General features: G+C 30.3%; 5 protein-coding genes and 2 pseudogenes across 8 annotated transcripts; 3 read left to right on the forward strand and 4 right to left on the reverse strand.

The window, feature by feature from the left end:
- Positions 1 to 3,653: 3,653 nt before the first annotated feature.
- On the forward strand, positions 3,654 to 13,705 carry LOC114376223 (probable LRR receptor-like serine/threonine-protein kinase RFK1). 3 transcript variants are annotated; one of them, XM_028334218.1, is made up of 24 exons: positions 3,661 to 3,957; positions 4,277 to 4,451; positions 4,689 to 4,760; positions 4,909 to 4,977; positions 5,069 to 5,140; positions 5,304 to 5,375; positions 5,513 to 5,584; positions 5,662 to 5,733; positions 5,844 to 5,915; positions 6,021 to 6,092; positions 6,208 to 6,279; positions 7,555 to 7,623; positions 7,807 to 7,872; positions 8,801 to 8,863; positions 8,956 to 9,006; positions 9,446 to 9,489; positions 10,218 to 10,603; positions 10,681 to 10,879; positions 11,294 to 11,443; positions 11,644 to 11,762; positions 11,855 to 12,065; positions 12,406 to 12,643; positions 12,724 to 12,874; positions 12,967 to 13,705. In XM_028334218.1, the coding sequence occupies exons 1-24, from the start codon at positions 3,861 to 3,863 to the stop codon at positions 13,351 to 13,353; spliced, it is 3,051 nt and encodes a 1,016-aa protein (XP_028190019.1). In that variant the 5' UTR covers positions 3,661 to 3,860; the 3' UTR covers positions 13,354 to 13,705. The 3 variants fall into 3 exon arrangements, with proteins under 3 accessions (XP_028190021.1, XP_028190019.1, XP_028190020.1); XM_028334219.1 differs by having other exon boundaries at positions 8,959 to 9,006; XM_028334220.1 differs by lacking the exons at positions 12,724 to 12,874; positions 12,967 to 13,705 and having other exon boundaries at positions 3,654 to 3,957; positions 12,406 to 12,647.
- A 461-nt stretch (positions 13,706 to 14,166) lies between these two features.
- Positions 14,167 to 16,830, reverse strand: LOC114375521 (annotated as a pseudogene).
- A 5,141-nt stretch (positions 16,831 to 21,971) lies between these two features.
- Positions 21,972 to 24,575, forward strand: LOC114376262 (26S proteasome non-ATPase regulatory subunit 14 homolog). The gene is made up of 6 exons (XM_028334286.1): positions 21,972 to 22,269; positions 22,358 to 22,535; positions 22,634 to 22,715; positions 23,515 to 23,691; positions 23,815 to 23,982; positions 24,150 to 24,575. Exons 1-6 carry the CDS (start codon positions 22,137 to 22,139, stop codon positions 24,339 to 24,341), a joined length of 930 nt encoding a protein of 309 aa, XP_028190087.1. The 5' UTR covers positions 21,972 to 22,136; the 3' UTR covers positions 24,342 to 24,575.
- A 44-nt stretch (positions 24,576 to 24,619) lies between these two features.
- Positions 24,620 to 31,784, reverse strand: LOC114376261. The gene is made up of 8 exons (XM_028334285.1): positions 31,171 to 31,784; positions 30,843 to 30,992; positions 29,880 to 30,020; positions 29,515 to 29,643; positions 28,287 to 28,394; positions 26,796 to 27,053; positions 26,122 to 26,552; positions 24,620 to 25,474 (listed from the first exon to the last, which is right to left on the reverse strand). Exons 1-8 carry the CDS (start codon positions 31,700 to 31,702, stop codon positions 24,863 to 24,865), a joined length of 2,361 nt encoding a protein of 786 aa, XP_028190086.1. The 5' UTR covers positions 31,703 to 31,784; the 3' UTR covers positions 24,620 to 24,862.
- A 3,449-nt stretch (positions 31,785 to 35,233) lies between these two features.
- Positions 35,234 to 41,601, reverse strand: LOC114376260. 2 transcript variants are annotated; one of them, XM_028334283.1, is made up of 8 exons: positions 41,015 to 41,601; positions 40,687 to 40,836; positions 39,994 to 40,134; positions 39,660 to 39,782; positions 39,279 to 39,389; positions 38,109 to 38,366; positions 36,664 to 37,121; positions 35,234 to 36,037 (listed from the first exon to the last, which is right to left on the reverse strand). In XM_028334283.1, the coding sequence occupies exons 1-8, from the start codon at positions 41,538 to 41,540 to the stop codon at positions 35,426 to 35,428; spliced, it is 2,379 nt and encodes a 792-aa protein (XP_028190084.1). In that variant the 5' UTR covers positions 41,541 to 41,601; the 3' UTR covers positions 35,234 to 35,425. The 2 variants fall into 2 exon arrangements, with proteins under 2 accessions (XP_028190084.1, XP_028190085.1); XM_028334284.1 differs by lacking the exon at positions 40,687 to 40,836.
- A 2,821-nt stretch (positions 41,602 to 44,422) lies between these two features.
- On the forward strand, positions 44,423 to 46,106 carry LOC114373295 (annotated as a pseudogene).
- Positions 46,107 to 49,560: 3,454 nt separating this feature from the next.
- On the reverse strand, positions 49,561 to 52,129 carry LOC114373919 (aquaporin NIP1-2-like). The gene is made up of 5 exons (XM_028331493.1): positions 51,729 to 52,129; positions 50,909 to 51,133; positions 50,567 to 50,764; positions 50,165 to 50,226; positions 49,561 to 49,988 (listed from the first exon to the last, which is right to left on the reverse strand). Exons 1-5 carry the CDS (start codon positions 51,852 to 51,854, stop codon positions 49,778 to 49,780), a joined length of 822 nt encoding a protein of 273 aa, XP_028187294.1. The 5' UTR covers positions 51,855 to 52,129; the 3' UTR covers positions 49,561 to 49,777.
- Between the last annotated feature and the right edge of the window lie 19,960 nt (positions 52,130 to 72,089).

The raw sequence follows: 72,089 nt of genomic DNA on the forward strand, positions 1-72,089 counted from the left end.
CAGAATCTGCCTTTTTCATGTTTGTATGATTTTGTTAATTCTGCTTCCATCTGTCTTTGGTTTTAAGTTAGTGTTTGTTATATATTTAACCATCCCATTTCCTAGTCCCTTAATATTATTATCACTAGCTAGTACCAGACATTAGTATCAGCAGCAGATGATAAGTTGATGTATCTTATTATTATTATTATTATTATTTTTAATGGCTGGTGTATCTTATGCTTGTATAACTTGTACTATGTTTAATTTGTGTTTATGTCATTTTGTGAACTCGGAAGATCAAGGCAACCTACTAGAAGTTTACAATATAAGCAGTGTTGAAGTTTTATCTAGTTGTTTGAAAACCTGTAGTGCATTCCTGCAAAATGTTGCATGGCCTCTTCTCTTCCGAGAATTATAACGATACATTGTGTAAAAGCAGGCACATTTGATAATCATTTCTGGTTCTGTTTTGGTTTTGTCAGCCTCAGAACCCAGTCTTCCATAAATTTGTTTCAACAAATTTCTAGTTTCTTGGTATTGATCTGCCTCCCACATGAACTGCAGTTGCGTTGATTCATGCAATTGAAAATTTCAAATTATGAGCCTTACAGGTTAACAGCAAAGAGAATGTTAGATTTATGATTTAAATAAAGTAAAACTTAAAATCTCAAATACAAGTTTGTTGGATGAAAAGACAAGAGTCTTCAATTCTTCATTCTCTTGTTGTAGCTTAGCGCCTTAGCCTCATACATTATTTATTTGAAAGAGTATTATTCGTGTAGATAACCTATAAATTAGATGGTTTCAAACTCCAAAAGCTTACAACTTAACCCTTTCACCCATTGTGTGATGAATTTATACAGAAGCAAGCGCCGTTGATTTCTTCCATGCCGTATTATGTAATGTAGTGTTGTCTATTTCCCATTTTCCCTACAGTAAGTTGAAATTCAAACTAAAATTGTTACACCAAAAAAATGTAATCCTTGTCCAGCAAGAGCGTGTTTAGATGATTTTTCTTATCAAATTCGTTCAAGAGGTATGTTGTTTAAAAAATTAATTTAAGTTCGGTAGTGATATTTTCAACAAGTCTTGAAAAGTTACTATATATAACTGGGTAATTAACACAAACAAAGCATGTCTCAAAAAAAAAAAAAAACACAAACAAAGCATAATAAAACAAAATGGTATATAATTAAAAGCATCGCATCAAGGATAGTCAACTGCGATCATCATTAACAATAAGATGATGCTTCAGGCATCTACGAAGCTCGAGTACTCTTAAAATCATGTCATACACTTAAGTGGAACGTATTGGTACTTGATACACCGTTGGGTTCTTGAGGGTGCGTATAAATACGCACCAGAAGCATTTTTCTAAAAAAAGATTAAATACATAATTTAAGTATATATTAGTACTAGGTACCCAATAGCTGAAATAGATTCAACTCAAAATGTTTAATGTTTAGGTGTGGGAAATCTGCGACCACAGTGAAGCAACGATGGCGACAGATCTGCAACGGAGTTGTGATGGAAATGGTTCTGCAACAGCTCGATCGAACTACATCAATTGTCGGAGACATCGTAAAAAATGTAGGAGACACAGACACTATGCATGAAATGTTATATGATGAGGAAAAGTTCATAATAATATTATAGACTTTGATGGATTAAACCGCTAGAAAATTATGTACTATAAATAAATTATTATACTATATCATCTAACTAGTGTCATTTCTAGATTTTATATACACAAATCATTCTCTTTTTCCAAAAAAAAAAAGAGTTAAAATAGGATGAGAACAAAATATCAAATATTGGTGAAATGTTTTTTTTTTAAGAAATATTGGCGAAGGTTATAAGAACTATTTAAAGGAACTATCATTATTGAAATTATTACTCTTTCTTTATCTAAACTAATTTTAGAGATAATATTTTTCTTTGATAATAGACAAGAAAACAATAAGATTAAAATTGTTAAAGTGTTATAACATAGTCATGCTCATAACATTTATTTATTATAGTTTTTGTATGGTGAGATTTTTTTTAATAATGTCAAATGACTAATATCTATTAAGAAATTTGACTGTTCATTTTTAGTATTGTCTTTTTTTTCTAATTATTTTTTTTATCCATGAGACTTAAATAAAAAAACTAAAATCTTATTTAAAGAGAATAAATTTAATACTACTCGCACCAACTACTGATCGAGACTCTTTTCATCATGTGTTGTAGAGTATAATCTCTTTTAATGTTATAAATTATGTTTTTTTGTGAGTTCTTTTTTATCATCTAAATAGTTATGTTTATATAAACTTCTATATATATATATATATATATTATATCAACGTACCTGTATCTTAGTTTTTTTCAATAAAATTTTTATATCTCGTACCCGATATCGTTATTATACATTTATAGCCATATTGGCATATTCAAACAACTTAGACAGGCGTAAACCTATTGGATGGACAAATTCAAAGGAGGAAAAGCGAAACGTAATCTAGTTAATTAGGTCAGTTTGAGAATAATTGCAAAATCCAACTTAGACTACATAAAATAGGGTTGAATCAAGTTGTCTTTTTTCTTTCTCCCAAATTCAACCTGTAAGCATGACCATCCATAACGAGAAGGTTCATACCAAAAATATATTTATCCGTTTGAAACATACACAATATAATTTATCATAATGATTTACATCTGATACGGACCAAAATTTCTGTACCTGAATTAAATTCATGACTTGCAAGCGTTAATCCAAACAAACAAAAGTGCCTTATGGATAGAAAAAAGAATCATGACTTCCAAACGTTAATAATCCTAACATAAAAAAAAGTGCTTGCACGGTAAAATCACTTCTATACATATGAACCTGTCGTCCACATGCATGTGAAAACAACTGCGCACTGATATTCTAATTTGAAAGTCTAATCCATCCAAGAAGTCTAAAACCGCGTGTTAGGTGTATTGGATAGTGTCCTACTCCTACAAGAATGAATATCTTTAGCTTTTCTGCCGCCTGAAAAGTATAAATCTTTGGTAATGGACCTCTTGATTGAGAATGAATGAGATCTGTTGACTTGATTATGTGAAATATGAGTTAATTTGTGACTTTGTGTTCAACCTCATTTATAGTGTGTTTAGCGGAGGTGAAATGGAATCCAAAAATATTAAGAAATTGTTGTTTGTTTCGTATCTCTAATTAATATATTATTTTAATTAAATATGTTAACTTGTTTATTAAAAAGAAGATGATATTAATTTAAAAAATTGTTAAAATATTATAAAAGATTAGCTTACTAATATATTCATTTTGAAAAATTAATAAAATTATGTTGACATCATGAAAATAATTTTTATAATAAGAAAGTTACCAGTCTATATATATATATATGAATATATTAAAATATCATGTGATAATATTTTTAATTAACAGGTAAAATTATTTACTTCATTTTTAAGTCAAATCCCTCTCCAACCCTAATCTTGGCATAACGTTCGTGACACCGAATGTCCTTTTGTTTTATAAAAGTAAAACACCGGATGTCATTTTCGTTTGCTGGCTTTCAATGTCGTTTACATTTTAATATTCGTAGCCATGGCGTCTATAGTACATTATCCAATAATTTAATGCACAAAGTTCAACAACAAAATTGAAATTAATGTACCATCCGAAAAATAGAACTAGTATAGTACCAGTGTCTATGACTTGGACAGTGCCATATTCAGATGCATTATCTTCATTTTCCAACTTGGGTCGGCTTTCTTCAACTCAATTATTGCATGTACGACGTTAGTTGATCTTTGAGGCAAAATCATCCTTGAAGCGTAGAGCTTAAAGCTTAGCCAATCTCGTGGTTCTTTGTACCCCTCAGAGCAACATGGGGGTTGCCAATTTCTCTGTCTTCCTACTTATTATTTCTCTAAGTTTCTTCCAGTTGCTGAGAATTTCTGAATCAAAATTACCCAAAGAAGAAGGTAACTTTATATTCATCTTTTTAAATGTGAAACATTAAGCATAAGGGTTGGAGCTGCTGAACTTATTATTAGTTCAGGAAGTTTCAGTAACTTCTTATCGTAGTTGTTCATGATTTAAAAGTATTATTCAGTAAAAGTTAATGGGTGAAATTTTGTTTAATTATTTTCTATCCACTTTTATTTTCTTGGTTATATGAACCTAGTAGCAAATATTTTCCCTTTAGTGGATTGGATTGACAGTTGATATTAGATTCACATTCCAACTACACTTGTTTACAGCTACAATGCTTATGCCTACATGTTTATCATTGTCATTTAGTTGATGCTCTTAAAGAAATTGTGAGCACAATGGGTGCGACATATTGGAAGTTTGATGCTGATTCCTGCAATATTGAAATGGTTGGAGTAACACTAGAACCACCAGATGAATCAGAGAGAAGAATTGGTTGTGATTGCAGTTTTGAAGACGGCACTGTCTGTCATGTTGTGAACATGTATGACTACTACCAAATTATTTAATTTCTCTTTTCTGAAGTTCTTGTGTTGTGTGTTTTCGTTGTATTTATCTCTTAAATTTCCAGATTCAGTTATCTAAATCCACATATAAATAAGTATTGTCAACATATACTTGCAAATAGAATAATTTAATCCCTGGCAACATTATTTTAAAGAGCCTATCAGTACTTTATGCTTCCCGGTCAAGACTGATGAACAATGTTTCTATGTTTCAGGACTCTCAAGCGCCTTAGTCTACCGGGCATACTCCCACCTCAACTGGCCAAGCTACCTTTTCTCCGATTTGTGTATGAGTAACTTAATTGTTTCTTATTAAAAAAAAGTTGCAATGGGTTTTTCACAACTTGATTTGGTTTCATTCCTGATATAACCATTTTAAACAGTTCAGTGATTCTTTGATCTTAGTATTTCCAAAAAATTTCCTTCTATGGACAGAGATTTTGCTTACAATTGCTTCACCGGCACAATTCCAGAGGAATGGGCTTCTCTGAACCTAACTTCAATGTGAGTCTGGGTTATTTCTAACTACTGCAAACTTTTAATTTTATCGTTCTTATTTTATAGTAATTACATATTGAAGTACAACTCTATGCAGCTCTCTTCTTGTGAATCGGTTATCTGGGGAAATTCCGAAGCATCTAGGAAATATTACTTCTCTCACATACCTGTATGTTTCGAGCTTTAATTTAATTCATTCATATATGTCCTAGATATTATCATATCTGTTGAAATCCTCAAGAACGAGGTATACTTTGATGGTGTGCGGCAGTATGTCATTTGTCATCCTTACTATAAAACCACTGCATTTTTTTTTATCAAAATTCCGATAGGATGCTCGAAGCAAACCAATTTTCTGGTGATGTTCCAACTGAGCTTGGGAAACTAATCAACTTGCAGACCTTGTAAGACATCCCAGTTTCATTTCTTCTTTTCATTTTCTAATATGATTATTTGATAATTTGGCTGTCTCGGGTAACTTCTAAGATATCATATATATATATATATTCTCACAATTTTGTCTGCCATTTTAACACCGAAGGGTTCTGTCATCCAATCAATTGACTGGGAGCTTTCCACCTTCACTTGCAGGACTACAAAACTTGACCGACTTGTGAGCTTTGATTTTGTTTCTTCTCCTTAGAACCCAACTACTTAACTTCTAACACTTCTAACATTGTCACACTGCAGTAGAATAAGTAATAACAATTTTACTGGAACCATACCAAATTTTATACAGAATTGGCAACAACTCAAAAGACTGTGAGATTCTAATTCCTTTCTTTTTTAAATGATTTTATGGTTCTTTTGGTTAATGTTAAATTCTATATTGTTTTCCAATTTCATATTCTTATCAATGTAAATGTATAAAGAGAAATGCATGGAAGTGGACTAGAGGGACCCATTCCATCAAATATCTCTCTCTTGAATAACTTAGAACAGCTGTACGTATATCTTTCTTTTTAGTCCTACTTGTTATGATATATTTTGTACTTCATTATTGTCTATCATATTTTTATTCTGGCTCATGGTAGCACATCTTTGTACAGAAGAATCAGTGATATAGAAAGTCCTAGCCAGGACTTTCCTTTTCTGGGGAACATGGCAGGCTTGATTACTTTGTACGTAAACTGCTAACAGTGATAATATTTTCTCATATTTTGTTTCTTAAATGTGAAAAATTTATTCTTTAGACTTTTAGTCTGAAGTTTAACATCATTCATTTTTGTGTTTAAGGGTTTTAAGGAATTGTAACTTATCTGGTGTGATACCTTCATATATCTGGACGATGATGGCTTTGGAGAATTTGTAAGTAAGCTTGTGAAGATTTCTGTGCCTATAACATGTTTATTCTGCATCTCTGTTTAATAAGAATAGGCTACTTTAATTTATCTACTCTGACAAATGATGGTGGAGAAAAGCTTTTTGCTACCCAATTCTTAAACAATGTTTACATGCCTAATTTTATGAAATCATTTTGCACACTGAGATCATGTAAATAAGGCTTTCTCTGGATTTTGACATGTTGACAATTTTAACATTGTTTAAAAGAAGAGGGTAAAGAAAATAAAAGCCAGTCAATTTAAAAAGACATGTCAATAGCCCCATTAGGTGTTTGATTGTTTGTATTCTCATCATGCATATTGTTCAGTCCAAGTTCCAAGGTATAGGACTTCCCTAGTTCATGATGAAGGTGAACATGTGTGGAAGTGAGCAGTGGGGAGTACCTGGAATGACGCTCCAATACCCAAGTTAGCATTGTGCACTAGGAGATGGTGTTTGGGGAGTAGGTCTTTACCTAAAATGGTCTTTCTCCTTATGTTGGCAGTGACACGGCTGATTATTGTCCGGGTTCATAGAAAAATCCTTGTCTAGTGATTGTGGATTCTGGAGAGTAACATCCCTCATAACTGCTGGAGGAATGTTTGATAGGGAATCTCTCTCCTGTAATCGTTTGAGGACCCTGAAGTCCTGTCTTGGTTGGGGCCGAGGTGATTGGCCTATTGTGTGATGGGCTTTTTTGCTCTAGGACTCTAATCCAAGGTTCAAGTTAGGGACATATTTAATAAATCATAACTACATTAAAAGTAAAAAGTAAAAAGTAAAAACAAATGAAAAGATTTTCTGCTAACTGAATTCTAAGCAATGCATATTTCAATAAAGTTTGAATATATGGAAGTGCTAAAAGGCAAATACATTGCAAATATCAGTATGACAATGAGCTAAGTATTTTTGGTAACAGCTTAATAATCTGAAGTTGAATAATTGTACCATATGATATTTTTTTTTTTAAGGACTATACCAATATCAGTGCAAAGCTCTTTGGTTCATCATACCTTAAAGGTTTACAGTATCTATTTTCTAAATCTATAAACATCAAACTTATTTGTCAAGAGGCACAGGAAAGAAGTTATGACTTACCAATCGTATCGTGTTTTATCTGTATGAATTGGCACTATCCTTGTTATGGACTTTCTTTAACTTGTTCTAAAAGCTGCTTCTATTATTGTATGATTACATGTTGCCGGTAAAACAGCATTGCCTTATTAAAATTGAAATTCCTTTTCAAAAAAATTATGATAGGGATGTCAGTTTTAACATGCTTGTTGGGCAAATTCCAGCAGTTATAAGTGCAAGGCGTCTAAGATATATGTAAGTATCTTACTCTAAATTGAAGATTGACACTTTAATTTTAACTAAAAACAAAAGAGATAATATTCAACCAATTTTCGTGATTCCAAAGCCATGTTATGTACGTAGTTCTTTATAATAAAATTGAATAATTGCTTTTATGTTCAAGTATTGACACAATGAGTTTGGCATTGCTTTTGTTAGCTACCTAACAGGTAATATTCTTAGTGGCAATATACCAAATTCAGTCCTGAAGGACGGAAGTAGCATGTAAGTTTGTTTGTGGTTCAAACTTTTTTTTATCTATATAATTAATTTACTTGAAGTAAAGTTTTAGTTTTGTATATTTGGAATGTTTAGTATAACCCAATAGATTTGTTAATCATTGATTATGTGGTTCACAGCAGAATGGATTTGAAATAAGAAACAAAATGAAGTTATTTTCTTAGCAATAGAAATTGCAAAATTTAGACACTTCCCAATTGGTTCATCTTTATTCTAGATGTAATTCAAACTTTAGAGTTAGATGTGGTTTACTAAATCTAACTATTTATTTACTTAATGTTCAAACTTAGATTGTGGGTTTGGACAAACTAAACTAGTTAATAGAATGAGGGTTGTTTCACACTTATATATTCTATCTTGGCATTATCTCTAGCCGATGTGGAACTTGAGTTTTTTCCTATACTCAATCATCTATGTCTCCTTAAAAATAGGAAGAAACTTAGTATGAGTGATGTGAAGTTGTTAGGTTTTTAAGCACAAAAGAATCAACTAGTTGGAGTTTCCATTTTGGGTTGTACCACAAAGGGCATTATGGCTTACATTTCCTTTTTACCTTTTCTTATTGTATCGTTCCACTAATCAATGCTGTGGAATCAGAGCAGAGAGGGAGGGGAGTATATCTCTGGTTAGCATGCCAAAAAAAAAAATTCAGAATTATCATGATGGAATCCACTGGGCATCATAAAAGAGGATGATGCGAGCCAGGGGTTCCTTTATTCCTTTTTATCTTTGCGTGTGTTATTTGTGATACATGAAAATATTATTAAGTAGGATTCTTATTCCTTTAGCATATTAGACCTTTCTTAGTGATGTCTTTTTTGTGTGTGTGTGTACAAACAGATTAACTAAACACCTTTGGATTTCAATTTATGGTTTATTTCTGACAGAAGTTCCCTTATTGTGTTGGACACAGTGATCTTTCATACAACAACTTTACTTGGCAAGATGATGACCAGCCTGCTTGTCAGGACAGCATGTCAGTGAAAACCTTTTCAATATTATTTCCTTTATAGTTTTCAAGTTTGATATTTTTCTAAACTGAAATTTGTTTGATATTGTTTCACTTAGTAGGAACTTGAATCTGAATTTGTTCAGAAGCTCGATTAAGGAGAATAAGTTGTAAGATCCCCTACTCTGGTTTTGGTTAGACAAGCATCCAATTGAAAAATGATTTATTAGCAATAATTTATTTGAAATGTAGATCATATAAGTATTGTGCTAGTACTGACTATTATTATGACTTATCATTATTTATTTCTACTTTAATTAATGAGAAAATGATATAGTAATAAATTAGTGGATATTAGTATAAAATTTCTTAGGAAATGCGAACAATATATCCATAAACACCATCTTTCTCATACATTATTTAATATGAATGAACTTTATTAAGTCTCACTAAAAATTTATAAAGGAGAATGTGTGGAAAAATGTTAGTCAAAGGATATGTTGCTAGTAATCTTCAAACTTCTTTATACTTACAGTGCATACTAATTAAACTATATATATATATATATATATGAAAATAATTAGTAAATTTTAATTTTGCTATTGACAGAGAGGAGTATGTTCCTTGCTCCAAGAATTTCATCTGTCCACGGTGTAAGTCTATATTGATCTAAACTCTAAATCTCGTGCTTGCAGTTCAGTTTTTGTTTTTATTGTCAGGCATCTACCAACTATGTTAAAATATATTTCATTTAACACAATTATTTGATAATTAAACAATTATTAAATATCCTCAATTATAGAAAATGTTATTGTACTTGACTAAATTATTCTCTATTAAAATATTTAAAATATTATCACTAGGTCTTAACAAAATTAACAAAATAATGCCTTGATTTTCTAAAATATTATTTTTCAAAAAAAGATGACATGTTAAAATAAATCCCAGTAAGTCTGAGATGGAATGGGGAATTAGGATGCAAGATCTATTACATAAAGCGTTTTTCACTGGCTTTCTTAGAAAAATGACCATGATCAAATGGATAAAGCCCAGAGATTCTTCCACATCAGATGTGCACCTCATACTTGCAGTATAGTTTTTTTTTATTTTTTATGTGTATACTAATATAGTTGAATCAAAATATTTACACTTCACAAGCGGAACATATAATTAAATCAAATAATGAAAAGTGTAACATGTGAGGTGATATGTGTGTAAATGTTTATTCGTAGGAATATTTGCATCAAAATAAATGCATAATAGCAAAATGACACTTTGTTTTCTATGACTCTGCTATAGTAAATTGCATATGAAACTTTGTACTTATTCACTGTCGCATAAAAAAATCTTACATTGTCTTATTTTCTTAATCAACTGTCAGATTCAAGTTGTTTACATGTTAACTGTGGAGGGAAGGATGTAAATGTAAAAGATGATAAAGGAGAAAACCTTTATGTGGGAGATGATGTTCAGGGTGGCACTGCAACTTATTTCTACAGTTCCAATGATCACTGGGGATTTAGTAGCACCGGAGACTTTATGGATGATTTCGATGGCCAGAACATACGTTACACAGTATCATCTCCATCTTCAAATATGCCTGAATTATACAAAACAGCACGTATATCTCCAATTACACTTACTTATTTCCATAATTGCATGGAAAATGGGAACTATACTGTAAACCTCCATTTTGCTGAGATACAGTTTACAAATGATAAAACATTTAGAAGTCTTGGGAAGCGCATATTTGATATCTATGTTCAGGTAACTGGGCATTGGTCAAACTAATGAATTTTGCTTTAATTTTCAGATTATGAATTAATGCATTGACTTTGTCTCAGGGAAAACTGATTCGCAAAAATTTTGATATAGAGAATGAGACAAATGTTGCTGAGAAACCACTGGTACTGCCTATATACAATATCAGCATTACAAATAATGTCTTGGAGATTCGGTTCTACTGGGCTGGAAAAGGAACTACTAGAATTCCGGATGTTGGAGTTTATGGTCTCCTTGTATCAGCTTTTTCTGTGGTTTCAAGTGAGTACTACCCCCCATTGCAAGATGAGTGTAAATTTATTTTGTTAAATTTGAAGTGTTTCACCATCATGTTACTATTAAGTACAGCTGCATATACAAATACAACTGCTACTATTAAAAAAAGAATGCTCTTAAAGAAAGAGAACCTCATGAAATAGTAGTTCTATTCTCATTTTCTATTTGGTATGTTTGTTTTTGTTTCTTGAATAGCACTTTTCATATGCCTTTCTTGATCTTGTTAGCAGGATCAGATGCAGTGTCTATTTCTTATCACTTTTTAGTTAGCATTCCTTATACTCAATATCATTTATACAGATGTTAATTGCAGATGAGATTTAATAGTTTTGACGCCAATCTTTATTATGGCTGGTGCTGTATAAAAATCAGTGTGATTCCTTGCTGTGCTTTGTACAGATTCTAGAGTTTGCTCAAATGGAGAAAAGAAAGTTTCTGTTTCTATAATAATTGCAATTGTAGTTGGTGCTCTATGCTTAGTGCTGTTTACATCTGGATTCATTTGGTGGAAGTGGAAAGGCTTTTTCAGAGGGAAACTGCGAAGGGCAGGTGAAGTCATTTTATTATACTTTGAAAGTTGTACACAGCAAAGTTTCCATTCGGGAGTGAGAATAAAAGTTTGCACTGCCTAATTATATCGTTTTCAAGCAATATTTTCTGCAGATCTGATCAGATTTGAGGCTTTTGTTTATAGTTGGAACTTAGATAACTGTTGATTAATACAAATTTCTCTTGGCTTACATGGACAGGTACAAAAGATAGAGATACTCAGGCAGGCAATTTTAGCTTGGAGCAGATCAGAGTTGCTACTGATGACTTCTCTTCTGCTAATAAGATTGGGGAAGGTGGTTTTGGTCCTGTATACAAGGTTTTTGGATGACTTCCAAATAAATTTATTTCATTCAAAGGGAATTTTCTGTTAGTGTCTAGCATAAAGGATTTCTGGTAACTTGGATGCAGGGTCAATTGCTAGATGGTACTTTTATAGCGGTCAAGCAACTGTCATCAAAATCACGGCAGGGAAATCGTGAATTTATAAATGAAATAGGCTTGATATCTTGTGTGCAACACCCTAACCTTGTAAAGCTTTATGGATATTGTGCTGAAGGAGAACAACTCTTGCTGGTATATGAGTACTTGGAAAATAACAGCCTTGCCCGAGTTTTATTTGGTGCGTCATTACTTGTCCATGAATTTCTTCATATCTCATGTGTGAAGTGGTCATATGAGAAACTCAAAAAGAATAAATCAGATATTAGTGGTTTAACTTGATTTTTTTTTTTTGTTAATTTTCTCAAACAACTTGACAAGATGAAAATAGTTTTTTTATCCTTTTTTTAACAACCCTATAATTGCTCTAAAATGGATTGCCCTGGTATAATCCTCTAAAATGGATTGTCAATGCTCATGCCCTGATATAATTTCATTTCTTGATTGTTAGAAGGGTGAGTAAAAGTTTTTAATATGATTTGAATCAAATAAGCAGCTGTAATGGCCCTTGATGTTTATAGGTAGTGAAAACAAGCAGCTTAAATTGGACTGGCCCACGAGGTTTAGGATTTGCATTGGCATAGCAAAAGGTTTAGCATTTCTACATGATGAGTCAAGATTCAAGATAGTTCACAGAGATATCAAGGCTTCTAATGTGTTACTCGATGACAAATTGAATCCAAAGATATCTGACTTTGGCTTGGCTAAGCTTGATGAAGCAGAGAAGACGCATATCAGCACCCGAGTTGCTGGGACTATGTAGGTTGCCTTTGCACTTATCTTACAGATATCTCCAAATGATATTTGGTACCTAATTTATTTATTTATTTTCCTCGCAGAGGATATATGGCACCAGAATATGCATTATGGGGCTACCTTACTGACAAGGCTGATGTTTACAGTTTTGGAGTTGTGGCATTAGAAATTGTTAGTGGGAAAAGCAATAACAATTATTTACCAGATGATGGAAGTGTTTGTCTTTTGGATCGGGTAATCTCAAAACTCCTTAATGTATTTTTCAATTATGAACCCTTTATTTTTTTTAATACTTATTTAAAGACAACAATAATTTATATTTGCAGGCATGTCAGTTAAACCAAACTCGGAACTTGATGGAGCTGATTGATGAAAGGTTGGGGCCAGACCTTAATAAAATGGAAGTAGAAAAGGTGGTCAAAATAGGTCTCCTGTGCTCAAATGCTTCTCCAACACTTAGGCCTACAATGTCTGAAGTAGTGAATATGCTTGAAGGACATGCAGATATTCCTGATGTAATCCCAGAACCAAGTACCTACAATGATGATTTAAGGTTCAAAGCCTTAAGGAATCTCCATCAATATCAATCAAAACAGAGTTTGAGTGGAAACCAGAGCCAGAGTTCAATGACACATACATTCACCTCAGCATCTGGTGGTAATACTCACACTACTAGTTATATTGAGGATCATAGTTCAGTTGACAGTAGTTAGTTTTCTCCTTTCACCAACTTGACGCACTTTACCAGATAGCAGTGGTAGCTCCAGATCTTAGGGCTTGAAAATTTTGACCAGCATGGAACCTTCTATTTTCACTTGTGTAGTTTTCTGCTTTCTGAAGAGGTCTCCAAAGGAGTATGAGAAGATTTTTCCTTTCTTCCTTATGTCACCCTTATTTGATTTGATTTTACTTTTTTTGTTTCTTTAATGTACAAATATATTGCTACAAATAAAGCAATCTCTAAATCATAAATTTAGGTTACTTCTTTATTTATTTCTATGTGTATCCATATAACGGAAGTTCAATTCATACCTGATGTAAAATATTATAATAAATTATAAATTAGATTGTGTATGTTTCAAACGGATAAAAATGCTTTTGGTGTACTCGTTATGGCTGGCCACATACAGGTTGAGTTTGTGTTGATTTTCTAAAAAGGAAAATAAAAGAAAAAATTGATTCAACACAATTATATTATGATTTTCCTTATGAATTTTTCCATCAAATAGGTTCCTGCATATTGAATCATCTTACAGTTAATGCTGATCGCAGTTGTTTACCCTTGATGCGATGCTTTTAATTACATACCATTTTGTTTTATTATAAATACACTATTTATGTTTTGATTCAGGGTCAATTACCCAGTTATATAGAACATAGTATGTTTTGCTGGAAAGCACTAGAGGTATTCAAAGAACAAGAAAAGCTTCGGCAATTCATTGTAAACCTCAAGTGCCTTGACCTTTGGAGTTCACAAAATGACATAAACACATATCGAAGATGGTACAACCATCTAATACACCAACTTAAAGCTTATGCTGATAGGTCTAGTACCCGTGATGATAATATTTAAGGAACTAGGAAACAGGAGTACGTGTGTATCTGTTTATATATAACAAACACTTACTTAAAACCTTAGTTGCATAAAAAATTTTAAAAAACAAAATCACTCGAACATGAAAAAAGGTGGAATGTTAGCTCTAATTACCATAGCTGGAAACTTTGTCCGTTATGCTAGCCACAACTTTCTTGCTTTCTCTGAGAACTTTAATGCTCCTATTGAGCTTGTCACGATTCAAGGCAACTGAAGGAGATTCCTTCAACAACCTCTGAATTCCACCTCCACATTGAGACATCACGTCCTTCACAATTTCATATCCTACATCCTTTTTCACAGGGTTGAAAATTCTGAATTGCAGATGCAATGCAGTGCTGTCAATCAGCCTCCGAAGCACAATCTTCCAATATGCTGTTAGTCTCATTTTCAAGTCAAAAGCTTCCGGAAGTAAAGTTTGATACTCAATCAGATGACTAACCTGAACCAACCCAAAACTGTCAAGAGCTACCTGAGAAGATTTGGCTTGCTGGACCTTAGCTTACTCATGTATTGGGGATCGCAAGTGTAATCAGTTAACTTCTACATTTCCACAACCTCCATCACATATTTCATAGAATTCTCCTTCATCTTAGCAATAAGGTTCTGCCCTGCCCGTTTTGTACATGAATGAAGTTGGCGGTAGTGTTCTGAGTGACGCTCCAGAACATCAACCACACCACTTCCTCAAGATAGTTCCATACCTTGTCAGTGAACTCAACAAGGGAACAGTGCAAATGTGCTTGTCATCAGGGTACTCATCAAATTCTCCACTCAGAAGAATCTTACTCAGTGATTCTTTTGCCAACCCAATGATATGCATGAAAGCAGACATTGCATTAGCCCCATAAGTAAGTTTCCTGGGGAATTTGTCCAGCTCAGAAAGCTGAGAACCGAGCTTGTCGTTGATCTTCTTAACAATTTCAGGCAGTATTTTGGAAATACTAGCCGCTTGAAGTTGAACCAGCTTTTGTGCCAAAACTGGAACCCCCACAATGGGCTTGTCAATTTTGGACAAAAGTGTGTGAGTCCTGAATAGGTTGGCTTCTTCTGCTCGAGCATCTTCATAGGACTCATCCCCAATGCGATTTCTGACACAAACATAGCCAAGTCCAATGTTGACATCATCAGCAGTTACCTTCTCATGCAAGCCCTCAGGAGCCTTATCAGCTTTTGTGACCACAGCAAGAGTCCTCTCACCGGTTTTGTCAACACCTTGTGACATCCTAATGGACTCACAAGTAGAGAAATCAACAGTGGCAGATAAAACATTGAGAATGATGCTCTCTTCAGGCCTTATATACTCCATAATTATATCCTTAATCTGGTCATATATATCCTCAGGTTGACCATGAACTGGCACGCGAGTGATACCTGGAAGATCAACCATAGTGAGATCAGGAACACCGTCCTTCTTCACCACAAGAGTTAATGGGGTGTTGGAAATTCCTTTCCCACCCCCTGCAAGCTCATCCGTGGCAACTCGGATAGCATCAGAGACTTGAGCCTCATCTGTGGACACGATTTTGGCATTATACTCTAGCACCAACTCGGGTTTGGGGAGTGAGTGGTTTTGTAGCCTCATGATCAAGGGAACCCTTGTGCAGATACCTTGTCCACGGGGTAAGCTGATTCCAGCCAGAGATTCTAGGACACTGTTTTGGAAAATGAAACAATTACATCAATGAAGTTTAGTGGATTATTTAATTAACTTTGATTCACTATTTAATTAATTTATTTTGAGGTATAGGTCTTTTAGATTCACGCACTAGTATTTTACAAGAATCTTGTCTCATAGTAATAGAGGATTAAGTGTCTTATAAAGTGTTAAGAAAAAAAAATATGCAAATACTCCCTTCAATCTCAATTATAAGCAAACAAAATATATATTTCACAGTTTTGAAAAAAAGTAGTTAATTTCAAGTGTGTTATTTTCAATTAAAAAATAAATATTTTTTCTAAGTTATTTCTTATTAAAACTTGATATTAAGTATACAAAAATCTTTCATTATTTTGAAGAGTCTCAATGAATAAGAGATAAGTAATTAAGATTTATTTATATTTAAAATAAAAAATGAGATTTTTATTATTTATATTTGAAACCAGAGCAAGTAATTTTTTACATTATCATTAAATTTTTTTATACATAATAAATTCATCGACTTGTAAAAAAAACCTACTTAAAAGCTGTACATATCATGATTTGTGATTAGTTTACATTGGAAAATAATTTTACACCACTGCATATTTATATGTATTACTGCATTTGCATAACAACAAGTAAAAAAATCAAACAAAATTTTACCTGGACTTGCCAGAAGACTGGTCACCAACAACAACTATGGTTGGAAGCTGTATCCCTTCTTTGGTGATGTTGAGGCGCCTCAGGTTCTCGACAGCATCAAGAACAGGACGTATGCGCTCGTTGTAAGAGGACACAATGGGCGCAACATGTTTGGCCTCGTTTGGTTCTAGTTTTGGAGTGGCATGATCAACGCCAAAGCGAACGGTTCCTTTTCCCATTTTCTAGTAAGGTTATGTGACACAACAGAAAGAACTTTGAAGGAATTGAAAGCAAAAGGCAGTGTAAAAGTTAAGGTGAGGAGTGAGGAACAATGCTGTTTTCAAGAGAATTGAGTAATATTTATAGACATTGCTAGGGAAAGAGCCAGGAGCAGCAAATGAGAAAAACAGAAACACTCTCGTGACTTCTTCAAAATAGCAAACACTCCGGTGACTTCTTCAAAATAACATAAACATGAAATATATTGTTATTTTTATTGATTAATCAAAACATAACAGACAGTAATTATTATTTAATAAAAATATGACACGTAATAATTAATATTATTTATTATGTTAGGTCAACGTTTACGTTTAATTATAACGTGAGATATTAATATTATAAGATTTTAAAAAATTGAAGAACAAAATTTACAAATTAATTTACTAGATGATCAAATTCAAAATTAAAAATAAAAGGAAATCAAAAATATAATTTTATTAATTAATATGATACAGATTGAAATTCAATAAAGTATGACTGAAGATACCTTTGATTATCATAGAAATTAACTTTCTTAATAGCAAACAAACTAATTATATCTGTAACAAAAACTAATTATGATAAAAATTTGTATTAAATGGTAACTTGTTACTTGTATTATCATTAATTAAATTTCAATTAAAAAAATCTATCTATTACCAGCCATCTTTATTCAACCCAATTAAATTATGACTGTGGTACATTTACAAGTATACATAGCTGTAACGAGTAACAGCAACAAAAGATAAAAGAGAATTCAAAAATAAAAAATCAAGACTGCTTATGATATTGCTGTGCTTGATGCTTCTGTGTAAGGGTTAACTTGTTATTTGGAGGTAGGATCCATTTACGTATTAGGGATTATCTGTACTTATAATATTCTTTCAAATAATTTTAGGTGACTTAAGCTACAACAAACTTGGATTTTAAAATCATAAATCCTACATTTCTGTTTGCTGTAAGCCTCTCATGCTTATTAAGACGTGAGCCTCATCATCGTTCGTCATTATTACTTAGAGACGCGAGCCTCACAAAAAAATAGTAGGCGTCGTGACTTGTTGAAATTTGAAAGACTGAAAACTGAAAAGATGAGCCGCAAATGCAGAAGCTGCCAACTTCTATCTGGTCTTGTCACTTCATTGGCACGTGAAGCGGTGCTTGAACCAAAAGCATTTCTATTTCAGAAAAGAAATAATGGGGTGCATCTTGGGACTAATTGACCTAATGGGATTTTCTTTACAACTAATTTCCTAAAATATATCTTGTATAAAATAATTGTCGAGAAGGATCTCTTTTTAAACGCGTTCCCTTATACATGTTAGCAATACAGCTGAGCATGTTTCGTCATTGATATTGGTAAAATATGTGAAGTTGGTCTTTCATCATTGTTGCTGACGAGATGCAAGGACAAATTATGGATAATTAATTTTAACAGAAAAAAATTAAACAAAAAAATAAATACGATGATAATTTATTGGAATTAAATTAAGAATGATTGACTTTTAGGGATAATTAAATATTATTTCCCGTTATAACAAATTATATCAATTTAAAAAAAAATCAAAATAAAGTTAAAAATATATTATATCAATCATCAATTACAATTATATTTAATTTTTTTTCGTTAAAATTAATCATTCTTAATTTAACTACAATAAATTAATCATCCCTAATTTATTTTGTATTTATTAAACAAACAACACATCCTAGAGGAAAGATTGATGTTTTAGTCAATTAATTAAATTTTATAGCATACATAATTATATAATAAATAATATATATTTTAATCTCACAAAGAACATATCTTATTTTATTCATTAAAGTTTTGTCAAGATTAATCAATTATAATTTTTCCTCGATATAACTTATAGAAAGATATCAAAAAAATTAATTTATTATCATAATTTTGTGAATCAATATTAATATAATTTATGCACAACTTATTCATTAATTAAATTATTGTTGGATGAGATTAAATTTCACATTTTTAAAACTATTTTCAATCCTTTTAAACATAAATTCAATGTCTATCCAATTATATAGCTTCAGCTATTTTACATTATTAACATATTCCTTAGACAACAACCAAATAAAAAATTATAAATTATTTTAGAAATTGTATTATAAATACACACAACTTCTTGTACCAAACAGCAAAGAATTGAGGAATTAGTGCAAAAGGAAGAAACTGGAGGGAATGCACAACTCACCATTTTTTCTTTTCTTCATTACCTTCTACTAAGAGTCAAACTATATCCAAAATCTCAAACAAACTTGTACAACATGAATCAATATCCAACATTTCACCATTCCTTTTCTTTGTATTTTCATTCACTCTAAAATTATATATAAATAAATTAAAAAATATATTTTACTAAAACCATAGAACGTTCTAATAGCACGTAAGGATGATCTCTTTGTCAAAATCCAAAGATACAATATAATAAGAGATACAACGATTTTAGTGGTACGAAATGTTTTATGTAATATAATCAACAATTCAAGTAGTGTAAGAATTTTTATATAAACGTTTATTCAAAAGTTTAATTTCTTTTCAAAAAAATTTAATTGTTAATCAATCATAGATTTTTTTTATTCTAGCTTATAAAATAATTATTACAAATCATTATGAAAAACTTTCCATATACTTACCATAAAAAACAATAAATTTACCACATATGATAATTTTGTGATAGAGTAACAATATAAATGTACATATATTCTTCATTTATTAGATTATAGTTAAAGAGGATAAAATTATCAGTTTATAAGACATTTTCATTCATTTTGAAATAATATATAAATATTGCTAAGACTTCCTAAAAATATAGGGCATTCTAATGGATGACAACATTATCCAACTCCAAAGACAAAATATAATAATATACACTTCCATGAATAGAATAAATATTTGTTTGTGAGACTCACAATTGACGTGCATTAAAAAAAGTGCATGAATCCTCTCGAATGTGGTGAGAAAATAATTAATAACAATTATATGATATTATTATTATTCTTTTTCATATTTGTCACTTTTTATTTTATTTCTTAAATTCTTTGTATCATTAATCAATCATAATTTTTCCCAATATAACTTATAAAACAATTATTAAACCAAATAATAAATTTATTATCATAATTTTGTGATCAAATGACAATATTATTTGTGTATATCTTATTCATTAATTAAATTATAGTTGAATCAGGTAAAATTATTAAACTTTATAAGCTATTTTTAATTATTTTTTAGGAAAATAAATTATCAGTGATCTAATTATATGTCTTCAGTTATTCTATATTATTGATACGTTGCTAATAAGGGTGAAATGATAATTAAAAAAAAAAACTTACAAGAACAATAAAATAGCACAAAAAACACATCTTTTATTCATCAAAAAATAGTTTAAAAGAATACAAATAATTTTTTATACTAAACAAAAAAAAAAATTGCAGAGCGAAGCATAGCAACGCGTGCGCATGCACCCACAACAAAGCATACTGCTTCACCCACCTCATGTTTTTCACACCCTTAGAAACCCAAACTACATTTCATCTTCCCTTTATCTCCCTAAGAACTGATCAAGCAAGCTGCCGTGTTAATGCACCACTGCACAAAAGAGAACTTAAAGCTCAGAGATCTAGCTCTAATATATATGTGTATCTTGACACGGGAATTTTTTTATTTATAACAATTTAAAACAATATCAAAAATTTATAATAATAATTCATACATTTTCTTCGACCCCCTATCCACTGGTAAGTCATCATTTACTGATCATACTTTCTTATTTCAATACTTATTAAAATGTATAACTTGTTTTAATTTCAACCATAGAGACTTGCAACTTCTAATGTGCCGTATGTTGATGCATGTAGTCAACATATGACAATCCTGAGAAGACATGGTCCTCCCCTGCAATGGAATGGAATGTAATGGTCCTTGAAGCTAGCATTGACGATAAATATATCGTTAAACCTTAGTATCAATTTTTGGCTAAGAGTAATTTTAGCCACAAACATAAAGTTTAATTTTACTATAGGCGTTACGATAAAATTTGGATGAGAGCTTATCATCAGGCACCAAAAGACTAGGATGATACTCACTAAATAAAGATTATGTAGTTTATTTTGTTTTGGTTATTTTGTTGAAAAATTTGTCAACTTGAACATCAAAATTACTATCAATGTTAACCCTATTTTAATTTATGCAGCCTCTCATCCCACTTCTGTCTTGCAAAATAAATAAATATGCATGCTAGATAAATTGTGAATGACCAGTGCGTATGCACGGGTTATATAATTAAAAAAATAATTAACTTTTAATCTGTCATATTATGTGAGTTTTCACTTTTATTCTTCCAAAAAATTTGAACAAAATAATTTGAACAAAATATGTTTTTGATGAATTTTTTTAGAATTTTTGTTTGTAGTTTATAAACTTAAGTTTAACGAGACTTGATCCTCCAACTATTTTTTTTTGTCTATCAATCCATGACTGATAGTTACTTTCTAATTATTTTAAAACATTTGTGACATTTTTTTAGACTAAAAATTGCCAAAAATTACTTAACAAACCATTTAAAATGAGTTTACTCATTTATGGGGTGAAAAATCGGCCAAAGAAAACACAACACTAATGAAATTCTAATCTTCGCCAAATCAAATCTAGAAAAATTTAACTTAAAGGCAAAAAAAAATCAATTTTTAATTGAATATCAATTCTAACATTTTCACCAATAATATTTTGAATTTTTCTTTCCTTTTATATGAGTTGTTCTTGGATTTGGTTTGAGAAGAACAAAAGTTTGATTAGGATAACTTATCACTTTTGCACGATTTTTTTATTTCTTATTTCATTTAATCTTTTCCTATATAAGCAATATATCAAAATCAATTACCTACATAAGTTCTAAGTCAACTTTAACATCAATATTTCACACTCAAATTTCATCTTTAATCAACTAATAAAATGATTAAAATTACTTATTTTATAAAATAAAAAGATTAAATATCTTATTTTAAAAATAAAAATACTAAAATTATGAATTTAAAATTACAAGAGATTAAAATTTAAATTTTTAAAAATTAAAAAATCTGATTGAATATTTTGAAATTTTAGGAACTAAATTAAGTTATTTTTAATAATTTAAGAATCAAATAAATTAATAATTAGGCATTTAGGCCTCACATAAAACATAAATGTATTGTAGTATAGCACCGAGTAAGATTTTTCTTGTTCCTTTGTTGGTGGGTTTCCTTTCCGCTTCAGGTTCAGCTTCAACTTCAAATTCTCAGTGAAACCAATTCAGCTGAGTCCAAATCCCAAATCCGAATCAAAATCCGAAGTGAGATTTGCGATGGAGAGGCTTCAGCGAATGTTTGCAGGTGCAGGTGGAGCGCTAGGGCACCCTCCCCCAGATTCCCCAACTCTCGATTCCTCCGAGCAGGTCTACATCTCCTCACTCGCTCTCCTCAAGATGCTTAAGCACGGTAAGTCCAAAAGTTCCCGTTTTTAACCTAATCGAGTCATGGAGTACCCGATTTCTAAATTAGGGTTTTCGTGTTTCTGTAATTGCAGGAAGGGCTGGGGTTCCCATGGAGGTGATGGGTTTGATGCTTGGAGAATTCGTGGACGAGTACACCGTTCGTGTGGTTGATGTCTTCGCAATGCCGCAGAGTGGCACTGGTGTTAGTGTTGAGGCTGTTGATCACGTTTTTCAGACTAATATGCTTGACATGCTCAAACAAACTGGAAGGTATTTTTTTATATTATTATTATTATTATTATTATTATTATTATTATTGTGTTGGATTTGGTTTGTTAGTTCATTGATGTTGGTTACTTGTGTTGCAGACCAGAAATGGTTGTTGGTTGGTACCATTCCCATCCTGGATTTGGCTGTTGGCTCTCTGGTGTTGACATCAATACACAGCAGGTTCAGCTTCATTTCTTTCTTTCTTGTTTGTTGATTCTTGTGTTTCTGCACATTGTTTCCGTATCTACCTCTCAATTAAAAGGATTTGTATGGTGGGTGATGATAATGATTTTTCTAGTTTTTGATATTGTGGATTAGAGTTGGATGCTTTACTTTCGTTGTCAGGTTTATGTGAATCTTGTAGTGTGAATAGATTTCACACTGTTTCTGTTCTCTCTAGTTTCCTATCTTTTTTTAACACTCCTTGGAATTTATAATGATGGCATGCAAAGTATTCTCCCTGCTATCTTAGCAGAAAGAATAATATTAAATGAGTTTGAATAATTTGAGGACTAAATCATACACCCAAATTAAATCAGGGGTCAAAATTACCAGCTAGATATGTTAATATTGCCATGCTGCTCTTTTATTTTTAAAAAGAGATCTGAGATTCATTTAATGAAAAAATCTTAGATTTGTTTCTGATGTTCCTAGAATGTCAATATTTGTTAGTATGGAAGCTTGCTTTGATTCTCTCAGTAGTGAATGGGGAGCTGTTCCTTTTGATAAAAGGTTTCTTTAAGATATCAGTGGAACCAAACCTTTTTCTTGCTTATTGAAAACAGTGTCATGATATCCGCTTTCAAGTGCCAACTGTTGTCTATTTCTTAAAATTTGAATTGTAGGTAATTGAAATTTCCATCCAGGCTTAGGCATTATAATTAAATCCATTATTAGTATTAACTATTACTTTGGTTCATATTAGTATGTTGCTGCTGATTAGTATGAGTAACTTGCTCTTCTATGTTACATCATGCAGAGTTTTGAGGCTTTGAATCAGCGTGCAGTGGCTGTGGTTGTAGATCCAATACAAAGTGTTAAAGGCAAAGTGGTGATTGATGCTTTTCGATTGATCAATCCGCAGACAATGATGCTTGGTCAAGAACCAAGGCAGACAACATCCAATCTGGGACATCTGAATAAACCATCCATTCAAGTGTGTTATCCAAATCCTTTTTATCTGATCAGATGTCTACACTGTTGCTATGTTTTATATTTGGAAGCACTTATTCTGCCTTTTTTTAATTGCTTCTGACCTTTCTTTATTGGCCCTCTTTAGGCATTGATCCATGGGTTGAACCGGCATTACTATTCCATAGCCATTAATTACAGGAAGAATGAACTTGAGGAGAAGATGTTGCTTAATCTTCACAAGAAGAAATGGACTGATGGTTTGACACTTCGGCATTTTGATACACATTCCAAAACTAATGAACAGACTGTACAGGTAATTTAATGATTCGTATTGTAAGTTAGATTGTTACCAATCTGATTACTCATACATATAAAATGGCATATATTTTGTTTTACTTATGCTAGTTTTAAGATTTGAAAATGGCCTAATATCTTTAGTAAATTAAATACTGATAGATCTCAATTAATTTGATAATGCAGGAAATGCTGAACTTAGCTGTCAAATATAACAAGGCTGTTCAAGAGGAAGATGAGCTGCCTCCAGAGAAGCTTGCAATAGCAAATGTGGGAAGACAAGATGCAAAGAAACATCTCGAAGAGCATATCTCAAATTTGATGTCTTCCAACATCGTTCAAACTCTCGGAATGATGCTTGATACTGTTGTCTTCTAGAGTCATTATTTTGGACCTTCTGGTTTCTGTAGCTGTGCTAAGGAGACAATTTGAGTTATTACAATCACTGTTTCCTTATTCTTCTCAAACTATATTTGAAGACACTAGACATATATTATTTGGACGGGCTGAAAAGGTCAAGAAAGTAAATCTCAGCACATAGTTTGTGTGGTGTCTCCCTCAGTATTACTGGATATCTTTTAATGTTATTTCTGGATTTTCTCTTCTACAAAATTGTCTATCAAAACAAAATGTCAGTTATGTTTTAAAATACCATAAGAAAAAAATCGTTGGTTACATTCTCTTCTGCTAACAAAAGAAAATAACAAATTAACAATTAACATTGATCCGATAAAAAAGCACCATAAGAAACACTTAACGTTACTTAAACAAATACTGAATTACCCACCGTTGATACGCAGTCTCTGGATTCAAGGTCTAGACTAAGCTTCAAATACGGAAAATTAGATTACAAACGCAGCAGAGTTTTAAGCTCTACAAGTAAAATGCTGGTCCCACAACTATGTTAGAGAGGTTTTGTAGCCACGCTGTGGCACTTTCTTAAAAGTAGCCCATGTGAGATCGATGTAGAGTGGAAACTGAGCCAAGGCAAAAAGTGTGACTGGAAGACATGTCACGGCATATACAGGAAAGGCAACAGATTTGAGTTTGTCCTTTAGCACAAAGAAATGGCCAGCACAGAAACAAACCATCATGGAGGTAATGGACATGAACAATGATGTCAAACCTAGGATCAGCTTCCTGGGAAGATTTTTACCAAAATCACGCTCTTGATACCGAGATGTGAGTATTGAGAGGAACAGCACCAGTGAGGTGACAGAGCAGCAAAGAGCAATGAGAGATGCGATGGCAAAGGCTTTGAATTCTGGCCTTTCTTCAAGGGTTGGGGAGCCGGTGTCATCTTTGAAGTCGCCGGGGACGTTGGTGGATGTGGAAAAGGCTACAGCGGCTATGAGTGCTGCTACCAAGGAGCAAGATTCAGCAGTTTTTTTCAGCCATTCTCCACCACTCCTGACGAGGTCCTTGTGAGTTTCACTGAAGATATCTCTTGGTGTCTTGTTTTCATTGTTGTAGTGACTAAAGAAATGAGGTTGCATCGATCCCTTAACAAACTGCATCACAATCATCAGTACGTAGGGGAGCAAGTAGTTTCAATGACCAAAATATGTAAATGATTTTACAGGGTTAATGATTTGATTGAAATTGAAGCACTATATGGCTTGATATTAGTAATTGGTTTAGGAGTTTCTTTGGGTAAGTAATTCAATAAAATATTTTTTCACAAGCTTTTATCTGATATCTAATAAGAATTAAATTAATATTTTGATTAAGAGATTGTTGGAATAAGTTAAAAAAAGAAGCAGCTTATTTTGATAAGATTTTATAAAATTTATGGAAACAAGTTTAAATAAAAGCCTATAAAAAACCATACATCACCATCGTAATATTTTTTGGTTACAAAATCACTATTGTAATGTTGAATAAGCTCTTCTGAACACACAATTAATCCATTTTTGCAGATAATTACTTAAAGAACACCCATGATTCTTAAAATGTTTAAAAAAAATGAAATTTTTACTTTTAAAATTTATCTAAACTTAATTCCTCTCCAATCTTGAGTATTTTATCTCACCATTACCTGCATTATCTCCATTTCGGATGTCACGCAAAAGTGTTTGTTAACAAAACAAAAACAGTTTAATGTAGCTTATCTATTTTGACAAGTTTCAAAATCCTAATCACCTATATGTAAACTTACTAGGTACCACTTGATTTCCCAATGCATTTGAAGAGCTTCGCCAGGAATGAGCCAAGGCTTATAGTCTCCAAGTTTGGCTGCCAAGTGCAATGCACTGTTTCCCTCGTTATCCACTTTTTCGAATATATTACTTTCCTTTAGATTTTTCTTGCTGAGCAAGAAGTTATATAAATAGGTTTGTCTGTTCTCTACTGCCAATAGCACTATATTTTTCTTCTTGGCATCCATATCATGAACAGCTACTGGAAACGAGTCCATGATTTTCGCTACCATTTCTGTCACACCGTTCTTTGCAGCTATTAATATCGGTGTCTCCAACACCTTCTTTTCTTTGGTGCTTATCTTTTCATTTTTCTCATCTTTTTTTGATGTACAATGACAACAATAAAGATTGAGGCTCGATCCTAGTGGGTTTTCATCTTTTTTACCTCCTGCATATAAAAACAATACCACCAATAATAATGTAACCACCAACACTAATCTAATTATCATAATTAAATACCCTTTCCTTTTCATCTTTTTTAATCAAATTAATTAGAAGATTATTTTAGATAAAAATATCTTAAATAGGAGTAATTATAAAGAAGTGAGAGTGAGAAAAGACACTCCTTTTAAGTAAATCCATATTTCAAAATAATCCAGCAACCAAGTTGTTGTACTAATTAATGTTTTACCAATCTTTTGTTGCTTGGGCTCTCCTTTGATGGTCAAATGTTGCTGCTCTTCGGTGATATCGGCCAAAGTAACATTACCCCCACCATCAAAACTATAAGGGTCTGTCTGTTGATCTTTATCCCCCAAGTTTTGCAGGGGTTTGTTGCCATCGTCATCATACTCATACATGGAAGCTCGCTTCAGAAGTTCATCCATTATTTGGGCAGACCACACGTGCTTTTCCTTCTTCCGACGTATCTTGTTTATGTTGGCTGACCCTTTTGTAGTTTCATCAATAGAAAAATATGCCACATTATTAATAGAAAAAATGTCACATTTATAAACACTACAAAATGAAATTATTCGAATGGGTCAGTTTAATTCAAGTTATTTTTCGACGACTTCTTTGGACCAGACCTACTTATAATATTGTCACATTGAGGGATGCTGCTTCCTGCACCTGCATGTTGCTTCTGCATCCTTTCCAAAATGTTTTTTTTTTTTTTTTATCATCCGAATTGGCCACTTCGGAAGTCGAAAAAGGGGTCCAGTTCGAAATGCAGCTTTACATTCTAGATAGATCATTTTGGAAGACCAACAAAAAGAAAATGGTCTAAATGGACACAAAAAAATTACTATATAAGAGGGCTACCAAGAACTTTTTTTTAACTACCCTAATTAAGGCTTTTAACTTTCTATGATCTCGAAATATTTTTACAAACTTCAACCCTTTGGACCAGTAATGAGATCTAGGGTTTAGTTATACTTAAAAAATTTCATCTCTTTCCTAAAGTGTGTTTTATGATAATTAAATTGCATTTATCTTTTATCACAAGTATGTTGTCAATTAAATTATACTTATTGCTTACACCAAAAACTTATTTTGGTAGGATAACATAAAATGAAAGAAGAGAAAATAATTTCTCTCCTCAAACCTTACAAATTCATTTATTTATGTTTCAATTAAATTCTTTTAGATTATTTTCACTTGAAATTAACTTATCAATTAAAATATCATATTTCACTCAAAAGGAAGAACATATAAAAAATTACCCTTCTTCAAAATTCTAAATTACATGTCACAAAATTCTTTAATGTTAATCAAAATATAGATTTTTGAACCTCTTAAAACATTTGTAATCTCAAACCTTTCCTAACATCCCCCCTCCCCCCCGTTTATTTGTGTAGAAAATAAATATTTAAAGATTTCATATATGAATAAATTGATAAAAGGACTTAATTAGAACAGTATATAAAATTAGAAATAAAAGGATCTCACTCAAGTATAGAAAAAATCTTATGTTTTTACAAAACTAAAAATAATATTGTAAGTCAAAATTTTTTTCCCCAAAATTCATCCAACAAAATAATATTTGCGTATATAAAATCTATTGACTCTAGTTTAAGCTCAATCTTGCAAAATTAAGTGCAAACATATAGAATGAGCATAAAATTATAATCGATGTGCAAAATACATGACTCTACAGCTAAATATGTTAATGGAGACATACCTGCTCCAAAGATTACCGACATTACCACAAATACAAACTTGAAGAGATCCACACAGCTGTTGTAATTGGTTGGATATAATGGACGTGACCTATCGCTGGTTTCAGATCCTAAACAAATGATATGATAGGGTAATGAGATTTCTGCTCTCTTAATTTATGTTTCTTCAATTCGCTTATAAATAGAGTTTCTTTGGGGCCCAAACGGTGTCTGGGAAACACATGTATTTTGGAGATCGAGTATAGACAAAGCAAGATGAGTCACATGCGTACTTATAGGCTCACGTATAAGGTGAAAGTATAGTACCAAAATCTAGGGTGTTGCTAGGTGCACTCAGTAGTATGGTTGGTGCATTCAGTATTTTTCTTTTTTTCCAATTTTACCCTTCATGTTCCGTAAGAGTTAATTTGTGATTTTCAGGTTATTAGTACTACGTTTTAATCCATTGAGCTAATGAACTAATTATGTTATAAAGTAAATAATGTTGTTATACATAACACTAAAATTTCTAATGTATATTTAATGTGCATATAAATTTAAATAATAAATTTTGTGACAATTAATTTTAATATTAATCATACAAATTATTTAATACGTATATTTTTTTAAAATAAAAATATTTACTATTACAAAATTTAATATATATTAAATTTTGTAATAGTAAAAAAATTAATGCACAAATGAGTAATTTAACATATTAATAATTAAAAAAATAAAACTTTAAAGAATTTAAAAAAAAACCAATATAAATTAAAAAAACCAATATAAATATATATTGTTTTTTTTTTGTTTTTTTAAATTCTTTAAAGTTTTATTTTTTAATTATTAATATGTTAAATTACTCATTTGTGCATTAATTTTTTTTACTATTACAAAATTTAATATATATTAAATTTTGTAATAGTAAATATTTTTTATTTTTAAAAAAATATACGCATTAAATAATTCGTATGATTTATATCAAAATTAATTATTACAAAATTTATTATTTAAATTTACATGCACATTAAATATACATTAAAAATTTTAGTGTTATATATATCAACATTATTTACTTTATAACATAAGTGACTCATTAAGTCAGTTGATTAGAGTGTTATACTAATAACTTGAAAGTCACGACTCTCACTATTTTAAAAAAGAACTTACGAAAGAAAGAAGCATAAAAGGTAAAATTGAAAAAATCTATCATAATGTATACAATTTGTATGAACAATTTATAGTCCTTACCTGAAGCTTCTGTTACAGCGCCATTATTTGTAGCAACCTTTTTCGATGCTTCAAGGTCGACTCCTTCAGTAACAGTTTGATCCTTTGGTGGTAACTTTTTCTGTAGAAATTGTGTAAAGGGCTTGATCACTGGATATGTGGAAAATGAATCTAGTCAAATTACAGTAAGTTGTGGTTCTTAATGATAGTATTCATTAATTTGTTGAGGTTTTGAATAATACTTTTCTCTAAATTTCAATTGCAAATAATAGTAAGAATAATGTGGGTTTATTACATTGTATATAAAAACGTACTTCTAAAAACAGGAATGGTTTTATATGTTTTCTCAAAAGAGAAAGAGAGAGAATATATATTTTTTTACATACCAACTAAGGTGAATATTTTTGTCATCCTCAAAAACTCCATACATGTCTGGTAATTTTTCGGATAACTGTTTTTTTCTTTGTCGGTTGTTGGACATTGTTGCTGACAACTGGGTGCTACTTTGAGCTCGTTGACGATTATAGCTTCCAAATAAATAACACAAATAAATTATGATTATGAAATATATATATATATATATATATATATATATATATATATATATATATATATATATATATATATATATATATATATATATATATATAAGAGGTAATATATGAGAAAAAAAACATCGTGAGAAAATTAAATATAAATCATATAATAAAATATGAACAGTAAAAATTTAATGTCATCCAATTATTTAAAACTTTTGAGAATTTTTTAAAAATTATGTGACTTTTTTATATTTAATTTTAAACTTTTATATATCATTAACCGTTCAAATTTAATTCTTTCACTTTAATTTTATTTTATAAAATATGTCTTATATATCTATGAGTTTAATAATTATACACCGATAATATAATACATTGTTACATTGTTGTATAATCAAATTTATTGGTAATATGACTTTTATATATGAGTTTAATGATTATAGACCACTAACCTAAAACACTTTTATATTCTTAAAAATTTTATGATTAATAACTTTTAAAATAATTATTATACACGTCAACAAACTTATTATACAAAATAGATTATGATTAAATTATATTTTTTACATTATTAGTGTATAATTTCTTTTTTTCATTTCTCTATAAATAAATAAAAGGAGAGTTCTAGTTACTCCTTGAGTGAGTACTCTAAAAGAATTACTTTCCATCATCATTATTCATCTCCTTAAAATCTAAAGATTAAGATTAATTACTTCTTATAATTTTTTTTTTATTTTTTTCATTTATTTGAGTCTCATTCTTTTCTCCATTATTTTAAATAACTAAGGTGAAATACGTGTTGACACTTACCATAATAAACAAGTGCTTCAAATCGTCCCAATCGGCCACCACTCTTGAAAACAGAAGGCTTATTTGCCAGGAGATGAAGAGGAGTCAAGCCATCCTCGTTCACCGAGTTTACAAGATCCCCGTACAAATCAATTATTTGGAATGCCAAATCTGTCAAATTAATTAATTAATTAAGCGCTTAAATAGATATACCCATTGTTAGTATTATAATTACTTTCTCATTAAGTACATAAATACCGCATTCCCATGTTAACAATTTCAAACTAAGATGAATTTTTAATATATGTGAAAGAAATACACTCTAAATGAAAATTAAGTGGATGTTTACCAAAATAATCACCGGCAATGGCAGAATGAAGAATGGTGTCACCGTCATTTCTTCTACAGTTTGAATAGTAATTGGGATCCTTAGTATGAGTGTTATTAGAGCGATGGTGAAGGCAAAGGAAGACATGTTTTCTGCCATGAAGAGCAGCGAGAAAGAGAGGGGTCTCGCCATCAAGGTTGCGCATATTCAACAAGGAAGGCTCCGAGGAAGCAATGCACTCACACATTCCCACGCTCCCCATTGATGCCGCCAAATGCAAGGCCGTGTTCTTTCTCTCGTTCTGAATCCTCAGAGCCTCCTCGGGAATCAGTCTCACCAGTTGTCGCACGACGTCGTATTGGCCGTCGATGACCGCTATGTGCAGTGCAGTGTCACCTGTCCTCGTTATTTTGGCCGTGTGAACCTTCTTGTCCTTATTGTACGTCTCAACTACTTTGCCCCATTCACCTTTCATGCAAAGTTTGAACAAACGCTTGCTTGCATTTTCTATGTCCTCACTCACTCTATCAACTTGTTCGCCGGTGTTGGCCATGACCTATTATTAATTACTTACTTTTGTGGGGTGTGCCTTGTCAAAACTATATACTTATAATAATGATCTTAAGATCTTTGCGTCAAATCTGGCTAATGTTTCCTTCCTTGGTACAAATTATATATACTTATAATGTACGGACATTCTTCTTGCTGGCTGCTATCTTTATTTTCCCCCTCTCTTGTTTTTTCTTTTTTCTTTCTTTGGCTTTCATATCAAGTCATTCCTACAGAAATTGACGGGACGATGAATATTTTATTCTTTATTTTCCGAGTCATCAACCGGCAAGCGTCTTCCAATTTACTGTCAACTTTTCCCTCCTTTTTCTTTTGAGTAATTTATATGTGCATATGTGTTCCTTTTTTCAGTATAGGATATCATTTTTTTCATACTTTTTAGAATTTTAAAACATTAAATAGATAGATCAGGATATCATTTTTTTCATACTTTTTTTATTTGATACCACCATAATATTTTTTTCATACTTGGGTTGAATTTACTTTGTATTGATGCTTCTGGAGAGTATCGGTGCCGTGTTTCCTCTCCAAGCAAAGTCATGAAATACTTTTTCTAACGTTACACGGCTATAACTTTTCTCTTTGTTTACCCCTCTTACATCGCGTGTGAACGATCAGACGGTTAAACGACATTTGATATAATTTTGCCCTCTATCATGATTTAATTAAAAATGTTGACTTTTCTTTATTCGCTGTGGTAGGTAAAATGCAAGTATTAATTAAAGTGCCCATGGATGCTTTTTTCGTTTGATCATTCCACGGAAGATAATGCTCAGTGTGTGTTATGTACTTATGTTAGAAGACGGTGTCTAACGTGCCTAAGTAGAAGAAGTTTGGCACCGTGTTTTTCTACTTAAAGCTCAATATTTTCATCTTTTCTTTTTTCCCCACTTTATCCCTCCGTCCCCCATCTTTCCCCAGCAGCAACACACCTCGCCGTCGCCACCAAGAGCCAACAACGGCAACACCATCGGAACCACCACAACGGCGACCTCGAAAGAAGCCAACTTGGACGACGACAACGGCAACGACTCTCCCTTCCAAGCCAACGACGGCACACCACCGCAATCACTCTCTTTTTTAGATCTGGAAACCGCAAACTGTCCCTTTCACAAATCAAAAAATAAAAGAACGCAACCCTTTTTTAGATCTGGAGATGTCGCCGTCGATGACGACTTCAATATGCTGCGGCAGTGACAACGAAAGTTGCAAGTGAGAGGGAGGGGTTTGAAGACAAAGAAAAAACAAGAAAAAGAAAAAGAAAATAAAAATCTGACCCTCCATTTAAAAGCTAAAAAATCTAACGGATAAAATGAATTTGAACACGGTGGCAAACTTCTTTTTAAGGACACCTAGCAACAGTCATGCTAGAATCTATATTGAATGTTATTTAGTCTATGACAGCATAGAGCCAAACACACTTACACAGCCTTAATCAAGAACCAACACAAAGATATGAAATTTGAAGCATTTGATTAAGTGTGCGTTTTGCGCTAGATCAGTTTTCTCTAACATGATGTTTTTAGAACGAACTTGCACAATAACATCAACCATTTAGTGTCAACCTTGACTGATGCTACACTGACACTAACATTTTTTAATTTATTACTTTTTTATTTATTTTTTTATCTTTTTAGATTGAGTCAACCATGATCAATGATGGATCAACTTTTAGACTCTAACTAATAATTTTTTTAAAAAAAATATATTATATTTTATCTATATACAAAGTGCGAATGTATTTTGTGTTAGATAATTTTTCATTACAAAATGAAAACATATTCTTATTTTGTATGGGAAGAATATAAAAAAATGGAAATCCATTTCTATTGTGTCTACGTCTTTTAAAAAATAAAATATGCATTTTGAAAATACAATGACATTATAAATATAATTATAAAATAACTCTTACATAACATAACATAATTTAAAACAATATTACAAAGTACATGTATATAGTGAAACAAATTAGTGACAATCACACAAACAAACACGTGCAACTAAGTTGTGTTTAATTTTTGTCATGATTGAGTCAAACTGTCGATGATTTTGTCTGTCGCTGGAAGAGTTGGTCTCTAGCTTTGTTTGATTCAAGCTTGCCATGATTTGGTTGATAGATTTTGGTAAACACAATTGAAGCCATGGATGGGTCTTTGGAGCTGGTTGAGGACTCTAGTGGGCACAAATAGGCTAAGATCTCATCATTGGATCTCACTAGCGTATCATATAACTCAATAAGTCAAAGTGTAGCATGTTGGGTGAAGACATGAAAAATATAAGCTACATCTTCATTGTCTTGAAGTTCCAGGTATTCATAATGAAGAGTACCATCCCCTGTGTATACAAAATGTCGATAAATGATATCAGTAACTCATTTGGTACCTCTAGCTCTTATACATGCAACATCCTCAATTGGTTAATCACAGTTGAAAAAACAACTAGCTCAGCACCATCAACAAACCCTGCTGTTGCTCTCTCTGCTGCCTCTCTTTTCTAAAACAGAAGGTTCATTTTGGTTTAGGAATTTTTAACAAATTAAATATACACTTTGGGTGCCTACCTCTCTCGGGCTGGAAATTCATTCACTCAAGACATGTAAGTGCTGTTATGAAAGATCCTGTTGTGACTCACATTACCTAGAAATTTCTAGGATAAGTGGAGAGCACCTATATTTCGCCCACTTGCTTCACATTCATGCTCTCTTTGCACGCTTTGTTCACCGAAACCATAGTCTTCTTTTCTCTCAAATCTTTCTTCACTTTTTCAAACTAAAAACCACCGAATTGAAGCTTTTGTGCATTTAAATGTTGTTTGAAGTTTGCCGGGAAATTTGGCTCCTTGTTCTTGCTTGGTTATGGATATTGATGCTGAAAATCTCATGGACTGTGTTATGGTAATTACCTTTTGAATCTGAAATTGATTATTATTGTTCCTAGTTTGAATTGTTAACTGTTTGGATATGAAATTGGTTATTATTGTTTCTAGTTTGAATTGTTGTCAATTGGTTATTATTGTCTCTGTTTGAACTTATTGTATGTGAAACCTAGGTGAGGAGAAAAACAACCAAAATTTTCGTTTATCAATTGATATAGTGGTTATGGATGGGAGAGGCTGCACGGTTATTACTGGTATCTGTGGCTTGTCAAAAAAATTCCAGTTGTGGGGCTGTTGCTTTGGTGTGACTATCGCGGTAATGAACAGGGAAGGAAGAGTGTACGGACTACATTTTGGGTTGGGCATTAACAACTTCAAGACTCTGTTCCTCTTGAATAGACATTTAGGTTGGGTTGAGAGTTGGTTCATCACAAAACTAAATTAAGTTTACAAATATTGATAATGATGATCTTCTTGTTTCTAGTGAGGTAAAGGAGGCAAATTGAGTTATTAGAATTCCTGTTCCCTAATTCTTCACAAACCATATTTGCGGGTAGATATGTTCTTTGAACGAGCTGAAAAGCTCAAGAAAGTAAAACTCAGCACATAGTAGTTTGTGCGGTATGCCCCTCAGACGTTATTTCTGGATTTTATCTTCTATAAAATTGTCTCTATCAAAACAAAATGTCAGTAATGTTTTAAAATACCATAAGAAACAAACCGTAGATATGTAGTCTATAGATGCAAGGTCTAGACTAAGCTTCAAATACGGAAAATTAGATTACAAATGCAGCAGAGTTTAAGCTCTACAAGTAAAATGCTGGTCCCACAACTATGTTAGAGAGGTTTTGTAGCCACGCTGTGGCACTTTCTTAAAAGTAGCCCATATGAGATCGATGTAGAGTGGAAACTGAGCCAAGGCAAAAAGTGTGACTGGAAGACATGTTACGGCATATACAGGAAAGGCAACAGATTTGAGTTTGTCCTTTAGCACAAAGAAATGGCCAGCACAGAAACAAACCATCATGGAGGTAATGGACATGAACAATGATGTCAAACCTAGGATCAGCTTCCTGGGAAGACTGTTACCAAAATCACGCTCTTGATACCGAGATGTGAGTATTGAGAGGAACAGCACCAGTGAGGTGACAGAGCAGCAAAGAGCAATGAGAGATGCAATGGCAAAGGCTTTGAATTCTGGCCTGTTTTCAAGGGTTGGGGAGCCGGTGTCATCTTTGAAGTCGCCGGGGACGTTGGTGGATGTGGAAAAGGCTACAGTGGCTATGAGTGCTGCTACCAAGGAGCAAGATTCAGCAGTTTTTTTCAGCCATTCTCCACCACTCCTGACGAGGTCCTTGTGAGTTTCACTGAAGATATCTCTTGGTGTCTTGTTTTCACTGTTGTATCGACGAAAGAAATGAGGTGGCATCGATTCCTTAACAAACTGCATCACATAGGGGAGCAAGTAGTTTCCGTGACCAAAATATGTAATTATTTTTACACGGATAATAATTATTTTTACAGTGTTAATAGTTGGTTTAGGACTTGTTTGGGTAAATAGTTCAATAAAATATTTATTTCTCAAGTTTTTGTCTAATAGGAATCTATTTAATCTTTTATTGACAGACTTATTAGAATAAATTCAAAGAGAAGCTTGTTTTGATATAGATTTTTATAAACTTTTTAAATGAGTTTAAATAAAAGCCTATATAAAGACCATAAATCACTGTAGTATTGAACATGCTCTTTTATATTTGTAGCTGATGTGTACATGCATAGATAAAATAAGAATCCATATTTGCAGATATATAATTGCTTAAACAACACCCTTGATGTTTAAATGTTTTAATGGATGTAGCTTTTACTTTTAAAATTTATCTCAACTTCCTCTCCAGTCATCAATATTTTATTTCACCATTAGCTGCATTGCTTCCATTTCTGATATCACGCTTCCATTTCTGATATCACGCGAGTGTGTATCCCCTTTTAGTTTTCAAACGAAAACAAGTTAATGCAGTTTATCTATTTTTTACAACTTTCAAAATTCTAATCAAATATATGTAAACTTACCAGGTACCACTTGATTTCCCAATGCATTTGAAGAGCTTCGCCAGGGATTAGCCAAGGTTTATAGTCTCCAAGTTTGGCTGCCAAGTGCAATGCACTGTTTCCCTTGTTATCCACTTTTCTGAATATATTACTTTCCTTTAGATTTTTCTTGTTGAGCAAGAAGTTATATAAGTAAGTTTGTCTGTTCTCTACTGCCAATAACACTATATTTTTCTTCTTGGCATCCATATCATGAACAGCTACTGGAAACGAGTCAATGATTTTCTCTACCATTTCTGTCACACCGTTCTTTGCAGCTATTAATATCGGTGTCTCCAACACCTTCTTCTTTTTGGTGTTAATCTTTTCTTTTTTCATTACAAAAAAAATGTTTTCATTTTTCTCATCTTTTTTTGATGTACAATCACAACAATAAATATTGAACCCCGACCATAGCAGATTTTCATCTTTTTTATCTCCTGTGCATAAAAGGATAATGTAACTACTAACATTCTAGCAATAATAATAATAACTTTTGATTTCCTTTAGTAATAAAAATAATATTCTAATAAATTAATATTTGTTAGCACTGATCTAATTATCATGAATAACACATAAAAAAGAAAACTAAGGGGCCATTTACTTTAACTTTATTTTCTGTTTTAACTTTTTAATTATAAAATTATTACCTTATTTTCAATCCATTCCCTATTTTCAAAGCAACTTTTTTTTTGTTTTCTATTCAAAGCTTTGAAAATTGAAAACAAGTGACAGTTTTGTAACTAAAAAGGGAAAACAGAAAGCTAAATTACAAATAAAGGCCCTAAAGTTGAAGTACTATTGTTACTTTATGATGTCTATTGTCACACATTGGTATTAACAATAATCAGTTCCGATGATAATTATACAGAAAAACAAAACAAAGAATTGTTATAAACAGATACGTATGATTGTGTTACTGATAATGACAATCATATCGAAAAAGGAAACAAAGAGTCGTTGAAAATATATCCTTATGATTGTGTTAATAATGAAAAGTTGTTGAAAGACTAATCTGTTTTAAGTGACACAAATCAATCTGACAAATAAATCAGATTATAACTAATCATATTTAGGAAACTTATTATATTTTTAGAATTTCCTGATCTGCAATCAATTCACATTTAATTACTTTATGCAGAATTATTATACACTATTTTCTATAATTATCTCTTGTCTTGAATGTTCGGTTTCAAAAAAAAGGTTATACAATTTATCAGATTTCTTCTACTCGCACTTATTTAAGAAAGTTTTTGTTTAAAATACCCCTTTCTTTTCATCTTAATCAAATTCATTGAAAGAGTATTTGAATAAAAATTTCTTAAATAGGAGCAATAATACAGTGGCAATAGACACTCCTATGAACAAAATCCATATTTCAAAATTATAATCCAACAACCAAATTGTTGTACTATTTAAAGTTTTACCATTCTTTTGTTGCCTGGGCTCTCCTTTGATGGTGGCATGCTGCTGCTCTTCAGTGATATCAGCCAAAGTAACATTGTCGCCCTCATCAAAACTATAAGGGCCTGTCTCTTGACCTTTATCCCCCAATATCTGTAGGGGTTTGTTGCCATCATCACCATACTCATACATGGAAGCTCGCTTCAGAAGTTCATCCATTATTTGAGCAGACCACACGTGCTTCTCCTTCTTTCGACGTATCTTGTTTATGTTGGCCGATCCTTTTGTAGTTTCATTTAATAGAAAATCATGCCACATTATTAATAGAAAAAAAAAATGCCACATTCGTGAACTACAAAATTCCATAATTTTAATAATAATAATCAAGTTAATGGACTTTGTGGTTGTGGAGTTAGCTTATCAAACAATCAGATCGATCATGTTATATCTTTGTTCATTAATATTTTCACTAACTTTCTAATTATCAAACAATATTCATTTTTTTCATTATGTAGAACCGAGGCTGTGTTGCTGCATAATTTTGTAGCAACATAACCCAATTGAAATGCTGCATAATTTTCACGATTCAGGATAGCACTCACAGCAGTATCTTTATTGTCCACATGAACAAGCTCATCATACATATTAAAACTTTCATTTTTTTTTTTTTAAATTAATAGCCTTACGAGTAGAAATGACAAAATGGGTCATCTGGCCCAATCGGACCAAGCATAAAAAATGGATTGAATTAGGCCGATCCTAATTCTATATGGTCCTTATATTCTGTGGTCCAGTAGTCTAATGGACCAGCCCAAATTGGTATATTTTGTTTTTTTAGTCTAAATTCATATATATATATATATATATATATATATATGGGCAAGATAAACCTGGTTGAATTTAAGATTATTTTTAAGTCTATCTTGATCCGACCTGACGGACCAACGGGAAAATCTGATGAACCCAATTCATTTTGTCATCTTGACTTAAAGGTCAATTTGCTTCTACCTCCACCCCCAAGTCATCCAAAAACCTCCACTCAAATTAAAGTTTATGTATATAAAATCTATTACTGGTCTAGTTTAAAGCTCAATCTTGCAAAATTAAGTGCAAACTTATAGAGGAGGTATGCTGAGAATAATTGAAGTGCAAAATACATGAGCCTGCAGCTTAATTTGTTCATGGAGACATACCTGTTCCAAAGATTACCGACATTATCACAAATACAAACTTGAAGAGATCCACACAGCTTTGGTAATTGACTGGAAATAATGGATTTGACCACCGATCACTGGTTTCAGATCCTAAACAAATGATAGGATAGAGTAATGAGATTTCTGCTAACTCATTCTCAATGTTCTTTTAATTTAAGTTTCTTCAAATCGCTTATAAATAGAGTTTATTTGGTGCCCAATGCCCAAATATGATGTGTGGGAAACACATGTACATGCAGATTGGAGAGCAGACAAAGTAAAATGAGTCACATAGGTATGCTCATGCATAACATGAAAATGTACACCAAAATCTATCATAATGTATACTAGTACAAATTTTATTAACAGTTTTGTCCTTACCTGGAGCATTTGTTTTAGCTCCATTATTTGTAGCAATCTTTTTTGATGCTTCAAGGTCTCTTTCAGTTCCATTTTGGTTTTGTAGTGGCTTTTTGTGTAGAAATTGTGTGAAGGGCTTAGTCACTGGATATGTGGAAAATGAATCTAAAGTTATGATTCTTAAATGATATTCATTAATAAGTTGAGGTTTCTAATAATAATTTTCTCTAAAATTCAGTTGCAAAAATACTATAAGTTTATTCGGCATTTTTTATATAAAAAAATTCTGCTAAAAATTGGAATGGTTTTATAAGTTTTCTCAAGAGAAAGAGAAGGAGTAAATTTTTTTACATACCAACTAAGGTGAATTTTTTTATCAACCTCAACAGCTCCACGCATGTCTGGTAATTTTTTGGATGACTGTTTTTTTCTTTGTCGGTTGTTGGAAATTGCTGCTGACAACTGGGTGCTACTTTGAGCTCCTTGACAATTATAGCTTCCAAATAAAAAACACATATACATTATGATTATGAATAATAATGTCATATGTAGAGAGAGATATTCAATATTATTTATAACTTTTGACAGTAAAAATACTTCAATTCTCTACTTGGAAGTTAATTTCAATTTGGTAAAGTTCTTTCAAGTGAATGTAATCCCCACCTTTACTTATTAAAGTTAAAGATCAAATTGACCTTTCCTTCTCATGCGAGTACATGGACCATTCAGATTTACAATAATTAAAATCATTGTAGTGAATACCGTGATCTAACTAAGATTACTTTGTTAAAAAATAAAACACTAAGATTACTGAATAAATCTTTAATACTTTTAATTTATCCAATTTGCATACGTCATTAAATGTAATGAATGTGATTTATTTTGATTGCAGAGTGTTTGACTCCGTCATAAACGTGTATACCTAAATAAGTTTATGTTTGAAAATGCTATATTATTTTATAGTCCCTAGATCTATCCTTAATTTAAGATTAATTATTCTTTATAAAAAAATTTAAATAACTAAGGTGAAATACGTGTTGATAGTTACCATAATAAACAAGTGCTTCAAATCGTCCCAATCGGCCACCACTCTTGAAAACAGAAGGCTTATTTGCCAGGAGATGAAGAGGAGTCAAGCCATCCTCGTTCACCGAGTTTACAAGATCCCCGTATAAATCAATTATTTGGAATGCCAAATCTGTCAAATTAATTAATTAATTAAGCGCTTAAATAGATATACCCATTGTTAGTATTATAATTACTTTCTCATTAAACACATAAATACCGCATTCCCATGTTAACAATTTCAAACTAAGATGAATTTTTAATATATGTGAAAGAAATACACTCTAAATGAAGATTAAGTGGATGTTTACCAAAATAATCACCGGCAATGGCAGAATGAAGAATGGTGTCACCGTCATTTCTTCTACAGTTTGAATAGTAATTGGGATCCTTAGTATGAATGTTATTAGAGCGATAGTGAAGGCAAAGGAAGACATGTTTTCTGCCATGAAGAGCAGCGAGAAAGAGAGGGGTCTCGCCATCAAGGTTGCGCATATTCAACAAGGAAGGCTCCGAGGAAGCAATGCACTCACACATTCCCACGCTCCCCATTGATGCCGCCAAATGCAAGGCCGTGTTCTTTCTCTCGTTCTGAATCCTCAGAGCCTCCTCGGGAATCAGTCTCACCAGTTGTCGCACGACGTCGTATTGGCCGTCGATGACCGCTATGTGCAGTGCAGTGTCACCTGTCCTCGTTATTTTGGCCGTGTGAACCTTCTTGTCCTTACTGTACGTCTCAACTACTTTGCCCCATTCACCTTTCATGCAAAGTTTGAACAAACGCTTGCTTGTATTTTCTATGTCCTCACTCACTCTTTCATCTTCAGTGTCGCCCATGACCGATTACTTTTGTGGAATTTTCCAAAATTGGATGTTCTACTTCTAATAATTATCTTTCTGTCAGATCGATCTGGCTAATGTTTCCTTCTTTGCTATAACTTATATATATGATGTATAATGTACGGCCAGTCTTCTCGCTCAAGACCCACCCAAAGTTTTGAGTGAAATTAACTTGAGATGAAAGACTTGCATGCTAAACTTTTTCATTAATATGCGTCTCTTTTTTACTTGATAAAAAGCTAATAAGAAATAATTTGTTATTGAGATTTAAAACTTCACCTTTAATAATCTTATTAGTCTGATTATTCTTGGAGAGATATAAAATTGATTTAGTAATTTAAAAAAAAAATATAAGAATTTAAGAGTTCAAATACACACCATTAATATTTTTTTACAAAAACTAGCAAACTAATTTGCGGATAAAAAAAATACCGACTGTTTGCTGCTACCTTTATTTTCTCCTCTCCATGATTTTTCTTTTTTTTGCTTCCGTATCAAGATATTCCAACATAAAGTGACGGGACAATGAATATTTTATTCTTCATTTTACGAATCTTCACCGGGCAAGTGTCCTTCTAATTTACTGTGAACTTTCTCTTTTTTTTTTTCACTTTCAAGACATAAAGGAAACGAGTGGATAACAAAAAGTATGGTGAGTTAAAACTAAAACCATTTAATCATTTGGAAATTGGAACTGAAAAAAAAAAAAGAGAAAGAGATCAATTTATATGTGTTTTTTAGATTGTATTTATAAATTTAATTCTTAAAGTTATAAATTTATTTTAATTCATTAATTAAATTCCTAAATTATATATTCTCATTTTAGTCTGTGACATTATAAAATAATGAAAAAAAATTGAAAATTTTTAAAGACTAAAATAACCTATTTAATTTTAAAAAGTTAAATTGACGGAGAGAGACTAAATTAATTATATATTAGGATATCATTTTTATTTTCATACTTTGATTGAATTTTCTTTGGCAATGGGATTGGATGCTTCCAGTGAGTATCGGTGCTGTGTTTCCTCTCCAAGCAAAGTCATGAATTACTTTCTCTAACTTGTTACGCGACTATATCTTTTCTATCTCTTTCTTTACCCCTCTTACATCGCTATATATGATCAGATAAGTTCAAGTTTTTCGAATAAGACTAAATGCTCAATTTTGTTATTAAATTTGTTAAGAGCGGAAAATTAGATTCTTTAAAGATAAAAATTAAAATTTTGTCTCTAAAATTATAAAAAAAAAATACATTAATTAGTTATATAATTAGTTTTTTATGTTAATTAATTCAAACCATTATTATGTTTATGTGATGCTTGTAATAATAATATGATAGTTGATTAGTCATTGAATTTAATAACTTTTATCATTTTAGTTCCTAAAATTCATCACTTATTAATATTTTAATCCTTGAACTCCCTAATAATATTTTTAAAATTTCAATTAAGTTTATGTTGCATGGAAATTATAAATACAAATATTACCATTTTTTTACTGAAGCATATACATTATCCTATATCTTGACTTCTATTCTTTATACAATTTTTTCAGTAAATTATATTATAGATGCAAAACTAATTTATGAATAATCACATCACAATAATAAATGTTAAATCACAATAATAAATGTTAAATCTATAATGTTATTAACAAAATTTTACAAAACTGTTAAAAATAAATTATTTATTAATATATATGTATTTACATTATACACATTTCTAATTTGGTTCACATATAAAATTAAATTAATTTTCATATATTTATTTATTTTCAATTAAGTTATATTATTTTTTTTCACTTTTATTATATTATTTATTAGAATTTTAACTTGAAAAAATATAATAATAAATTAATAGTGATTCAAATATAAATATAATATTTCTAATTTTATACTTAATAAGTATTTTCAATCTAATTGTTATCCTTATAAATAAATTTCATTTATTATCATTAGGTTAATAATTTATATATAATATGACATTTAATTAAAAATTGAAAATTATTTTTAAGAATTAAAATGATAATATATAATTAATTCATGAACTAAAATATCAATAAATAATTAAATTTAAAAACTAATAATAATAAATTATTGAATTTATTGAGAAAATAAAAAAGTTAACTTTTAAAAGCATAACAATTGTATTTACATCATATGAAATAATCATCAACTTTCACATCATTATTAAAAGTATCAAAAGTGTTACATAGGCACAGCAGCCAACTCTTAACACCTAGTAAATTTAAGGAAATTTGTTTGATATTTAGCCTTATTTGAACAGAGCCAAACTATAGCCAAGAGCCCAAGATGCACCCCATTTCTTTGAAGTAGAAATGCTCTTGGTTCAAGCACCGCTTCACGTGCCATTGAAGTGACAAAGCAGATGGAGGTTGGATCAACTGCCACAGCAGCTTCTGCATTTGCGGCTCATCTTTTCACTTTTCAGTCTTTCAAATTTTAACATCCAATCTAAAAAATTATCAGCAAAGTTTAGCTGTATAATAAAAATCTTAACAAAATAATAATGACGAACGATGATGAGCAAAGTTTAGCCGTATAATAAAAATCTCACCAACCAATCTAATGATGATGCATGTAACAAGTTACCATTTTAATACAAAATTGTATCATAAATTAATGACTAACTTTTACCTCATTAAACTAACAACTAACTAACTCTAACTAATTTAACTAATCTTTAACTAGTTAAACTGATTTTTATTTCTACCAAACTAAAGATTGGTATATACTTAGCCATAAAGGGGTTTTCATTTCAGTCTTATGAACCCAGCTTTGTCCCCTCTTACACCCTTGTGTCAAGTCAAATCCTTTAAACCCCCTTCTTTTTCTGTCACATTAACCTCACTACTTTGAAATGGAAGAAGAAAAACATGGCTCTGGTTTCGACCATGCCACTCCAAAACCCGAGCCAAACGAAGCTAAACACGTTGCACCCATTGTCTCCTCTTACAAGTAGCACATCCGTCCTGTTCTTGATGCTGTTGAGAACCTGAGGCGCCTCAACATCTCCAATAAAAGGATACAGCTTCCAACCATAGTTATTGTTGGTGACCAATCTTCTGGAAAGTCCAGTATCCTAGAATCTCTCACTGGAATCAGCTTGCATCGTGGACAAGGTATCTGCACAAGGGTTGCCACAGATGAGTCTCATGTCTCTGATGCCATTAGAGTTGCCACAGATGAGCTTGCAGGGGATGGGAAAGGAATTTCCAACACCCCATTAACTATTGTGGTTAAGAAGAATGGTGTTCCTGATCTTACTGTGGTTGATCTTTCAGGGATTACTAGAGTGTCTATTCAAGGTCAACCTAAGGATATTTTTTATTTGTCAGCAACAAAACCTAAAGATATATATGATCAGATTGAGGATATTGTTATGGAGTATATAAGGCACGAGGAGAGCATTATTGTCAATGTTTTGTCTGCCACAGTTGATTTGTATGCTTGTGAGTCCATTAGGATGTCACAAGGTGTTGACAAAACGGGAGAGAGGACTCTTGCTGTGGTCATAAAGGCTGATATGGCACCATAGGGACTACTTGAGAAATTAACAGCTGATCATGTAAACATTGGTCTTGGCTATGTGTGTGTCAGAAATCGCATTGGAGATGAGTCATGTGAAGAAGCTAGAGCAGAAGAAGCAAAACTATTCCAAACACACACACTTTTGTGGGAATTCCGATTTTGGCATAGAAGTTGATTCAACTTCAAGCGGCTAGTATTTTCAAAATACTGCCTGAAAATGATCTTCACAAGGGTTCTGAAAGTGATGCTGGTGAGAAGTTTTTGATGGAAGAAATTAAGGTGCTAGAAGAAGTCAAGAGGATTGGACTCCCAAACTTCATGCCAGGTAATGCTTTTTCTTACCCCCTCTTACAGAATAAGGTCAGAGCAATTTCAAGCATGCCAATTGACAAGGTGTGGGACTATATTGATATTGAGGAAGTGATGGTTGCTATTCTGAAGCGTCACTTAGAACACTACCACCAACTTCAGTCATGTACACAACGGGCAGAACCTAATTGTTAAGCTGAAGGAGAAGTCTATAAAACATCTTATAGAGGTTTTGGAAATGGAGAAGCTGATTGATTACACTCGTAATCCTGAATACATGAGTGAGTATAATGAGTTAATGACCAACCAGGATAAATTCGTGAAGATAGTTAATACAAGCAACTATGTTGTCCTTGATGGTTTTGAGCATGCCATTAAGGTTGGTCATCTGAGGCGGTACTCAACTTTACTTCTGCAAGCATTTGACTTGAAAATGAAACTGAGAGCATACTGTAAGATTGTGCTTCGGGGGCTGATGCACAGCACTGCCCTACATCTGCAACTCAGCATTTTCAACCTTGTTGACAAGGATCTGGGAGATGAAATTGTGAAGGATACGATGTCTCCATATGCAGGTGGAATTGAGAAGTTGTTGGAGGAAGCTCCTTCAGTTTCAATGAAGGGTGACAAACTCAATAGGAACATTAAACTTCTCAGAGAAATCAAAGGAGTTGTGGCTAGGTTCAATATGCAGTAGTGTAATCAAAAGTATTTCATTACAAAAAAATTGTATTCATTTTTCTCATCTTTTTTTAGGTACAATCACAACAATGAAATAAAGGTCCTAAAGTTGAATGGCGTGGAATTTGCTTAGTCTCTCTCAGTGAAGAATGTTATGGAATGTACAATGAATAGTCTGTTTCTGTTCTCTCTAGTTTCCTATCTTTTTTTAACACTCCTTGGAATTTGCTTAGTCTCTCTCAGTGAAGAATGGTATGGAATGTTGTACAATGAATAGTCTGCGACTCTGTGGATCCCTAGCAGAGATTAAAAGTATAGATAACAACATAGTATCCAACTTGACTAACTCGCTACACTGACCCTCAGACTACAACTTCTATGCTATTTACCTACTATCAATCTTATTGAAATTGTTAATATGACTTTGATTGTTTGCTGGTTTTTGGTTAACAAAGTTTATGCCTAAACCATATGCTTAATTTCCTTCTGACAATGATGGGCATGCAAAGTATTGTTAGAATATATGATACATATATTCTATATTTATGTATATCTTCTGTTTTTATTATGTAATTAATCTTATGCATATTTGTGCATATTCTGTTCAGATTCTTAGCTAATTAGTGTCCTACTTTCTAAACTAATTATGCTCTTGTATATTGTATATATTCTCACGTTACTAATGAGAAAAGACATGGATTCAAACTCTTTTATGGTATCAGTTTAATTTTGATCCTAAAGTCCCTAACAACTACCTCTCTTCCACCCTTTTTTATTCTCCTTCCACTGCAATTGTCCATGGCCAATCAACCCAAATTCCATCCTGCTTTGACTATCACCAATGTTAAGTCCCTCATTCCCATAACGTTGGATGCGGAGCATGACATGTATCACTCTTGGGCGACTTTATTCAAGGTCCTCGTTAGGATGCATGATTTACATCATCACATCATCTCTCCTACGGAGGCACAGGAGGTAGCCGCCTATGCTGAATCCAAAGCCGCAGACCCTCTTCTATGGAAGCGTCTCGATGCCGCGATGCTTCAATGTATAACAACATAGTATCCAACTTAGTCAACTCGCTACACTAACCCTCGGACTATAACTTCTATGCTATTTACCTACTATCAATCTTATTGAAATTGCTAATATGACTTTGATTGTTTGCTGGTTTTTGGTTAACAAAGTTGATTCCTAAACCATATGCTTAATTTTCTTCTGACAATGATGGCATGCAAAGTATTGTTAGAATATATGATACATATATTCTATATTTATGTATATCTCTTATTTTGATTATGTAATTAATCTTGTGTATATTCGTGCATATTTTATCCAGATTCTTAGCTAATTAGTGTCCTACCTAATTATGTTCTTGTATATTGTATATATTTTCACGTTACTAATGAGAAAAGACACGGATCCAATCTCTTTCAAGTATTCTCCCTACTATCTTAGCCTAAAAAGTAATATTTTTTTTAAGGATTAAAAAAAAAACCTCTCACTTTATCACTTGAGTCTTCTTGTAACAATTCCTCACAAACTCGGTTTATACAGTAGAGGGATATAATTTCTTCCAAGAGTACTGATTGAATGTATATTAATTTTCATATTTTCAAAAATTCTTTAAAATATTATCTTTATCTTTTTTTAAGATGAATATGATATCATCAAAAGTTAATGATAAAATTCCAAAACCTTTTATCTTTTATTTTCCATACATTTAACGTTATGAAGATTTATTAAATATGGTGCTTGATAATTATATGGAGGAATTTCCAACATATTTATCTCTACGAATCTCTATCAACAAAGTTGAACAAAGGAATGCGTGATAAACATATCAAATTTAAGACATTTGATTAAGTGCGTGTTTGGAAATAATTTTCTCCAACTTGAACATTTGTTTAACTCAATGATAGGGAAGTGTTGTTTATTTGGCGCCCAGGTGACACCTAATAAATTGAAGGAAAAAAAATTAACCAATAAAAAATAAATAAATATTTTATTGTTACATTTTCCTAATCAAATATCAACAGATAAAACTGATAAAAATAAGATAAAACAAAGATGAGCTATCAAAATATAAATAAAGTAAAATATAAAACCAACTAAAGTATATACTGCATTTTAATCAAATTAAAGGTTTGGCAAAATGTTGCATTATCCTGATATATTCACTAATATTTCCATAGATTGTTATTTTGGTGTCAAAGGAATAAGTAAGGTTTGTCATATACTTATTTTATAAAATCATTAATTAAACCTCTCTTATAAATAAAAATTATTAATAACTTCAATTAAGCTTATGTTTAAATTTAAATATACAGGATCGTTTAAAAACTTCTCTATTACATATTATCGGTATGAACTATGAACCACATTGAACATATTTCCTATTATATTTGTGTTAATTAACAACGTCAACTCTATTCTTGGACCCCATCAATTAATGATGAACCAAATTTTAGCGTTTTCTGGCCTAATACACTCCATAACAGTGCAACACCATCTCAATTCCACCAACAGTGGTCCTTCCATTGATACGAATATTTTATTGATACCGCCTTTGAAGAAAGAGTCAATGAAGTGATCATGTGTTAAAATTGTATGGTATAGTATGAATGTAACTAAATTTTCTATGGCAACATAGTAAATTTAGTTAAATGCATGCCATTTTTAAGTAAATTTTTTTATGTATTTCTTTATTTTGGATGGAAAAAAGTTCACTAAAACCTCTTTATTTTATATTACAAACTATTTTTTAAATATGGTATTTTTACTTTTAAAATTAAAATTTGTAAATATAATATTTAATAATTTTAATATTCATAAATACAAGTGAATGAAATAGATATTCTCCAGTTTTTTTATCTGTAATAATTAAATGAGAACTGTGTCCATAAATGCATCCATAATAACCAATAAATGAATATGCATAAATTAAAACTCATTAATAACATCATTGAAACCAATTTTTATTTTTCAATGCTTAAGAATAAATGTGCATTTAAAAAGTGCTTCTTATTAAATGTCTCATTAATAACTAATAAATGTATCACATAAATGAAAAAAAAATGATATTATTTGAAGTTCTCTTAGTTTGAGCGGATAAAAGTTCATAAAAAAAATCTTTATTTTAAAAGATAAATAATTAGGATAAATATTATTCAGTTCAGTCCCTGTAGTTTGGCAATAACACGAAAAGAAATTTAGTCATGCGGTTTCATAAGGCGGCGAATTCTGATTTACTTATAATTTATCCTAATAAAAGAAATAGAGTAATCCTATATTTATAATAATTTTTTTACCATGTTTTAATGACATTTTTCCTTATTTCTCAATAATCTTATGTCACGATTTGTTGTCTTGCTTTTTATTTTAAGAATATATTGCAAGTTTTTTAGTATATGAATAGCGCACTATCCAAAAATATATAGTAAGTCTCTTTTTTTCTTTTGTGTGAGAATCAAAACATATAGAAGGATATATAGTGTTGCATGGATAAGGAGAAATTGTATTTTTCACTTCCTCTAGCTATATTACATGGTTATGCATTACCAAAAAAACATTACATGGTTATTCGATACACTAAACCAGTGATTCTTCCTTATACATTTTAACCCTAATACATGGTGAACTTGAAGATAAGAAATGAAGAAGCAAAAGGAACATTCATGCATTTGCTGTTGTATCACTCAGCTTCACTACCTTTGAGGAAAGAGGCACTCTTGGTGATTTCACGCACTGGCTTGTTTGTGTACCTGATGAAATTATAGGCCCATGTACCAGCCACAGCTCCAAGAGTTGGTGACACCAAATATATCCATATTCCTCTGTATTCATGGTGCACAATAGCAGGCCCTAAACTTCTTGCTGGATTCATTGATGCTCCTGTGATTGGCCTGCAGTCAAATTTAATTAATAACTAATTTCAGTACTCCAAAGTGAGTTCCAAGTTTCCCAAGGTGCAATATCTTAATTTTAATTTATTGAATAATAATGTAAACAATACTGTTCATTAATTTGAAAGCATGCAATGGAATGGTATAATCAATTAGGTTTTAAGATAAGCTAATACCCGGCAAACATCACATTTAGCAGCACCGTAGACCCAACTGCAAGCCCTGCCAGCTCACCAATCTGCAGGATTTTAAAATAAAATAACTTAAATTAACAAAAGTTATGAAATAGTGTGGAAGAATATTCAAATATATATATATATAGTATTGACACGCATTGCATGTCTTGTGTTGTAAACTTCTAGCACGTATTCCAAGTGATTCGACACGTACAAATATGCTTATGCAGTTAGGCAATTTAAGTAACCATTTTTTTTATGTGGAAAGGCCAAAGAGTTTGGCAAGATACGCCAATGCCAACCCTATTTGCTAAATTCAAAATGTTCAACAAAGATTAAGACACAACCATCGTCAAACAAGCAATTTTTTTTTTCCTTTTGAACAAGAACATGAAAGATTACCGCTCTGTTATCGGTGGCAACACCAGAAATGACAAACATGAGATAAAAAGTGATTATGAATTCGACCACAAAAGACTGCAAATCAGAACCGGAAGGGAGTGTTCCTGCAAAATGGTCATTCTTGCCATTGAATATAAGTCTAAGAGTTCCACTAGCAAGTGTGGCTCCAACGACCTGAGCTATCACATAAGCTGGTACCTAAAACATGTATAAAATGAAAGAAAATTCAATAATTAGAGACAAACTGAGACCATATTTGACCAAATGAGAATATAATAATATAGCAGCTGAAGCAAAAGCAGAGTAAAAGAGGGTGTAATTGGTTAACTAATTAACACTCACCTGCTTCAGTGGAAACCTTTTGGTGGTAGCATGAGCAATGGTGACAGCAGGGTTGAAATGAGCACCAGAGATGTGACCAACTGAGTAAACCAAAACCATAACAGTGAGACCCCAAACAATTGAAATCCCAGGTTGTGTTACCACTTTGTCCTTGTCAAGGTTCACCACCACCGAAGCACACCCTGCAAATATCAAGAAGTACGTCCCCACCACCTCTGCTACCAACTATATTCAACAAACAACCAAACCATTAAAAATTTCCAGCTCAACATAATTATTCCAAAAGTTTGGATTCATTATAAGTTTCATGGATTCTGAAGTCAACTAATTGAAACAAGAAGAAGAAAGTGAGATTTTATATTATACATCAAATGATCTAAGAAAAATTAAAATTAGAGACGAAACAATTTACATGTAATTTTTTTAAAAAAAAAGTTGTCACTAGGAAACCATATACTTATGATTTCACTGTTAATTTACAAAAACTTTTCAATCTGTTTTCTATTTTTAAGTATTTGTACAACAAATAATGAAAACAATTTCTTAGTAAACAGAAAACATGTTGAAAACAAGATGGCCATTTTGTAAATTAACAGTAAAAACAGGAAATGAAACAGAAGTAAACTGGTCCTAAAATTTTTGACACAATCATTAGTAACAAAAAAGCAACTTTTGTCACTAAATTTGGTCGCTAATACTTTTCTGTGTGAAATAGTGAATGAAATCCATATGGGGTTGGAAATTAAACAAGAGCACTTGAATGAGTTGTGGACAAAGAAAAGAAAAAATAAGGATTTAGGAGAGAGAGAGAGAGAGAGACCTTCTGCAGAAGAGGTACACAGTCTTGGTTGGCTGAGTCATCACACTTCTTGGGGGCATCACCGTTTACATTTAAAACCACTTGGTGGCTTCCATTGTTTGCAGAATTATCAGCCACCACAGACATGGTCTTTGGACAAAGCTAAAGAGATGATGGAATGAAAAGGAAAAGGGTGTCTTGCTTTGTAAAAGAAAAATGCTATGCTAGCTTTGTTTCAAAGACCATAAGTGATGGAGAAGCGAGGGAGCAACTTCAATTTATGGGCACCAAAAAGTCGTAAAAGGGTAAGAGTCAGGGAGCATACAGAGAGAGATATTCAGAGTATGAACTTTTATCAATTTTTTCCACAGGAGGTTGAGACCAAACAACCACTTTTAATGTCTCCACATATTTTTTTGGTACATACGTCTTTTAAAATTCTTACTTCTCACCGAATATATTGTTCTACCTTACATGTATATTGTAATTTTTAGAGAAAATTATTATGTTAGAGTATATAATAGGATATGTTAATGGAAAGTGTAATAGTTGTAGCTTGTGAGCTGTGGAGTGAGGAAAAGCATTGAAAGCTTGTCCAACTACCCACCGGATATGCAGACGGGGGCATCAATGTGCAATAGCACTTTAACATTTATTTTCGACGAGATTTAGGCTTATTTTTTGGTCTATATGTTCCTATTTTGTCGACTGTTTTAATTGGAAAATTGAAAGCAAACAAACTAAACTAGGCCTTTGAATAATTTTGGATCGTGGTAAAAGGTGGATAAGATCACGTGAATTATAGGAACTCTAATTTTAGTACAATAGGAACTCTAGTTATAGTAATATCAAGAAACTGTAGATTAGAATTCCAATTTTCTCTCTTGTTTTTTATGACTGCCATACGCACACCATTCTGAAAAACGTCTCCTCTATGTATTTTGTTTAATATTCATTTACGTATATTACTTTTATAAAACTGAAATAAGATGATAAATGAACCTTTTTGTTGTAATAAACTAAAATAGTATGAAACAATTTTTGAAACTTTCCGTCGGAACTCGGAAGCGTGTTACTCTTAAATGTAACCCATCGTTACAAAATGTTGCGTCAACAGAAGTCAGTTAAGCCTACAAAAGTCTAGTTTATTTATTTTATCAATAAAATAACGTGTTAACCCATCGTGACCATTGAATGTTATATTGCATGGAGAGAACATGTTACATATAAAATCATTCATAAACATTATGTAATAATATCTCTTTTGTTCAATATTTATCCTTAGACAAAAATGTCGTCCGTTTACAAATTAATCATTTGGTTATCAAGTAATTTCTAAGCGTTTGATTAAAAACATGTTAGTATTTAATATCTATGTGCTTCTTAAAAAATAAATAATAAAATATCTCATTTTTATTCGTTTTTTTGCATAAATAAAATTATTGAATATTTTAAATAAAATTAAAACATGGAATTTTATTTTCAATCTAAAATGAATAAACTAAATGAGATATTATTATGTATATTAATCAATACGTATAAAAATTATATTTTTTTAAAGATATAGTTATAGAAAATGGTCTATTTATGTTTTATAAAAATTGAGAAATTTTCACCTGAAATTAAGCTATTGTTATTTTAACGCGAGGTCAATTTTACGGAGTTTTCGAACATTTTTTTCTTTCTTTCTCGTTTAGAGGAATTACACTTCTAAAAAGGTATAGGGATGATAAATAAATAAGTCCATCATGTCCCTACTTACGTCCGTAGTTGATGGGTTGGTTCGAGTAGATAGCTTTATATTTAATAAGCCGTAATTAAATAGGTTGGTCTATTTATTATTTCGTATTTTTAAAAAAATATATCGAAAATTTTGAAACACTATTTTGTTTTGTTGCAGATTAACGTCTTGGTTATGTGAAAGTGTTAAGTTTTCCTATGAAAATTATTCATCAATAAATATGATGAATGCTTACTTCACACTTACAAAGTAGTGGAAAAAATATATTAACAGTAACTTCTTAAATTTGTAAATCGCATGCTCAATCCATTTAATCTGCGAATTCTACTAATCAACTTCGATAAAGTTATGAATAAACGAATCGTTTAATTTTAAACTAATAAGGCTCGTAATTTTAGGAACTTTACGGGTCTAACTTGCGGGACAAGTGGATATATCCAACCCTAAAGTGAAGTTATAAAAGGAGTACGTCAAATTCGATGGCTGAACTTCATTACTTAATTGCAACGCACGTGACATGTGGAAACCCTTCTTTCCGGAATGTGAAAAATAGGATGTGAATCCGAATTGATCATGCAGGGTGGGATAACTTTTACAAAGAAAGTCCCCCTTTTCATCAAAAAAGAAAAAAAGAAAAGTTGTAAAATTGATACAACTGGATTACGATCCTGTTTAATAAATAACTCTAGAAGATCCAAAACATAAAAGGTAATTTATTTTTAATGAAAATACAACGCGGAGACTTTAAGTGAGCATTGGATTTAGATTGCGTCATTTGCATGCATGGTCCTACCGTTTAATTTATAACTTATTTGAATTATAAGAAATTAACCTCAATATATATATATAAAAGTTAAAAATTGTGCAGCCATATGCCATGTGTTGGGTGGACAGTATTACAATATAGTTTTTTTACTTGTTTTTTTACTCTTTCGATCTCTATCTGTTTTTTATTATTTTTACTTTTTTTTTTTGTTTATTTATCGTGCAAAGCACGGGTACTGCACGCTAGGATTCTAATATTTCCTGCAACTTCGTAACTACTGATGGATAGTCTAAAGTTTCATAAATACATGTAACTAATGTTGAAAAATATATAACTTAAAATATTGTTTTACTGATAATATAAACATAAATTACAATTTAAATTAAAATTATTCAATAGTTTTAATTTCAAATATTAAAATTAATAATTATTTATAATAAACATCTCTTTATACTTACTATTAATTAAAAATGTGAGTAATTGATTGAAATAATTAAAGGAATTAAAATATCCTTTGATTCAATAATTAATTAAAAGAAACAAAATATTAATTGAATTTGATATATATATATATATACACACATATAATCTCATGAGAAACATGTTATAAAATAAGGAAGACACATTATATGTTGTCTTAGAAAAGGAATACATGCAAGTTGTATCGTTTCTAAGATCGAGAATTTGAAATTATAATATATACTACATAAAATGTCATTTGTGTATATAATATCTTATCCACCGATGAGAGTAGTAAAACAGAGATAAAAAAAAAATCTAAATTATATCATTTGAATGCATGGTTAAAATTAAAATCAATTAAACTTAAGTAAAATGATTTTGATTATCAATTAATGATTGTATGGTTAAAATTAACTTTCTTTACCTGTTGTTAAACACACACAGGGTAAAACGTGTTTTTGATTTTTTTAAATATTTTGATTTTCGATTTTACTCCTTAGATAAATTTAATATTTTTTTTGTCTCAACATTTACCAAAAGCAATGTAGTTTTATTGTCCCAGAATTATTTGCTATTTCTGTAATTATATGTTTCAAAAATAATAATAACTTATGTAAAATTAAGATTAATATGTTTTAAATTTCTGTATAAGAAAAATTCTTTGATTTTTCTTTTATGAAATTTTAAATCATTACTTTTAAATTCTTTGATATATATATATATGACATTTAAAATATTTATTGACCCTTAACATAAATGTTATTTATTTGTCTTAAAATGAAGGTTAAAAATTAAAAATAATGATTTCAAATTTTAGAGAGATAAAAATAAAAGGAAAAAAAATTTCAGAAATTAAAACTAAATTTTATTCATTTTGTACCTTAGGAGGAAAGAACCATAGATAATAATTTCAAATTTCAGAAATATATATATTAGGGATAAAAGACAAAAATTTCAAATATTTTAAAAAGGTATGACTACAAGGTTACAAATATATATATATATACAGCATTGTAACTTGTAAGTGGGTGTGATTGAACAATGACATCAGCTCAGAGAAAAAGAGAAGTGTGTGATATTTTATTATTGCTTTTTTGGATAAAAGAAATTTTTGTCCATAAAAGTATAATGTGATAATTTAATTTAAAAAAAGAAACTTTTTATTTAATTTTTAAATATATAAAAGTATAATAATAATTATTTAATTTTTGGATCATATATTTTATTATTAAATTATAGTGTTTAAAGACTGCCTTAATATTTAATTATAAAATTTAAGTATTAATTCAATATTAAATTTTATATCAAAACACAATTATCACATTTTTTTACGTATTTAAAACACAAAATCAAAATTTTATTTCCTTTTAAAGAGTAAATCGTTACATCATTATAATTTTAGAACAAAAGTGGACAGTTTTTCTTAATTGGGAATTATCTATTTGACTCCTGGGTCACGGCGGTAGGGTCATCAAATTAATATGAACTGAATCTTTGGAGTTCGGAGAGTGACAAGAACTCTTTCACACTAGAATCGCACAACAAATTATTTTTTATGCCCTATTTTGATTATTAGTCAAATATAGAGACAAAAAGAAATTACAAAAAAATAAAAAGTATAATAAAAAATGTGTATTTGAATAAATATAAAAAAGCAAAAGATAATTCTTCCATCACTTATTTGGATATGTAAAAAAAAAAAAAAAGAGACAAATAAATAAATTATATAAAAAATAATTTTATATTAAATACACTAAGTTAAAGTAAATTACACTAACTATATAACCTTCCTTATTAGTTATTTAAAAAATAATTTTATAAAGACTGAAAAACAATATATTATATGAGCAATAACATATTTCTTTTTCTCTAGAGGATTTAACTCAAGTGATTTAATAGAGTGCATTGTTATAAATTCTTTTGATACATGTGATCTTTGATTAATAAAAAAATTAAATAACATTACTTTTTACTTATCTTAAATGAATATCTATCTTTTGTATTCAATATTAGTAATTGTTTAGAAATAACTATAAATAAACGAGTAAATTACATAAATTATTCCTTAAACAAATTAAAAAATACACAATTTTATATTACCTTTATCTACTCTTACATTAACTCCTTCTTAGTTAATGATGACCAAGTGTTACTGGCGTGCGTGCAAATGTTAACAAGACTAGTTTCTGATCAACTAGGATTGATGAATTCTTCTTCTTTTCATTCTATTCTATAAACTTTGTAAAATAAAGTTTTTCAAGGTTGTTTCTTATATATATATATATATATATATGAATCGTTATAAAGGTTGATTATTTTAATAATATAAAAACAAAATAGTGCATTTCTGATATGAATCGTTCTGTAATTTTCAACTCAATCAGAAACTTATAAGTCTAAGTGTCTAAAGCAATAGAAATATTAGTTCAATGCGCGTGCAAAGTTTTTCCAACCTCCCACTGTGAGAACCACCATTTCAACGCCAGGCTCAATTAGATATCCACGAAGCATTTATTCTTACATTGACTAACTTTCGCTACATGCATTAATCTGGACCGTTCGGATATTGTTGTACATGCTTATATAATTGCCAGAGTCATTATAGCAAAAGCTTCTCCAAAATATCCACGAACGTACTAATAATATTATCATATTTATTTACTATAATTTAATTTAAAGTATATTATAGCAAAAGCTTCTCCAAAGTATAATTTAATTTATTAAATAATTTGAGGGGCATATATACTCTTAGTTACGTTTTTTGGTGAACTACTTACTTACGTTCATGCATGTTTAGATCAGAATATAAAAAATCAAGATACATCTTTAGATTAATTTTTTGGTATATATAGTTTTTGAGTTTTTTTGGTACAGACATGTTTAAATTAGTTTATTTTAAACAAATGATTTTTTTTTTCCAAACAGTTACCATCCATTCACTTGATTTCTTTTTTTTTTTTTTTAAATGTTCAAGGATTAACCTGGTAGTGAGAGGAATATTGAAGTAAATGCATAAATATTTCATTACTGTTTTTAACACCATAAACTAAAAAGTCATGTTAAAAGAATTTGTCCTCTTTAGTTGTTGGGTATAATTCGCTCTAGTTAATTTGTCTCATAAATACTTGACTAGTTGGTGAGCGTGAGACTTTGAAACAAGTTTTAGCCATGAATCATGGATAGAAACTTACTAGAAGTTAGGTATTTGGATTTTGGAGTACTGTAATTAATAGTACTTGATTGGCGGGAAAAGACCCTTGGGACTGTTTCATTTTGCAGAAATTCTCACTATTGCTGTTCACTTTATGCTTCCTTTGCTTTTTGGAAATTGGGTAAAGGCAAATTGTTTTGAAGGACGACGACCGTTAATAGTTAAATACTTAAAAGATTTAGATATTATCAAACTCAAGGATCAAGTGATATAAATTGTTTCTCAAATTTATGTCTAAATATATGCAAATACATGAAAGAATTTTATTATTTATAATAATTTTATCTAATTTGAATACGACTATTTCGGATGAATAAATATGTGGCCTAAAAAAATGAAAATAAAAGATTTAATTGTATTTTTGTTCCTTTTATATAGTTTGGACTATGTAATTTTATTTTACTTTAATTTTTGTAGTCAATTAAATTTATTTACTTTTAAAATTAAATAAAATTTCCATTTAGCAATTACATTTTATATAATATTCTCAGTTCTCATATTTTATTCAAATATTTAAGAATTTATGATAGTTTGAAATATGAATTAATTTAAAATTTAGAAGTTATAAAATTGGTAAAAATTTAATTATATATGAATGGTTTTGTAGGATGTAATTCTAGAGTTTGAAAAGGAAAAAAAATTTGGAGATTTTTAGATTTTGAATGAAATTTAATGTTTCGATTGGTGAGGTTTGAGCAGAAGAAATTTTAAAACTATTTAGGAGAATGAATTTGTAAATGTTGTAATTTAAAGTTTTAGGCAGAAGAAAAACAATAAAAGAATCCAATGTGGTTAATTTTTTATAATAAAGGAACTTATTGCTTGAAAAATCATGAGAAGTCAAAATAATTCAAACTAACAAGATTAAAAGTATAATTAAACTTAATTAAATTAATTTCATTTAATGTAGCAACAAATTTAAATATTTAAAATTTGAAAGTTTTTGAAGAAAATGGTGTTTTCAATTAACTAATATAATTTAATAAATTATGCGAAATGCATGTTTGTTTCAATTATTTTTAAGAAATCATTTTATTTTTCAAAAAAATTAAAATTAAATAATTTTCTTCTCAAAATAAAACTGAATAGTTTACTTTTTAGCTATAGGGTTTAGGGTCTTTTACAATATAAAATTTATTTTTCATTTGAGCTATCGTTGCCTTTTACAATCACTCAGTGCTTGTGAAAATAAGTAACATTATATATGATTATCTTCCAATACTAACAAATTGAAATAGTAAATTAAAACTTAAATGAAAATAAAATTAGTAAGAAATGCAAAATAACTTGTAAAACTCATTTAATGAATTATTTAGAATTATACTGCTAGTGTTTCAATTTTATATACCAAAGAATTATGCTACTAGTAAAGAAATTAGTTGTTACTGTCACTTCTCATTATTTATCGCCATTCCTTTTTTTTTTAATGAAAATTATTAAAAAGAGAATAAAAGTCTCTAGGAAAGCATATTTGAACTACATCAGTTGTTAGCTTAAGTACAACGAAGCTAGGAGCAAAATGAAAAATAAGAAAATCATAATCTGCCATTAAGGCATTAATCTGTCAGTTGTTGATTAGCCTCTCTCAAAACATGGTTTCACATGCTCAGAATTGTTATGGATATTATTTCCATTCCTTTTTAACTACTCTTGTCTTTACTTTTCCCAAATATCCTTAATTTGTGTTATATTTGTATTCTATTGACACCTTTACATTAGTTGAAAATAAGTGATGATAAACACTCCCTATAGTGTCAAACGTCCAAAGAATAATAAACAACTCTTAAGGCCTTAACTAGCAAATTAAACAATATCATATAAACTGAAACTAAACATGCTGAACTAGAAAACAATAACGATTGCCAATTAAATAACTGAATAATTGGGTGTCCTATAACTCAAACGCTAGTATATATATATATATATATATATATATATATATTAGTTAGTGCCAATATATTAGTTGCTGCGCCTTAATGAATTCATATGATTTGTAAATATTTCCTCGATTGAAACTTATAAAATAGAAGGCTGCAACTTTTATAAGTTATATGATATGATTAAAGTTATTATTAGTTAGTTATTACCTAGCATTCTTGTTAGGTCTAAACTCCAAAAGACATATACATTACTTATGAGAAAATGATTGTTTGAATTTTCAATAACTATACGACGTTTAATTTCAAATCATAAGGACTTTTGTCGCGCTTTGATTTTTTCAACAAAGAAACTATATTACAAGCCTAATTTAACGCATTCACTCCGTCAACTAATTGTAATCATTGGATGGAAATAGGACTGATCGTATTTTATCTTCTAAATTACACTTCAAATATGCATCTGAAATTTGAACAGTCCAACCTTGCTAGTTCATGACTTTGTTTAACACTTTATCTTTAATATATAAGCATGTATCCAGTAAAAGAAAAAACAAATATCATATTTTAATTATTTTAAATTATTTTTAGTTTGGTGGCAACGATTTTGAGAGGAGTGCAAACAAAAAGTGGTTTTAATGCTTGATGGAGATTATATCAGGTGGAATTAATTTGAGTTTAGTTGGTTCCAAAATTAAAATTTGTATCCTTAATGTGATGTTCATGCACGTGAGTAAAGGTGAGCAATGTACATATTTAAGTTTGTGTCCATTTTTTGTCTGTTATAACTAACCAATTAAGCTGGTAAAAATCAAATAGGCACACATGTTGACTAGGTATAACAATATTTTTATTATTTTTTATTTTATTTCTCACATATTTCTTTCAAACCAAATAATCTAACATCTTATTATTTTATTTTCACTCTAATTTTTTCTCTAATTATCTTTCTTATGTTTTCACATATTTTATTTATCTTCTCATAACCAAATAAAGCTTAAGAAAATTAGAATTTTTTACGCGTTTCTTGAAAAGTTATTCACACATTAGTTATACAAGCACCCAAAACTCATATTGACACAACTTAATATATTTAATTTTTTTTATCTAAATTAATTAATTATATATCACTTACTGTTATTTTAGATTTTTAATTTTTTTACTTAAATTCAGAAGAAATTAATGCTGCATAAAATTTTGTTGTAAAAGTTGGTAGTGGACGGGTTATGGATGTTGCACGCCAATACGCCATCATATTAGCAATTCCTTTCACATTTCTTTCTTAAACATAGTGATTGCATGAGTCATTAGTGATGTATTGCTTATGAGCATAAAATATCTCACTGACTCGATCACGTAGTCCACGGGCAAGATATATATAAAAAAGTCATAGTATTATATTATTTAATACACTTTTTAAAAAAAATTATCATTGACTAAAATTTAATAAAAATTATATAATTTTACGAGTTCCATTTCATATTTAATAAGCTCATTTATATATAGAGTTTTTTTTTTTTACAGGAACCATAGATAGATCGAGTTGATATATATATATATATATATATATATATATATACACGTTTAATTTTCTTTAAATAATATTTTGAGCCTTAAAAAAAAACTATCATAAAGAGGATCAGCTCTATCATGTTGTCAACGTGCTTATTTTAGAAAAACAGAGGAAATAGCTGATATACTGATAGAGGTTTGTGCATCTATTTGCTTAGTTTTCAAATTACAACCTCTACTGGCTTACATTAGACAAAGTTCTTGTTCATTTAATCAACAGCCTATGCATTTTGATCATGAATTAAATAGATCGATTTTTTCAGCATATATATGTTGCAAACTAACTTCTTTATTTGCATTAGAGGATAAATGTTAAAAAATCTTCTAGCTATTTTTAAAGTTAAAAATACCATTTTAAATCAAATACCACAAACTATTTGAGTTGGTTGCGAAGCAATTATTTTGTAAAAATAAAATAAAATGTAGGCATGTAAGCCAAACTATAGACCAATTTCCAAATTCAGGACGGAAATAATCAACTCATTAAATGCCTATCAAGTAATTTATGCGGAAATAGGAACAATTCTTTTAAATTAAAGTAAAGAATCTTGATAACTAGTATTCTTACTATATTCATTCATTAACAAACTAAAATGATAAAATATTTAATTTGTAGATTATAAGAGAGGGTAAAAAAAAAATGTACAATACAATTTTGTACATTTCAATAAAAAAAATTCTTTTAATTTTTTAATCAATGTTATAAGGGTACTGATTAGTATTTTTCTAAAGTAAATTCATTTTTTTCTTTAATTACTAATTTATCAAAGTAAATTTTTAGTTTCTGACTATGTTACAGATGTTTGTAACCTAAAATAATTATCTCTTGTAAAAAAAATACTAATGATTCTAGACTGGAAAAACTAGATTTTTAGTTTCCTTAGTTTTTTAATCAATAACCAATTTTCTTGGAACAATATTAAACAAAATAATATTATTATAAATAATTTTTACTATAACAAACTTATTGATTAAATTAGTTTTCATTTTTTTTAAATTCTATAACTTAATATTTGGTTTTTTAATAAAAAAAAATCAATATTTTAAATGTTTTTATTTTTTACATTATTTTTAATATTTTATTTTTGACGTTATTTTAAATAATGTCATGATTTCTGAATTACAAATGTATTTACTGGTAGTTATGGATTTTTTCTTTATAATAGGATGTAAGCCCATATGGGTCATTGGTGAATTTGAATTGATTCAAATCAATTCAAATAAGTTGAATTGAGCAATTTTTATGTTTGGATCAAATTTGAACCAAACCAGTCAAATATGTTTAATTTTGGATTGGGTCATGGATTTTAATATTTGAACCCATTAATTCGTTGATTTCTTAATTTGTATTAAATTATTATTATTAATACATGTAATATATAATATATGTTTTAAAAATTTAAAAAATCAAATACTGATTACATAGACTTATCAACCTGAATTGAGTAAGCATCAACATATCCTTAAGCTTCATGATCAAAGCGACAATGATTTTATTGATTGAAATCACTTTAAATGGGTTTCTAAAAATATTTTGGATCTATTTAGAAAGAGTAAGTCTCATAATCTCCCATTAGCTTTAATAGAAATAAGTGTTTGAAACTCATAATCACCATGTTTATTAAAACTCCTTATCTCATATATGATATGCTTAATTTCTTATTCTCATAAATAGATAAATAGATAGGAGTCAATGGAGTGAAGCCAAGTATGATAATATAACAAAACTCTTTTTTTAGTAAACAATCTAACAAAAAACAATTATGTCTTGATTCATTTAATAAAAAATTCAACTTATAAAACATATTATATTTTAATTAAAAATAGATAAAATGAAATATTTTAACTTGTTGACTTAACCCCAAAAGGTTTATAAATGGGTTGAGTTTATTTTTTTTGTTAAAACTCTATCCAAACCAATTCATTTAAATTTAATTAGATTGGATCACAGGTTTAATCAAATCAAACTCAACCCAATTCACTTATATTGTCCTTATTTGATGAAAAAAAATGAAAAATTAGGAAATAAATGAAATGTTTATAAAATGGTTTAATTTTAATATTTAAAAGACGGCGTTATGGACCAAAGTACTCGTATGAATGCTATAAAATGTAGAGTTGTCGGTGGGAATTTTTTTCATTAAAAGCGACAATAACTGAAATACGATTGTGTTGACTATTGAACATTTGGGAGACAAAATAACAGACCGTTTAAATTGTAGACGCCGTTGACTGGGCAAGTGTCCTTGCCCTGGCCCTTGGGTAGTTGGCTTTACTAAAATGGTAAGTTAGTGGGCCGGTTGTGCTTTGTTACATAGAGTAATGATTATGTCCAAAATTGATAACAAAATTTTGGTTCAGTAATCAACATGAATGGAATAAGTTGTGTAACTTCTCCATTTCACTTTCGTCTTTATTCACATAATGTTTTACTACTTAGTAAAATAATTACATTTTTACAATATTCTTAATAATCCTTTCGGTAATTAAATAAAAGAAATATCATGTCATAAGAAAATAAAACGAATATTTCATTCTTTTTATGATCTCAACATTTAAATTTTATGTGTGGATCACGATGAAGGTGTGAAAGAGTGCTTTAGTGAACTTTCAACTTACGTAATTTGTCTATTAAAAATATATTGACGTTTTTGACTTGTGATCTTGCTCTTAATTTTTCCATGGTAAGCAATTATTTTTGTTCCTAAAGTGTGATGTGTTCATAAATTTGTTTTTGAAAAATGAAAAAATAAAATTTAATTCTTAGAAGTGTAAAAGTGAGATGAATTTGTCACAATGTTAACTTTCATATGTTAACGATGGAGAATTTGTTTATGTGATATGTAGGTAGAGGTGGGTAAGCGGATCGGCCCGCTCCGCGTAAGGTCTGCCCGCATAAATTCGTATTGGTAGCAGACTGGGCCAGTCCATCCCACTTCTTACATGAACCAAATAAATTGGTCGGTCCCTGTCCCGCGAGTCAAACAGACCGGTCGCGGGCCTAATTTTAAAAGAATTTTAATTTTAATAAAAATACAATACAATCAAATTAAGTTCAATATAGATGTAAATAAAATCTCAATAATTAGTCAAATACATCAATAAAATAAATAATGTCTTAACAAAAGAAAATCTAAGCAATAAATCTAAAATATGAAATTTAAACATCTTCAGCAACAAATGATTCCACATTTAAGAGTACAATAACAATGAATCAACCCCAACAAAAATAGGATAAAAACAAATTCTAGAGAGAGAAGAGATGTACTTTGCGTGGTGGCGGGTCGAGACTGTGCTGCTGTGGTGTGTCGCGTGACTGCGTGAGTGTGAGTCACGTTTTGTTTTCCTTGTAAGGGAAAGAGTCGTATGACTTGCGTGACTGCCTGGTAGAGAAAAATCCGTGAGGAGAAAAAGTGTTCTTAGTAACGGCTAAATATGATGTGAGCTATTTTTTATAATAAAAATATATTGAAATATCTTTAAAAATATTTATTTAACAATTATTTTTAACTTAAATGATAAGAATTGATATTTTTATTATTTATGATTTAAAGATATGAAAATGATAGATTAAAAGAAAAAAAGATCGAAAAAATATCAAAAAGAAAGATTTTTAGCATGTTATCACTTATCTTTTTTATTTTAATCTTTTATTTTTCTTATCTTATCCTTTTTTATCTTTACCATCTTTTAATTTAAATATTTTATTTTTATCTTTAAATCTTTATCTTATCTAATATATTTCTTTATCTATTATTTTAAAAGAAAAGTTTAAAGTGAAAAAGTATCAAATCTAATATAATTGGGTCAGGGTCACACAAATCAAACTTAATGCGGGCTGCGGGTAATCCGCAGACCCCGTGAGCCAAACCCGCATAGTCTACGGGTTAAGCGGGGCGGGCCCAAAAATATGACATAACCATGAACCGTTTAAAAAAATCGATCTGTAACTCGCTTGGACTGCGGCCCCCACGAGCCAGTCCATGGACCTGAGTCCGTTTACCCACCCCTATATGTAAGGACCAAAATGTTATGAAATTGATGCTTACTTGGATATAAAAACTAAAATTACTGACAAATACATCCCTAAATTTAATAACTTATTAACATTTTTGTCCTTAAAAAATATAATTTACTGACAAATATATCCACAAAATATAAAATCATAATTAATTGACATAAGTAACAACATTCATGCACCAACAACAAATTATGCTTAGAAGTGTTTATTTTGTTATTATAAATATTTATTATAATGTATTATATTTATAATTATATTTATAATGTCAACTCAGAGGAATTAAGACTCAAGAGGAGACAAGATAAAGCTAGGTTCTCAAATAAAAAATCAATTTGTCAAATCTTAAATGGGTCATTCATAAGGAGAAAAAAATAAACATAAGAGGTCTAACAACTAGAATTTCAATATTTTTATAGTTTTTCTAAGCTCAATTAATGATCACCTTTATAATTATAATATATTATAGTTTCTCCAAACTCACTGAAAGACCACCTATATAATAATAATGCATTATAATAATATTTGCAAAGTGAGCTTGGAGAAGTTATAATACATTATAATTATATAGGTGGTTAGAGCTTGAAAAAACTATAAAAACATTGTAAGTTTGGTTGTTAAACCTTTTATGTTTGTTTTCTTCTAATTGTGAACGATCCATTTAAGATATGACAAACTAATTTTTATTTTAGAACTTATCCCTGTCTTGCATCCTCTTAAGTCTTGATTCCTCTATGATAAGTTGACATTATAAATATAATTATAATTATAATATTATAATAAATATTTGCAATAACAAAATCAGAAACTTTTGAGTCTAATGTGATGTTGGTGCATGTATTTTGTTATTGATACCAACTAATTAAGTTTATATATTTCGTGGATATATTTGTGAGTAAGTTGTATTTTTAAAGGACGAAAATGTCAATAGATTGTTAAATTTAGGGATGTGTTTGTGAGTAACTCTAGTCCCTATGTCCACTTGAGTATCAATTTCATGATATTTTCATTCTGCATATCAGGTATGTGAGTTTTCTAACATTAATGGAGGGAAGTTAACGGTTGAATGAATTTGTCTCATTTTTTACATATTCAGGAACTAAATTTTATTTTTTTCATCTTTCAATGATGAATTTGTCAGCGTCACATATTTTTAGGGACAAAAATGACTATTTATCCTATTTTTATTTATTTGCCTTTAACTTACCAATGTGAGACTTGTTCTTTAATACTTTCATCACGTGCAACTAGCTTAACCAAATTATATTTTGTCTTTGGTTTTTACCCTAAACTTATACTTTATGTTTGGACTTCAAAGGCCGCCAGTTTTGTCTTTTATTGTGTGGACTTATGTTTCTTTTCTCGATTTTTTTCCTGGACAGAAATCATCACGAGTGTCTCTAAATTTACTGTATCAAAGATTAATTCTACTTGTAGTGCATGATTGCAGTTGATCTAAGAAAATTTCACACAGTGGAAATCAAATATAATTTCTTCCACTAAATAAATCATTTTCACTCATGTAAATGCGTCAATCCTTTCAAAAAAATTTCTTGAGTTTCTGAAAGGAAATAAATATATTTTTATTTACTTTGTGACAGCTTGTGCCGAGTTTAGTTTTAATATAATAATATTTTTGTCTTTAAAAAAAATCTTAGAATACAAAAAATATTAAATAAAAATAAATTTTAAATGATGTGAAACCCTAACCATAAAAAAGATTTCATTCTTACATTTTTTGTTATTTTGTCATTCCTTAATAGTTAATAATGATAAACTTAAAATGGATCCCTCTTTTATGTTAAATACATAATTGTAATTTTAATTTTCTCTTTAATTTATGAAAAAAATTTATAATGTTCATTCATATGACTAAATTAATCTAAATTTCTGATAATATAAAATAATATAAATTTACTGCAATTTTCCTTCCCAAGCTGGGCTCCAATTTTAATTACATGTACCCGAAATCTACCCGCCGACAGGCCAATTCTACCCCATACCTAGCTATAATGAGTGTGCAAATTCTATCCCCCACCACCAGCTATATAATGAGTTAAATGATCAACATACAAACTAGTTTATGGTCTTGTCATCCATTCCGTCTTTGCAAGGAATTGAAGCAGTCAATTGCTTGAAAAAAAAAACAGATTAGCATCCTCTGTAGTTAAAAACTAACTATATGGAGATTTCAACCATTCAATTTTTTTTTATCTTATAATAAAATAATAATTAAGTGTCATTACCAGTACACCACTAGGATTTAAGATATCTCTACTTGGGGCGGGGACCTTCCTCACCATGATATTTTTCTGTAAGAAATAGGGTAAGTACTATCGTACGTACCAGATGGGCCTGCCATTTTGCATCGATTACATTGTTCATATGTTCATATGTTCATATTTGCCCAAATAATAGTATGCATCAGGTTGTATTTTAATTTTTAAGATGTTGCAAAGCAGATAAGTCGTTTTGATTTGAAGTTTAGAAAGAAACAGCTTGTAAATGGGTCATCCGGTTTAGCCCGAGTGCATTTCAGGTAGTCATTAATTATGTGCTTAATAAGAATAGAAATTAACCATTGTAACTTTTGCGTTTCTTAGCGACCGAATAGATAATTTAGTCATTGAGATTGTACCCATTTTGTATATTAGTCCCTAACTTAATGTTAAATTCAAAATAGTTTCTATCTTTGCATAAGTGTTGCAAAATAGTTCTTCCGTTAAATTTTAAAGTAACGTCGTTAATGAGATCAATTTTAGTGCCACGTGGACTATCCAATGTGACACTAAAGGATGACGTGGCATGACACGTGGACGTACCTCTTAAAAGATGTCAAGTCATTTGATAATAACAAAACGAGTAAATAGGTAATTTAGTCTTTGACTTTGTACCCCTGTTGCATATTAGTTCCTAACTTAATGAAAAATTCAAAATAGTCTCTATCTTTTGCATAAGTATTGCAAAATAGTCATTCCATTAAATTTTAAAGTAACGCTGTTAGTGAGGTCAATTTTAGTGTCACGTCATTTGATGATGATAGAATGAGTGGTTTTTTCAAATTTGATGGTTTTGAACCAATTGAGGCATATATACGAAAAAGAACCCACACACAATTGCACAAATAAAAAGAACCAAAAATCCACAGCAACAACCTTATCTATGTAGCCGTCAACACCAATGGGCGAGGTCTGCATAACCATTTTTTTTTCCTCTTTTTTTTTTCTTCAATTACCAACAATGTATCATTTTGGGTTCTAATTTATTTTTTTTGTGTTTTGAATAGGAAGAGAAAAAATCAGAGGAAAACAAAGTGGAGAAGAAAAAAGCACAGGAAAAAGAAAAGAAAGAAGAAGAGGAAAACCACAGGAATCAAAAGATGACAAGGAATCCAAGGAGGAATCTGTGTTGCCAAAAATCGTGCAAGGCACAACCTTCACAATACATGGACACTTTAAGCACGATTTCTGGCATCTTTTAAGTTATGAACTATTTTGCAACACTTGTGCAAAAGATAGGGACTATTTTGAATTTTTCATTAAGTTAGTGACTAATATACAACAAGGGTACAAAGTCAGGGATTAAATTGCCTATTTACTCGTTTTGTTATCATCAAATGACGTGACATCTCTTAGGAGACATGTCCATGTGTCATGCCACGTCATTCTTTAGTGTCACGTTGGATAGTCTACGTGACACTAAAATTGATCTCACTAACGACGTTACTTTAAAATTTAACGGAAGGACTATTTTGCAATACTTATGCAAAGATAGAGACTATTTTGAATTTAACATTAAGTTAGAGACTAATATGCAAAATAAATATAATCTCAGGGACTAAATTGCCTATTCACTCGTTTCATAGCCATTTGACTTGATAAACTGAATTGCCAATGTACTTCCAAACACACGCTTATTCGTCAATCTTAGTCTGAATCCCATTAATCATCAAAGCCATTTGACTTGATAAACTGAATTGCCAATGTACTTCCAAACACACGCTTATTCGTCAATCTTAGTCTGAATCCCATTAATCATCAAATACATCTATAGCAAGGGCCCAGATATGTGAGCTCACCATCAGCCACTCCATTATTTTATGTGAATCACGATAAAGTACAATTATATTTTTACATATATGTGAATCAGACGTTAGTTTGGTTCAACTAACATCTACACTAGTAGCAAAATTAATTGAATAAAAGTAGTCCCAAATTAAATGAGAGTGTGGTGACTAATTTACCAAGTCCATGCCCACAACATGAAAGCTGGAAGAAGCAATATTCCTTAGAGAGCATCAAAATTAAACAACTTGTTTACAGACCCTGATTATTCTTGGTTGTTTTTCTCTATTCAAATGAAAGTGTTTTCTTTGAGAAATTAAATTAGTTCAGATCCTGATCTCATCATCATCATCATCTGTGTAAGGTAACCGGGGTTTTCTCATGTAACATGTACGGTCTAGTGAAACTTTTGAATCTATTCCCTTCGTTATTAATTTCTGTAGGGTCCCATTTATTTAAAAAGGAGAGAAATAGTCAAATAGATACAAAACTTGCAGGTCACCTTGTCACGTAAATTCTGAATATTATAGTAGAGATCGATCCATTCCCAGTTTTCTGAGTTGCTATGCTATGCCATATTGAATTCCAACTTTAACATGTGCAGTTATTGGGCCACGACGCAGTGGTCCTGTCTATGAGGGACATAAATCATGGGCTAGAATCATAAGAAAAGTCATTGTACCTGTGTAGCACTAAAATCTTACAAGCAGTAGTAGCTGATTCTTAATAATTTAACTGCACGAAAACGATGTACGAAACATCTTGTGTGTTTTTCTCAAGTTTTTAACTCTTTTTTTTTTTGTAACTCACTATCCAATGAAAGGCAGAAAAATCATATTCATATATTTTCTTACAATTTTCTTTTACCAAATGGCATTCCTGATACATAAGATAACTCGACATATGCTCATTTGTTTAAACTTGCAATAGATTGTATAACTAAGAGAATCAAGGAGAAAAAAAAAAGAGAAAAAAATTAAATTTCAAATATAATAAATGATAAAATAATAAAGAAATAGAAAAAAAATAATATTATATAAATTACTGTACTCATTATTATACGTGCATGTATCACATCTCTTCTAAAAAAGTTATTCTTAAAAAAATGATGGCTTCTTAAAAGAACAAAAAAATTCTAAAAAAACAGTTTAAAAAAACACGTAAAAAAGTATAAAACTACTTATTTTATTTAAAAAGTGCTTTTAAATAAAATTTAAATACCAACAAGTAGATGATTTGACTCACGCTAAATTTTCTTTAAATAAGATTTTGAATTCAAATTTTATAAATGAAAAAAATATAATTGAAAAAAGAAAATTTCCTTAAAAATGACCAATCAGATTTTCCAACAAAATCAATTATCAATAAAGTCAAATAATATTTTATACTATTAATATGATTAAAAAAATTAAACAAACGGACATACTCCAACCAACGAAATACACAGAGGAAGGAAACCAAAATTATATGTTAAAAAAAGAAAATTATATTCTTTTTCATAAATGTTTAAAAGTAAAAAAAAAATGATGCGTTGTTTTTATAATTATTAGCAAAAGTATAAAAAAACATAAACTAAAAACGACTTTAGACTTGATTTTTTCTATTTTATAGACAATAATGGTACAATCAGAATTCGAAGTTTGTCTGAAATAAAAATCAAACTTATCATTCACGCTAATTAATATATATATATATATATATATACACTACGATCATATAATATTGTTTTTTTAAGAAATTATCATATAATGTTAAAAATTGTTACATTATTTATACATTCAAATTAAATTCAGCATCCTTCTAACAATAACATAAATCCAATAAATTGTACTAAAAAATAATAAAGCAGCTGATAATACAGCTACATTTATTCAATAAGCACTCACCATTTAAATTTCTAACACGGTGTAAAAATTAAACGGTTGAAAACTTTTTCCAACAACTGTACTTTAGAATTTTTTAGTTTTCGATAAAACTCTGAAGTATGTTTATATAAGTTTTGATTTTTTAGAAAATGGATGAAACTTATAACAGAGCGTTCAATTAATTTATTTTAAAAACATTTTTAATGTTAACACTTATTTTTTAACGTTATAAAAAAACTTGTAAAAAGTATATTTATTTTCCAATTTAATCTTTTTCGAACTTACTAAAAGAAATTAAGTGTAAAGTAAGAAAAGAAAAAACAAGCAAATCGTCACGTGAAAGCATTCAAAGCAAGAAAGGACAAAAGGGCTATGTGAGACAAAAAGACAAAATTAGTAAAAACTAAAAACCAGGCATTTAAGATTCGACCTACTTTAGTTGCCAACGCATTGTCATGGAATTGCGATTAATCCGATTATGAGTGTTTGAGGAAATGTCCGTACAATTAATTTTGAATGAAATTAATTTAATAAAATTGATTATAATTAAAATTAAATTTAAAATGAATTAATCTCTGTACTGTTTTTGAATGTTTTTATCTAAAAGTTTAAAGTAAAACTAAGTAATTTTAATCTAACAAAATTATTTAAAGTTCTTTCAATTATAAATTTAGGATCACATGACCAAACATGTAAATATTTATCTAACACCTCCACTGGTCTTACTTTTAAGTCTTAAATATAAGAGAAAAAAAAGATGTCATGTTCACATTTAATTACATAAATTTAAATTAATGTTTTTTCAA

This window comes from Glycine soja, chromosome 11 (genome assembly GCF_004193775.1).
Source record: "Glycine soja cultivar W05 chromosome 11, ASM419377v2, whole genome shotgun sequence".
NCBI lineage: Eukaryota > Viridiplantae > Streptophyta > Magnoliopsida > Fabales > Fabaceae > Glycine > Glycine soja.

Excerpts from the sequence above, each read along its gene's own strand:
- LOC114376223 (XM_028334218.1), top strand. The coding sequence starts at position 3,861 with ATGGGGGTTGCCAATTTCTCTGTCTTCCTACTTATTATTTCTCTAAGT. Across the intron at positions 6,280-7,554 it reads ATGATGGCTTTGGAGAATTT|GGATGTCAGTTTTAACATGC; the intron begins GTAAGTAAGCTT and ends AAATTATGATAG. Across the intron at positions 12,066-12,405 it reads CCTTGCCCGAGTTTTATTTG|GTAGTGAAAACAAGCAGCTT; the intron begins GTGCGTCATTAC and ends TGATGTTTATAG.
- LOC114376262 (XM_028334286.1), top strand. The coding sequence starts at position 22,137 with ATGGAGAGGCTTCAGCGAATGTTTGCAGGTGCAGGTGGAGCGCTAGGG. Across the intron at positions 22,536-22,633 it reads ATGCTCAAACAAACTGGAAG|ACCAGAAATGGTTGTTGGTT; the intron begins GTATTTTTTTAT and ends CTTGTGTTGCAG. Across the intron at positions 23,692-23,814 it reads TGAATAAACCATCCATTCAA|GCATTGATCCATGGGTTGAA; the intron begins GTGTGTTATCCA and ends GGCCCTCTTTAG.
- LOC114376261 (XM_028334285.1), bottom strand. The coding sequence starts at position 31,702 with ATGGCCAACACCGGCGAACAAGTTGATAGAGTGAGTGAGGACATAGAA. Across the intron at positions 27,054-28,286 it reads GTCGGTAATCTTTGGAGCAG|GGTCAGCCAACATAAACAAG; the intron begins GTATGTCTCCAT and ends AAACTACAAAAG. Across the intron at positions 26,553-26,795 it reads GCCCAAGCAACAAAAGATTG|GAGGTAAAAAAGATGAAAAC; the intron begins GTAAAACATTAA and ends TTTTATATGCAG.
- LOC114376260 (XM_028334283.1), bottom strand. The coding sequence starts at position 41,540 with ATGGGCGACACTGAAGATGAAAGAGTGAGTGAGGACATAGAAAATACA. Across the intron at positions 39,783-39,993 it reads AAAAAAATTCACCTTAGTTG|TGACTAAGCCCTTCACACAA; the intron begins GTATGTAAAAAA and ends CCACATATCCAG. Across the intron at positions 39,390-39,659 it reads AGCTAAAACAAATGCTCCAG|GATCTGAAACCAGTGATCGG; the intron begins GTAAGGACAAAA and ends TCATTTGTTTAG.
- LOC114373919 (XM_028331493.1), bottom strand. The coding sequence starts at position 51,854 with ATGTCTGTGGTGGCTGATAATTCTGCAAACAATGGAAGCCACCAAGTG. Across the intron at positions 51,134-51,728 it reads GTGTACCTCTTCTGCAGAAG|TTGGTAGCAGAGGTGGTGGG; the intron begins GTCTCTCTCTCT and ends TGTTGAATATAG. Across the intron at positions 49,989-50,164 it reads CTAAATGTGATGTTTGCCGG|GCCAATCACAGGAGCATCAA; the intron begins GTATTAGCTTAT and ends ATTTGACTGCAG.